Below are 72,089 nucleotides of genomic sequence, written 5' to 3'. Positions count from 1 at the left end.
GGAGCTCTTTCAGCCGCTGTTCTCACACTGATTTCCTGCTGCTCCTACCTGAGCTCAGAATGCTGTCTCCTCTTCCATCTGTTGTCTGGGTGATTTTTCCCTGTGTTTTGCAAACTCTGACAAAAATAAACATGGCCAAAGCGAACGACAAAGATGCGTGTCCGCTCAGAAGTAAACTCCTCAACAACACAATGACTGGCTCTTAAAATTGGTGGTCTTCATAATGACCAGCTGGTCGGCGACCTTAGCCGATCACGTGAATATCGTCTGAATTCTGAGCACTTCAGTAGGAACCTACAAATACATGTTTAGACATAATGAGAGTAAAGGAAAAGCAATGTGCTTGATTACAATTTTTCTTTTCCTCTTTTTATCTGAGATGTAAAAGTTTAGAACAATCTGTCGGTTTAATTAACGTTGGCCAACTTTCAAATCTCTTCTCTTTAAAATGTGAAAACAACTTGTCCAAATGATGTTTTGCATCTTACTGAAGTACTGTGTAGGTTTACAGCTCTCTTTTTGGATGGTTTTAAATCATTTGAATGGTAATAACTACAAGGCTGTTAACTCATTTAATAGTCAGTTTTATGGCCGATGTATAAAACTTGTTCCTGGTCAGTCAGCCTGAGCCCTCGGTCAAAGATGCAGGTACTTTTACTTTTGGCAGGGGAAAAATGCAGCTTTGAATTAAAATACTAGTAAAAGCTTGTCAGCAAAGGTAAGTTTGCAGTGCTCCAACATTTCCATGGAAATAGGTGTGCTTCATACCGCACCTTTACCTTCCACTTAACCCATTAATTTGCCTGGATTCTGCTCTCAAGGCCAGCTTCTTTTAAAAGGCCACTCCAGTGTCCTTTCATCCATGTGCTGGGTGTCAGTGACGGTCTGCTGGTTTTGGGTTTATGTAGTATTCAGGTTTTTTGATCACTAAGAGATTGGGATTTTATTTTGTTTTTAATTATAATCACTAAAATGATCAGGAGTAAACGATATACATCAGTCTGATTAATGACACATTATGAACTTAATTACTAAAATACATATTTTTTGGTGTTTTTTTTCTAAATATTTACTAAAACAAATGGCTGAATATTTAGAGACTACTATCAGATCAAAACTGTCTGCACTGAAATATTTTTTTTATTGTTTTTTTTTTTTTGTAGTTTGTGCTCACCCCTCTTAACATTTTTCAATGTCTGTCTGATTCTGCATTCAGTGTCCTTCAACCACAACTGAGGAAGAAGAGGCTGAAGACGACAGTGGACCGATTTCTCCTGCCCTCTCCCACACAAAGACACACACCCGTCCTGCAGCCCACTGGCTGGGTCGTCACCACAGGACATCCACCCCCTCTCCCCCCCTCCACAGTTCTGATGCCTCAGTGACTTCTTGTAATACTAATCATATCTTGTACTGCTTTTTTTACAACCTAAGAATTATGGCTGCTCTGTTTTCAAGTAATCATATTTAAAAAAAACAACACTTTTCTACACTACACCCTCCTTTCTTTTTTTGTCCTCTCTCCTCTGCCTATCTTTATTACAATCCACCCTGTGTATAATGCCGGTGCGCTCTTGCTGCTGACACACTACCCACATTTCACCAACACATTTGCACTGCCGCCTATCATTTCTGATCTTCGTTCGACGAGGAAGTGCTTCTGGCGAACACACAGTAGTAGGTATGACGTAACGCAGCAACGGCTGCAAGTATTCACAAGGAACACCTGATCCCGGCTTTGCTTTAGGAATCGATGTCTCACATTCCAAAGACTCTGGGCAGAGTGTGTTTGTTTGGTTTCATATTTCAAATTGGAGAATGTTTAACTGTTTTATGTAATATATATACAAGATGGGGGGGCACTAAGCAGTAAATGAATAGCTTTAATTTTTAAATGACATAATTTGACTTCATCCCGTTTTTAATTCCTCTGTGTCTGCGTCTTTAGATTCTGTCTTTTTGTGTGTGTTGCCCTTTAAAGGCAACACTTCCCACCAGAAACAACCCAAATTATTTCACATCGAGCAGACTGATGATCTCAGACTACATTTACAGGCTGACGATAGAGATTACAAGTACGGCTAAAATCAGGAAGCTGTAGCAGCGGGAGCCTGACCTGTTTGCTCTCTACAAATGGCACAGATGCTGCCGTTTGGTGCTTTTTACTGTACAGTGGAGTGTGTGGTTGTGTGTGTGTTTGTGAATGCACTATTTAAATCATGGTGCTACAAAAAGACCTCATCAGTCTTGAGTCTGAATCAGGGACCTGGTTATTGTGTTTCTGTGAGATTGTTGTCACTTTTTAGGCTGTTTTGGTTGAGTCATTCCATTGACTGTGACCAGTCGCTGTTAATGTTTTGATTTAAGGAATGTGAACGGTTTTGATTGTTTCAGGCCTGAGGAATGTGCAGGTCTGATGCCGAGAAGGTGGCTGTAGTTTGTTTGGGGTTATTGTTTGTTTTATTCATGGTTTTCAGTGTTTTAGAACAGCCAGAAGTCATTAACCTTTTTGTTTTACCTTCACAGGGGCTAATGACACAAAGATGAGTTTCAGCTTCCTGTAGAGGCATGCTTTGAGGAATGTTGACTTATATACTTTTGGGGGCTTTTAATGATAAATTTAAACTTTACTTTTAAAAGATAATTTTAGTGATTTGTTTTTATTTTATTTATTTTTTTTTTTTTACAGATATTGGGTGCAGGGGTTTCAATTCATTGGGGATTTTCTTTGTTCCACACAAGATTAAAATGACAAATATAGACTGAAAACACACACATCCCCACAGAATGTGTTGGTAAACATCCCTTTGCAAACGACAATGTGAGCACCTTTATCTGTTTGTTATCAACAAACTAACAGTATGATTGAGACTAAATACTTGATCGCAAGTTTATTTCATTTGGTTGGTTTCCTGTGATGGACCTGGCTTTTAAGCAAATTTTATAATCTGAGATTTTCCAGTTCTGAAAGTAACACACTGGAAGATGGTGCTTCATTTTAAAGGTGTCAGTGTTCACCCATAACACAGTTTTTTATGAAGGAAAGGGAATCAGTGAAAAAGAGGCTAAAATTCAACCCTTCAAGAATTTAAAGGCATGAACACTAACCCATCTGTCAAGCATGGTGTTGGTAGCGTGATGCTGTGGGGCAGTTTTCTATTCAGCAGAATAATAAAAGAGGACCTCCTTAATTATGTTCAGGTTTGCCTCAAATAAATAGATGGTAGACATCGGGAAACCAGTTGATCTCTGAACTGAATATTTGATCCCAAACACACAGTTTCTGAAAATGAGAACTTCCAGAGCGGGTCTAACCATGTTTGTTCAGAGAAACCAGATATTTTCAGGGAAGTTTGTATTTTATGGTAAAAGTTATGCTGGAAATTTGAAGAGAGTTTGGTTTCTCTGCAGATTCCGAGGGGGTCATTATATGAATAGCTATCTTAGATACTGTATAGGAATGTTCTCAATAGATTCAAACTTATCCTTCCTAATTATTTTCTTTAAAACTAGATCATTAAAAGCCCCAAGTTCTTGTAATAAGTATAAACTCTCTCAAACAAATCATTCGACCGGGGAAAACCTAGACATCTCCTGGCTTTTAATGGTTCTGTCTCTTCAGTTGCTGCTTTTACAAAAATCTCTACTAATACATTTCTGCATTTAAATGTGTACAATCTGTTTGCAGAAGACAATATTGGTTGCTTTTAATTTGAACAAGCTAAACAAAGATGTTGATGAATAACAACAAGATGACATTCAGATGTGATGTGGATTCTCTAAAATCCAGAAAACAGAGCCTGCCAGATTAGATTAGGAATGGTTTTCTAAAAAAAAAAAAACAAAACAAAAAAACAGTTAAAACATTGGATAATTATTAGATTAAGGTGAACTTTACATTTTACCAAGGAGTCCTTAGTGGAGAATATTTAAACAGACCCCTAAAATTTAACAGGGTCACAATTTTGTTTGTGTTTTGCAACGCTGGAATTGAATACTAATCTGTATATTTTTTTGTCCAAACAGGGTGTTGTATAGATGTGTGAGATTAAAGAACATGTCACTGCTGTTAGTTTAACATGCATCAGAAAAAACAAATGATAGATATGATCCTCAGCAGGTCATAGTGTTCTGTTTTTACACTTAACTATTTACTTCATCTTGCACTACATCTAAAAGTGAATGCTTAGTTTAGAAATGAGCAGATGGGGTGCAGAAAAGGTTTACAGGTGGTTTCTTCACCTGAAGCGAAAGCTCCTGTCCATCTGAGCGAATTAAGACAAATCAGAGCGACGTATTAAGAAATCGGAAACAGGCCGTAGATGATAAGTAGGCTCACCATTATGTGCTGTAAATGTCTATCATTTCATTGCTTTCTTTCTTGCATTTCATTTTTTTTAATATAAATATGATTATTACGATTTCAGAATGCTGTAGTATCATAAGTGACTCATTTTCCTTGCTAAGTATAAAACACAATTTTGGATGATGATAATGATGAAGATGATGTAAAACCTGTAAAAAAAAAAAATAAAAAAAAAAAGGCAAAAATGGTTAAAAGAAAAAATGAGAAGAAAATGCTGAAAATATGTGGAAAAATCTGTCACCAGTCAGAGGCCAAGGTAAAGGACTCCCGTTTCTGTGTGTTTTTATTTTTTTATTAGCAAGTTATCACTGTGTGATATTTTGTACATCATATAAAGCTGTATTCCAACAATTTCCTCTAACTACAAGGGATGAGAGACCTGCTTTTTATTGATTTTGTCTTATATATTTTTGAACCGCATTCTGGCTCGTATCAAATGATTCTTTTTTTGTTTACGGGGGTCACCTGTTGTATGTCATTAAGGAAGAAAAATAAAAATTTTGTACAGTAAAATAAGAACTGTTTCATTTTTTTATGTTTTTGTTTCTGTTGAATTACGGTAAAATATTAGTTTATTCTTTTTTCCTGTATTGATAACTTCATTTTTGGTGACATTGTTTCAGTCTATATGCTACCATTCCTGCTAATTAATTCAATACTTTATAGTGACTTAAAAAATAAAAACCTGATGCAGGGCAATGAATATTCTTTACAGAAAGAATGGAAAGCCAGAAAATTTAAGGAACTCATTGAATATATATTCAGGACAACTGTTGATTTATAAGCATATCTCTAATTCACTGTAGTTTAAGATAATCAAATATATTTATATTATACATTTTCCAAGCTTTCGTTAAGGAATGTTACAACTCAAGCCAACACCGGTGTCACTTTTAAGAGATAAGAGACATTCACATCACCATGGACTAACAGGGCGTTAACCAAGGGAGACAAATTTAAGCTGTAAAAGGGTATAATGTATAAAGGGAATATCAAATACCTTGTGAATGGATTTATTATAGTTGGTGTACAGAAACTATTACAGTCTGAGGAGTTTGCCTTTCAGACTTGAGAAAGGCAAACTTTTCCAATCGCATACATAGCAGTGGTGGAATCGTGGGGATCTGGAACTCTGCCAGTGGTGTTGGTCATTTGCAGAAACTGAAGAAAAATGTTTTTCAACTCTAACCTTACCTCCCAACTGAGCAAAAATATGTAAAAAAAAAAAAAAAAAATGACATGATTTATTTCCAAAAATCTACATTTGGTTAAAAGGTGAAAAGTCGTACTTTTTTTTTGAAAAAACTCAGTTTTCAACGTCGTTAGTTGGACTAAATTGGGACATCATCAGACCGACCAAACAGCCCAATTTTCAAGTTGGGTAGTGTTGGCTTAGTGGTTAGAGCAGAGCGCTTGTGCTCTGAGAAGGTTGCAAGTACCTGGTTTGCTCCCCACAGCCTCAACTCTGAGTTCCTGAGCAAGACCCTTAACCCCACACTGCTCCCCGGGTGCCACACAATGGCAGCTCACTGCTTCCCAAGGGGATAGGTTAAAATGCAGAGAGTTAGTTTCCCCATTGTGGTACAATAAAGGGATTTACATACCATCTACATTGCTAAATCAAGACATTCTTATCTTCAGGTAACACAGAGTACATGTCAGATTAAATAATACTACTTCAGCGATAGTTTCAAGGTGTTACTTTATTGTATGTCTGGTTCCATGTCTGTTGGTTTTGCTGTTCTTTTTGCATCTCGTTGCAGATGATGAAGCAGACCGAAAATGTTTTATCATTATCTCCTTTTTATCTCCTCTTTCTTTCATCTTTTCTCCTTTTTTTCTTTTCTGTTTTTCATCTTCTATTCTATTTACATTGCAGTGTCCATATAATCTGTAAAACTCCCCTGCATAATTATAATAAAGCAATTTATTTGAAGCGGAACACTATGGCGATAGCCGTACTGCTCCAATTGTGAAAGTAAAATCTGTTGGGCTCTTTTTGGCATCAAGACAATTATTCTTATTGCCACATCGCCAGACAGGACCGACTACATTTAACCTAAAAAACGTCTAAATGACGTCTGGTTTCATCTACACCTGGGTAGCTAAACATTTATCACAGCCGGGTATTTCAACAGAAAGGTCATCGTAAGCAAGCAGTGAAACTTGTTTAGGGATGGAGGAAGTGAGCTGATGTTAATTTATCACTTTATTTACCGCTGGACCACATTTCAAAAGGACTTTCATTAAAACTATAAAAACTGTTTATTACTTAGACCATTCCAGGAACCCAATACATTTAAATGAAGCTTAGGACTTTCTTTCTGTCCAAGAAGTGTGGTACTAAATACAGCTGGAATCACTTGAATTTAATAGATGTAAAGAACACTTGACATTTACAGTATTTGAACTGGTTTAAAAATCTACTTGAAACTTGTTCTCATGCAAAAAAGAAAAAGAAAAAAAAGGCATAATTGAAAAGAAGATTGTGAGAGGAAATCTGCATGTTTTTAAAAAATTGTCAAGCTTCTGCTTTACATGCATGCTTGGCCTATAAAATGTATCAATACCACTTTTTTTTAAAAACAATCTGTGGTTTAAATGGGAAGCTACAGAAAACAGCGCCCTCTTGTGACTGACGGTGGAAAGAGTAAACACATGCAGCTGCTGTTACATTGAGGTATTCTATACAGCAAACATTGTAATTGAACTTTGATTTTTTTCATTTTTTTGTCCTGATTTAGAAAACTTGTGGTAGATGATTAATAACCACTTATAAGTCATAGACGTGGTGATAGCTATTCACCAAGATTTAGACTTAAACTCACATTTTCCAGCTTTGCCTGTCAGATTAACTTGTTCTAATGAAATCTGTCAACAAAGTAGGATGTAAACAACTCAGTAGCGGGTGTGGTTCTGCTCTGAAGAGGGTGAGGTGTGTCTGATAAACAAACAAAATTGAAATAAGCAATGTCCCACCAATGGCAGGAGGGACACCTTTGTGGAGGGAGAATGAGGCATTAGTTGGGAGGAGGACGAGGAAGTGATGGGAGGGTTATTGAGAGCAGAGCTGCCCTCTCGCCTCAGGCATTGTAAGGAGATCTGTGCTGACCTCTTCTGAGGGAGGGAGCAAACAAGCCGAATAAGCCCTAAACCATGGAGGGGGAGAGAGGGAAAGAGGAACAGGAGGGGAAATGTTGAGAGCAAGGGGTCAGAAGGTGGAACTTACTGGAAGTCTATTGGCTTCAGGTAGTGTCAGTCATTTTTACTTCCTTCTTAGCTGTGGTGAGAGGGCAGGAGGAAGGGTAAGAGGGAGGTACCCTCACATCAGGCAGCTCTGTCTGTTTTTTCGCAAAAGAAAAAAAAAGCCTGCATTGGGTTTGAAAGTGAAACAGGGCAAGACTTGTAAAAGGAGTGCAGTCTGTTGGTCTTTATTCTCACGGTTTCCTGTTCAAGGAAGCCATTTTGTTACTCAGCCCTGGAGGAGCTCACTTATACAAAGTTTGCCATTGTTTTTTTTTTCTCTCTCTCTCTTTCTCTTCCTCTCACTCACAGCTAGGGGAGTTTCACAACCAAGTTTGGACTTTCTACCCTGCAGAGCAACATCTTTGGAGCAGCGGAGCTGAAGGAGGAAGGTGGTGGTGGGACAACAGACAAGAAGGCAGCTGCTCCTCTCTTCGGTGTGGTTTTCCTTCTCTCATGCTTGACATGCTTGAAGACTTGGAGAAGTCAGGCGACATGAAATGAGCGTATGAGAAGAGCTGAAACTGCTTCCTGGATAAGGATTTCTCCCTTGATCCACTGGAGGAGGTGGACGAGGAGTCAGGGGGGAACAGGGACTCTGCTCAGTTTGTGGATACCCACATTTCCTCTCACCCACTAGAGCAGTTTGAATGAGTGTGGTTTTCTAGAACCCCTCACTGCACCTGGGTGTGTGCTTGTCTCTGTGTATGCTGAGAGCTTCAGGCAACCAACGGACTCCAAATGGCTAATGCGAGCCCCTGCATGCCCTCAGGGGCAATGTCCCAGGTGTTCTTCCCTCCTATAGGGGCCTCTCCACCCGGCTCAGCGGTGATGCAGCAGGGGACCCCTATATCCATGCCCTCTATGCCTCCTCAGACTCCTTTTCCAGTGATGGACCTCACAGCAGGACACATTCCTGGTGGGATGATGCCCTCAATGGTTCCTACTCCAGCCGGTGTCTCCTTCATCATCCAGATTGGTCTGACCAGAGAATCTGTTCTTTTGCCCCAGACTGCTGATCTGGCTTATGTGAAACAAATTGCCTGCTCCATTGTTGACACCAAGGTAAGACAAGGCAAGACTGGAGAAGACGGGGAAGTTGTAATGTGAGGGCGTATTGATGTGTAATAACCTCATTTGTTTTTGTCATTTTTAAGAAACCCCCAAAGTGTGAAAATACGCAGCGTTCTGCACACATTATAGCAATTAGTCATTTTTTGCAGAAGAACGTACAAAAACATGGTGCATTCAAGTCGGCTCTGTGACTCGACAAGCAGAGCGAGTATTTGACAGGTTTCATCCAGCTTTTTACTAATGGGGCCACACATGTGCTGTACAGGAAATAGCTACTTATATATATGATTTGTATATGAACTGCTACTTTGTTAGAAATAACTGATATACAAGGGATTCTCAGTCAACAAAAATATAATTGAAAGTTAATCTTCTTCGGTATGTTAGTTCAAAAACTGAAACTCCTAAATTATATTTATCAAAGCATAGTATTAAAGGGTTTTTGATAAAACCAAACTGCAGTGGGCAAAGGAGGTGATGAGCTTCTGCTATTGTCCCTGCAAGGAATGGGACTGTTGTAATCCTTATCCTCATACATCAATGTGTGACGTCTCTTGAAGCTCCATCTTGGGAATCTCCCCCAAAGGATCTCCCCTTTTTTTATTCTACCTTGATCCACTGGATCAAAGCTGCATCTTTCCCTGTTTGCTTTTCACCACACTTCTTTCTTCCACTCAACTTTCCACTAACATAGTTTTATTTAGCCTTCTGAATGGTACTTGTTTCTTAGCCTTTTTTGCTTAGCCTCCTTATAGATACTGTCTAAAATTATCATCTGAACAGAAAAAAAGAGATTTATTAATATTTTACATTTTTTATCTGTAAGTTGGAATCATCTAATTAAATGGTTCAAAGGTTTGAAATGTGTCATTCTGAAATTAATCTCTATAAAAAGTTTTTAAATTGAATTATTAAAACACACTTTTTGATGATAGCCTAGCCTTTGTTGAGATGTATCTATATGTCCAAAAATGTACATGTTCTTTTGATAGGAACCATTATTTGTGTTTTAATTGGGCATTCTATAAAGAAGAAGTTTGATATGGTTCAGTTCCTCCACCTTCTGTTGACAAAAAGTCCTTTTTTACTTTCTGAACATATGTTTTGCATTTCAAGCGTCACTTAGCCCCCCCAGGGTGAACGCTTCATTGATTTAGTTATTCAGTCAGTTATTAACTTTTAAAAGCAGATTGTTATTCTGTTCCAGATGTCAACGGATATGCCACTGTTTAAACATAGATATTTTATTAGTAAGCTGACAAGAATATTAATATTTTAGTATTAAAAGGCTTTTATTATAAAACAATACTGTAACATACAGAGAATTCAAGATGTTTTGTTTTCAAACTTTGAAACCATTTTTTGGCAGTAATCCACCACTATAAACCACTTGCAAGGCATGGCACTGGCAGCGTTATGCTGAGGGTCTCTTTTACTTCCAGTGGTATCCTCACATCCTCCAACTTCCTTTCCAACAAACAGCCTGATATTTAAAACCTGGGCAATATTGGTGTTTAAAACAGAATGACATTTTAAAACACACCAAAGTTTGTTTCTGAACAAATGTAGCTGGCTAACAGTGACCCCCATGTTGTCTTTTGTGCACTGTGCTTAAAGGCTAGCTTTTTGCCAGTGTTAACTAACCCTAAAAGGTCTTTTAAAGGACTGCTAGCTGTTTATTGAGGAATACAGTCATTATAGTCATTTAGTTAAAAGTTAAAACCTCAAAGTACACATGCAGAGACAAGTGTTGGCGAGCAGACAGGTTGTAACATCCTTTCAACAACAGGAAGCAACATGTATTATTGGAAATGTGCTCTTTATTTCAGTGCCAACAGCATAAAAAAGGATAGGTTGGGTAGATGACACACATTTGAATCTATAAGTCAGGCTGGCAGGTTATAATCTGCTGATTATGTCAGCATGTTCAGTACAGCTCTGTTAAACTCACCAGAAATGTGCATTTTCCAGGAAGCAGTGGATGTCCTCTCCAACTAGCACTAACCGGTTTGCTAATGAGTTATTTTGTTTTGGTGCAACATACTTTGTTAGAATGCCGTTTGCCTTTGATGAACCTGGCTGTGCCTCTGCTTACGGTTAATGAGTCTAAACATACAGCTGTGTATCATCTCATGTCCAACGCTCATCAGCTTTAAAATTGTTTGAATGTCTGTTTCAATACGTCACTGCTACTCTCCACCTAAAAAGGCAACGTTAAAACATCTATCCTAATACTGTAAAGGCACAACCTCTGCTTTACCTGATTTTGTCACATTGCAAAAAAAAATGTCAGTGTGTTTATATGACACATTAACGCAAAGCAGCACATGTCAAGTCTGGTGCAACCAATTGCTTAAAGAAGTCACCTAATCGGTAGGAATACTGGAGAACCAACTTGCATGCAGTCCTCAAACCCTCTGTTTTTGTAGAAAGATGAGAAGAAGAAGACAGAAGAGCCACAATGCATGTAGGGAACACTTCAAACATTTCAAAGAAGGTGCAGTAGGCACTTGGAACGTTATTAGAGTTAATAAGCGATGAATGACTGGTAGACAACACTAATCACACCCAGATAGATGCTTTTGAATAAGGAAAATAACCATTATTTTAAATGACCTAGTTAAAGTCCGGGCCTGCATCCGAGAAGGAAAAATTTTATTAACAGACTTTTTCTTTCCACTCTGACAAAGCATACACTTTCTTGTTGAGAATAGTATGCAAAAATGCTAGGTTCTAGAAAAAAAAAAATAAATTAATATCTTTTAGCTTTAAAAATGTTCCAATAAAAAGGAAGTATTGACTCAGAGATGCTGAATACAAATCCACACTTAATGCTTTCATATTTTTATGTACACTAAAAAAAAGTACAAAATAAAAAAAAGAAAGCAAACAAACATATTATGTCCTTTTATTTTTGTTTTGGTTGATTGCATAAAAAAAAACTGTCTAAATTGATAAAAGATTTGAAATGTTGAGCCAAAAATAGATTTTTGAAAACAAGTTTTTAAAAGTTTTTTAAACAATATCTATCCATAACAGATTAATGTTAGTATTAGAAGTTGTTTTTAGGTATTTCTTCTTATTTATTAGGGTTCAAAAATGCTTGTTTTTTCAGTTTCTGCATTTAGATGTTTGATTATCCGGTTCCAAATCTATCCTGTTCACAATCAGGTCTTGGATTGAAAACTATTAAAGAAATTAATGTTGGTTTAGACCAAGTAAAAAATTACTGAGAAAAACAAAAAAACAAAAAAGTTAGTCTAATGCCATTTGTGTTAGGATGTAGTGCTGAAACATAAGCTGCCGTCAAAGTTTATTGGAACGTGTCGGCATCACTGAAGCTGGATTAGAAAAGAGTGACAATCATGGTGTTGGATGACTGGTGTGGAAATACTTCAGCAACTCCACTCCATGTCCAACATCTGTCAGGAATAAATGAAGCCACAAAGGGCAGGCTGTAGGTAGGTGGGGGTGAAGAACATTACTGACCCCGATGTAAAGTCATTTTGGGCCTGATAAGAGCTTTAAAAGGGAGGATAGCAAAAGTTTGTGGTTCCTGAACAAAGCCTCTGATGACGTATCTAACATCAAATTACAAGCCTGTTTCAGTGTCCCATTCAAACAGAGCTTTATATTGAATTTAATCTAGATTTTCATAGAAAATACAGCTGAAAGTAATTATGAATTATTCTACGATTACCTACTAATGATGAGCAGAATCCAGGCTGGTGGCAGAATACTGCAAATGTACCTGTTAATATGAGTCCTCATGCAGCCCTGCTCAGAGTGTAGTTTCTTGAAACCTCTTGATCAACCAAAAGTGAAAAATAATATAGTAAATGTGGTGTTATTTATTGCACAGCTTTCATGTGAATTATCTAAAGGAAAGTAGAGGAGGGTGGCAGGCTTAAAACATTCACAAAATTACTGAAAGCTTTTCTGCCTCACTGTCATATGGAATGGGAGTGAGCAAATTAGGAAGAGCACAATAGGGGTTAATTCTATTCAAAAGCCTTAAATCATTTTACAATTCTAAGTGTGAGGCTTTTTCAAATTTGGATGTAAAAGCATAAAGTATAGCTGTCTAACATTCACATCACTGTTCTGCATATGACTGTGCAACAGGAAAATAAGTTTTAGGGATACATTTGTTGGACTCAAGCTGCATGTCTTTATAGCAATTGCCTTGCTTCTATTAAACAGCTGGGAAAAGATGATGCTGTCAGCTCTTTATTATTCTACATAACCTGCAATTTACAAGATGTTGAAGAATACAAGATGTGTTTGGTTTTAACATGCAAAAATGTTCCGACTCAGGAATCAGAGAGAATCAATGTCAAAATACAACATTGACCTGAATTCTCGTATAACCATTCCAGTAATACAAAGTTTGTCATCCTGACAGTTAAAACTCATATAACCTTGGGCTAAATGAACTAGTTCCCCAAGAACATTCCTCTAGGTTTCTGGAAAAACCTTTTAAATTAGCAGTCAGGTAGGNTTTTTTTTTCTCTCTCTCTCTTTCTCTTCCTCTCACTCACAGCTAGGGGAGTTTCACAACCAAGTTTGGACTTTCTACCCTGCAGAGCAACATCTTTGGAGCAGCGGAGCTGAAGGAGGAAGGTGGTGGTGGGACAACAGACAAGAAGGCAGCTGCTCCTCTCTTCGGTGTGGTTTTCCTTCTCTCATGCTTGACATGCTTGAAGACTTGGAGAAGTCAGGCGACATGAAATGAGCGTATGAGAAGAGCTGAAACTGCTTCCTGGATAAGGATTTCTCACTTGATCCACTGGAGGAGGTGGACGAGGAGTCAGGGGGGAACAGGGACTCTGCTCAGTTTGTGGATACCCACATTTCCTCTCACCCACTAGAACAGTTTGAATGAGTGTGGTTTTCTAGAACCCCTCACTGCACCTGGGTGTGTGCTTGTCTCTGTGTATGCTGAGAGCTTCAGGCAACCAACGGACTCCAAATGGCTAATGCGAGCCCCTGCATGCCCTCAGGGGCAATGTCCCAGGTGTTCTTCCCTCCTATAGGGGCCTCTCCACCCGGCTCAGCGGTGATGCAGCAGGGGACCCCTATATCCATGCCCTCTATGCCTCCTCAGACTCCTTTTCCAGTGATGGACCTCACAGCAGGACACATTCCTGGTGGGATGATGCCCTCAATGGTTCCTACTCCAGCCGGTGTCTCCTTCATCATCCAGATTGGTCTGACCAGGGAATCTGTTCTTTTGCCCCAGACTGCTGATCTGGCTTATGTGAAACAAATTGCCTGCTCCATTGTTGACACCAAGGTAAGACAAGGCAAGACTGGAGAAGACGGGGAAGTTGTAATGTGAGGGCGTATTGATGTGTAATAACCTCATTTGTTTTTGTCATTTTTAAGAAACCCCCAAAGTGTGAAAATACGCAGCGTTCTGCACACATTATAGCAATTAGTCATTTTTTGCAGAAGAACGTACAAAAACATGGTGCATTCAAGTCGGCTCTGTGACTCGACAAGCAGAGCGAGTATTTGACAGGTTTCATCCAGCTTTTTACTAATGGGGCCACACATGTGCTGTACAGGAAATAGCTACTTATATATATGATTTGTATATGAACTGCTACTTTGTTAGAAATAACTGATATACAAGTGATTCTCAGTCAACAAAAATATAATTGAAAGTTAATCTTCTTCGGTATGTTAGTTCAAAAACTGAAACTCCTAAATTATATTTATCAAAGCATAGTATTAAAGGGTTTTTGATAAAACCAAACTGCAGTGGGCAAAGGAGGTGATGAGCTTCTGCTATTGTCCCTCCAAGGAATGAGACTGTTGTAATCCTTATCCTCATACATCAATGTGTGACGTCTCTTGAAGCTCCATCTTGGGAATCTCCCCCAAAGGATCTCCCCCTTTTTTTATTCTACCTTGATCCACTGGATCAAAGCTGCATCTTTCCCTGTTTGCTTTTCACCACACTTCTTTCTTCCACTCAACTTTCCACTAACATAGTTTTATTTAGCCTTCTGAATGGTACTTGTTTCTTAGCCTTTTTTGCTTAGCCTCCTTATAGATACTGTCTAAAATTATCATCTGAACAGAAAAAAAGAGATTTATTAATATTTTACATTTTTTATCTGTAAGTTGGAATCATCTAATTAAATGGTTCAAAGGTTTGAAATGTGTCATTCTGAAATTAATCTCTATAAAAAGTTTTTAAATTGAATTATTAAAACACACTTTTTGATGATAGCCTAGCCTTTGTTGAGATGTATCTATATGTCCAAAAATGTACATGTTCTTTTGATAGGAACCATTATTTGTGTTTTAATTGGGCATTCTATAAAGAAGAAGTTTGATATGGTTCAGTTCCTCCACCTTCTGTTGACAAAAAGTCCTTTTTTACTTTCTGAACATATGTTTTGCATTTCAAGCGTCACTTAGCCCCCCCAGGGTGAACGCTTCATTGATTTAGTTATTCAGTCAGTTATTAACTTTTAAAAGCAGATTGTTATTCTGTTCCAGATGTCAACGGATATGCCACTGTTTAAACATAGATATTTTATTAGTAAGCTGACAAGAATATTAATATTTTAGTATTAAAAGGCTTTTATTATAAAACAATACTGTAACATACAGAGAATTCAAGATGTTTTGTTTTCAAACTTTGAAACCATTTTTTGGCAGTAATCCACCACTATAAACCACTTGCAAGGCATGGCACTGGCAGCGTTATGCTGAGGGTCTCTTTTACTTCCAGTGGTATCCTCACATCCTCCAACTTCCTTTCCAACAAACAGCCTGATATTTAAAACCTGGGCAATATTGGTGTTTAAAACAGAATGACATTTTAAAACACACCAAAGTTTGTTTCTGAACAAAGGTAGCTGGCTAACAGTGACCTCCATGTTGTCTTTTGTGCACTGTGCTTAAAGGCTAGCTTTTTGCCAGTGTTAACTAACCCTAAAAGGTCTTTTAAAGGACTGCTAGCTGTTTATTGAGGAATACAGTCATTATAGTCATTTAGTTAAAAGTTAAAACCTCAAAGTACACATGCAGAGACAAGTGTTGGCGAGCAGACAGGTTGTAACATCCTTTCAACAACAGGAAGCAACATGTATTATTGGAAATGTGCTCTTTATTTCAGTGCCAACAGCATAAAAAAGGATAGGTTGGGTAGATGACACACATTTTAATCTATAAGTCAGGCTGGCAGGTTATAATCTGCTGATTATGTCAGCATGTTCAGTACAGCTCTGTTAAACTCACCAGAAATGTGCATTTTCCAGGAAGCAGTGGATGTCCTCTCCAACTAGCACTAACCGGTTTGCTAATGAGTTATTTTGTTTTGGTGCAACATACTTTGTTAGAATGCCGTTTGCCTTTGATGAACCTGGCTGTGCCTCTGCTTACGGTTAATGAGTCTAAACATACAGCTGTGTATCATCTCATGTCCAACGCTCATCAGCTTTAAAATTGTTTGAATGTCTGTTTCAATACGTCACTGCTACTCTCCACCTAAAAAGGCAACGTTAAAACATCTATCCTAATACTGTAAAGGCACAACCTCTGCTTTACCTGATTTTGTCACATTGCAAAAAAAAATGTCAGTGTGTTTATATGACACATTAACGCAAAGCAGCACATGTCAAGTCTGGTGCAACCAATTGCTTAAAGAAGTCACCTAATCGGTAGGAATACTGGAGAACCAACTTGCATGCAGTCCTCAAACCCTCTGTTTTTGTAGAAAGATGAGAAGAAGAAGACAGAAGAGCCACAATGCATGTAGGGAACACTTCAAACATTTCAAAGAAGGTGCAGTAGGCACTTGGAACGTTATTAGAGTTAATAAGCGATGAATGACTGGTAGACAACACTAATCACACCCAGATAGATGCTTTTGAATAAGGAAAATAACCATTATTTTAAATGACCTAGTTAAAGTCCGGGCCTGCATCCGAGAAGGAAAAATTTTATTAACAGACTTTTTCTTTCCACTCTGACAAAGCATACACTTTCTTGTTGAGAATAGTATGCAAAAATGCTAGGTTCTAGAAAAAAAAAAATAAATTAATATCTTTTAGCTTTAAAAATGTTCCAATAAAAAGGAAGTATTGACTCAGAGATGCTGAATACAAATCCACACTTAATGCTTTCATATTTTTATGTACACTAAAAAAAAGTACAAAATAAAAAAAAGAAAGCAAACAAACATATTATGTCCTTTTATTTTTGTTTTGGTTGATTGCATAAAAAAAAACTGTCTAAATTGATAAAAGATTTGAAATGTTGAGCCAAAAATAGATTTTTGAAAACAAGTTTTTAAAAGTTTTTTAAACAATATCTATCCATAACAGATTAATGTTAGTATTAGAAGTTGTTTTTAGGTATTTCTTCTTATTTATTAGGGTTCAAAAATGCTTGTTTTTTCAGTTTCTGCATTTAGATGTTTGATTATCCGGTTCCAAATCTATCCTGTTCACAATCAGGTCTTGGATTGAAAACTATTAAAGAAATTAATGTTGGTTTAGACCAAGTAAAAAATTACTGAGAAAAACAAAAAAACAAAAAAGTTAGTCTAATGCCATTTGTGTTAGGATGTAGTGCTGAAACATAAGCTGCCGTCAAAGTTTATTGGAACGTGTCGGCATCACTGAAGCTGGATTAGAAAAGAGTGACAATCATGGTGTTGGATGACTGGTGTGGAAATACTTCAGCAACTCCACTCCATGTCCAACATCTGTCAGGAATAAATGAAGCCACAAAGGGCAGGCTGTAGGTAGGTGGGGGTGAAGAACATTACTGACCCCGATGTAAAGTCATTTTGGGCCTGATAAGAGCTTTAAAAGGGAGGATAGCAAAAGTTTGTGGTTCCTGAACAAAGCCTCTGATGACGTATCTAACATCAAATTACAAGCCTGTTTCAGTGTCCCATTCAAACAGAGCTTTATATTGAATTTAATCTAGATTTTCATAGAAAATACAGCTGAAAGTAATTATGAATTATTCTACGATTACCTACTAATGATGAGCAGAATCCAGGCTGGTGGCAGAATACTGCAAATGTACCTGTTAATATGAGTCCTCATGCAGCCCTGCTCAGAGTGTAGTTTCTTGAAACCTCTTGATCAACCAAAAGTGAAAAATAATATAGTAAATGTGGTGTTATTTATTGCACAGCTTTCATGTGAATTATCTAAAGGAAAGTAGAGGAGGGTGGCAGGCTTAAAACATTCACAAAATTACTGAAAGCTTTTCTGCCTCACTGTCATATGGAATGGGAGTGAGCAAATTAGGAAGAGCACAATAGGGGTTAATTCTATTCAAAAGCCTTAAATCATTTTACAATTCTAAGTGTGAGGCTTTTTCAAATTTGGATGTAAAAGCATAAAGTATAGCTGTCTAACATTCACATCACTGTTCTGCATATGACTGTGCAACAGGAAAATAAGTTTTAGGGATACATTTGTTGGACTCAAGCTGCATGTCTTTATAGCAATTGCCTTGCTTCTATTAAACAGCTGGGAAAAGATGATGCTGTCAGCTCTTTATTATTCTACATAACCTGCAATTTACAAGATGTTGAAGAATACAAGATGTGTTTGGTTTTAACATGCAAAAATGTTCCGACTCAGGAATCAGAGAGAATCAATGTCAAAATACAACATTGACCTGAATTCTCGTATAACCATTCCAGTAATACAAAGTTTGTCATCCTGACAGTTAAAACTCATATAACCTTGGGCTAAATGAACTAGTTCCCCAAGAACATTCCTCTAGGTTTCTGGAAAAACCTTTTAAATTAGCAGTCAGGTAGGTCTGACGATTGTCTGATTATGAAAACTTAACTAATGGAGTTCCTGATAATAGATCCATTATGGTAAATGCCAAATGGGCCTGCTCCTCCTCCTGTTTTTTTTTTCTCACTTAAAGAGACTCACTGTTGTTTTTAAGAAGAGTGAGACTCTGAATATCAGAGAAGTGANCTCACTGTTGTTTTTAAGAAGAGTGAGACTCTGAATATCAGAGAAGTGATTGTAAACAGTCAGAATGCTGTCACCGTGTCCATGACAACACAAATGTTTGTAGGTCATGATTTAGTGTCATCTGCTCTTTGCAGTGGAAATATCTTCTATGTTTTTTCTTTCATGTCAGAGATATGTCCATTTCTGATTTATCCAGTTGGTCATGTAATGCGTTTATAATGAAAACGACCATATTTAAACATTTCTACAGTCAGACATTCAGTTTTAAAGCTGCAGTAAGTGACATACCTGGCGTTCCGAGAAATGCACCTTCACAGCTTAATGAGATTGTTTTCACAAACTATCGAGTTCACTGACGCCTCAAAACATGAGTCATTCTCTGTGTGCCTGAATCAATGCACAAAATAAAAAAATAAGGCTATTCTAGATTTCAATTCAATTTGCTAACTACATGGGCCCTGCGGTGATGTGGTGGGTAGCACTGTTGCCTTGCAGCAAGAAGGTTCTCTGTTCGATTCCTGGCCCAGGATCTTTCTGCATGGAGTTTGCATGTTCTCTCTCTGCATTCGTGGGTTCTCTAAAGCTTCTCTAAATTGTCCTTAGGTGTGAGTGTGCATGGTTGTTTGTATTTGTGTATCTCTGTGTTGCCCTGCAAAAGACTGGCGGCCTGTCCATATTTGTTTAAACTTGTTTCTTAGCACTGATTTCCCCTTCATCTACTCTTCTTCCTGTAAACCAATGGAACATGTTTGCTTAGATATTTTGAAAGAAAAGCCTGTATGCAGTAGGTCTATTTATGTGGTCTTCATCGAATCAAATAAATGCAGGAGGTTTAAACTTAACCACCAAGGGTATATTTGGGCACTTGGCTTGTTACATTAAAGCTGAGTTAAGTCTACCTGGTTTAAAGTATTGTAAACTAGCTAAACAGAATACATTGACATTCAGTTTACATGCAACATATCCAACAAGTAGCTGTGGTCTGTGAGAGGGAAACCTTGGATTTCTTTTTTTTTTCAAAGGTCCAACCTCTGTCTCTGTGCTTGCCCTCTGCACTTAACAGCTTTTTCATCCAGGCTGGTGCACTAAAAAAAACCTAATTATACTTTCAATGAATAATAAAATAGATAAATAAAGATACTAAATATTTAGGTTTAAACAATGTATATGCAGAGTATGTAGGGATTGCAGAAATGTTAGCTTGCACTTCTTTGACTCGCACAACTGCTGGAAGGAGAGAAGGTCTGCCTTTATGAGCCTCTCTGCAGACCTAATTGTTTATTTTAGTTTGGACCTGTCCTTTTTTGGGGATTAGTGGTAGAAATACAAAGGGCAGAATTGAAAATGGAAGCAAAGAAAATGAGCATAGACTTCTGTGGAAGGCTGTATTTCTTGAATTAATGGAAGTTCAGTCTATATCCCCATTTACGCTATCCATTTGAAACCATTCCGAGAATGGTCCAAGCACGGTAACCGAGATAACTGTCGAGTGTAATTGGAACAAAACTGAACTGGACCGTGCAGGACACAACTGAACCTTGCAAAATGTAGTACTAGTTCAACAGTAGGGCTCGGCACAGTTCGCTTGTGGCTCGGTTCTCTGATGAGCGCATGAGTAGCCTGCATCATCTCCTATTTAGTCATTTGAGTCATTTTGTGGGTTTTTCACCGTGTCCAGCTTTGCAATTCACAGATCTCTTCACCTGTTCACAACATGAACTTCTTCTTAGCCTATTAACAATATATGGCATAAAAAAAGCATGGTGCGACCTTGGATGATGCAGAGACAGAGGCTCTCATTGAAATTTGGGTGGAGCACGCTATCCAGGCACATAAGTTCCTCAATGTTATGGACACTGCCATTTTTCTTTGCATAATTTCCGCATTTAGGGCTGTAGTATGGTGGACCGCCGATAGGAGGCATGGAACCACGCTAGCGTGATGTGTAAGTGGTCGTAAGAACCAAGCTAAGCATGGTTAACTGATCCAAATCGGTCGGAACTCTGCAGGGATCAGTTTCAGAAGGGTAGTGTAGTGGCAGGCATTCACTGTACGATTTTTTTGCCATTTTTGAGCTGATTCTCCAGTTGTGTGAGAATTTTTTCGATCGGGCCGAGTTTCAGCCTCATCGTGTGTCCTGCATCGTGTAGTATACAGGGGGTAACGAGGGGCATCAGCCTCTTGCGACCACCTTCCAATCAGGTATCGTAAGGTCGGGAGAAAAATCAAACATGTTTGAAATTCAGTTGGCCCTCGTGAGGTGTTCCTGGGCAAATCTTGCTGTTGAAGCATAGCTATAAGCGTCTACGAGCCAATTTACCAGAACCCTGAGCACTGAGCATGTGCAAACAAGGAGGGTTTTCTTCTTCCAGATTGACAAGTATGACCACCACCATCTCTTGGCGCTGAGTCCGACATTGGGTTTTTGGACCTGCTGTGTGAGCAGGTAGATCACATCAGAGCGTTGGGACATACAGTGTAAGAACATGAAAGAGACGTTAGCTGGCATTTCTTTGACTCGCAAAACTGCTGGAAAAAGAGAAGGTCTGCCTTGATGAGCCTTCCCCAAAGGCAGACTTTATTTCTTGCAGTCCAGATGATACTGGAAGGCTGTATTTCTTGTAGTCTTGCAGTTCACTGGAATGATGTAGTTCCAAGGTATTTGGTCCAAAACAGTCACTATCTTCACATCTGATTAATGAATTCTTGTCTTCATTTTTATGGAAAAATATAAATACCCTCTCTGAAAACAAAGACAATGTATAGAGCCTGACTATTTCCAAAGCTCTTTATTCCAGTCATGCACACATGCGGTCAACAATCTTCCAAAATCCCCTAAATACAAAACTCCTGCCCTGTTTGGAGCTGCAGCTTTAGTTGGGAAAGTTGAACAATGCACGGTTTGTCCTGGCTTGGCTAACTAAGAGCAACACAGGAGCTAGGCTGTGAGCTTTCATGCATGAATGCCTACACTCGAAGGGTTTTGAAAGGTAGTTGGGTGCGTGCACCCCCACCCCGTGGTCATCTCGGCCATCCTAAAAAGGGTGAGTCATCTGCTCTGTTTATTCACAGGATCCCTTCTACTGTTCCATTGACACTTTTTCCATTCACTCCTCAGGCAAGGAGCCACACTCCTTGTTGCTGTTATTTTTATTTTTTTTTTAGTCTCCCAATCTTACTGCTTTCCTCTACTTTTGTCTTTAATAACTAAAAGCTTTTAAAAGACCAGGTTACCTCTTCACCTGGCAAAAGTATTGACTAGAATCTATTTTGGCTTCCCTACAGCCCCCAGCTGCCTCCTAAGCCCCCACTCACTCTTGATCCATTTGTTAGTGAAGCCTGGGAAACAGAGGTCTGTCTTCATTCAACAATAATGAGGCTTTCATGCAGCATCCCTTCCTCGGCAGGCCCTTTGTGAGCCCCCACTTATTTTGATGGACATTTGTTTTCCTTATTTTTCCATCTTGTTCGTCTTGTTATATATTTCACATTTTCTTTCCTTTCTTAAAGGTAATCAAGACAGAACACCACACTTCTTCCTCCTCCGTATTTCACTCCTCATCTTTCACAACTTTCTTGCTTTTCCTCTCCTTGTCTTTTCATCTGTTTGCTCCACTTAAAACAACCTCTTTACACACTTTGGCCCATCTTTCCTCCTTGATTTATTAAATATCCACTTTTTATACATCTTTTTTCTTGTGCTTCTTTGTTCCTAACTCCCAATATGTTCTGTTATTTATTCACCATCTTCTAAACACCAGTAAAAGTAGACAGATGTTGAGTGTTTCATAGTAATGTCTGTTCTTGTTTAAGCCATAAGAAACAGGTTGCCTTGGAGAAGCAATCGTGTACTTTTCCAACCTTTCTCATGTTAGCACAACAAAAAATTTTTATAAAAGAAAAATAGAAAATAAACTACAACGTAAAGTGTGGCATGCCTTCGTATTCAGCCACTTAAGTCATGAGGTTGTCTTTTCCATTTTGCTGGAAACACAATTTTTTGAGATTTATTCTTGCTAAAAAAACATCCCCACATCATGATTCTCTCACTACCATGTTTCACTATGGTGATTTCTCAGCCATACACAGCCTTTTTCTGTAGGACAAAATGTTAAATTTCTGTCTCCTCTGTCAAGAACTTCTTATTGTGATTTTTCCTATTCTGTGTTTTTTCTGTGTTGTCGACCTAGAAAACAGCAAATGGGACTTCTTATTTCTAGCTCCGCTTCCAACTAGGCCAGATTTGCGGAACACATGGCTTATGTTGTCCATATAAATGTGGTATGCATGTGGCAAATGCATATTTTCCTTCACCCATATTACTTTGGGTTGGTCTGTTAAATAAAGTTCCATTGGAAAACTCTAGTTTCAGGTTTGAAATGTAATGTCAGGTATAAAAGTATCCAGTATGTATCCAGTTTAAAATGCTGTATGGATTCTCTGGGCACTAGAGAAAAACAATGACCATGGTTTGTCAAAATCGAAATGCAGTTCAGTTCATATCTTCTACCTTCACCTTGTTTGTCAGAAGGCGTGGCGTTTTTTCCTTTTCTGACAACCCCGACATGTTCCTTACGTCATTTTGTTCTTGCATAGAAATTCTGGTTGATGTCAATGTGTGGGTGAAGTGCGTCTGTGTCTACGTAAGCCTGTGAGAACCTGTCAGGGCCCTTTCACTGTTCGCCTTGTCACCTTACCGGATTGTCAAACATGACTGCGAGCTAACCTGCGCTGAGTTATGTTGCACTTTAAACAGGCAGCCAGGATCCAGCCAGACTTTGTTTGACCAATGACGCAAAAATACTGTACGAAGTAAAGCATTCACATGTCACTGTAAAATTCCATCAAAGTTTAGGTTTTTTTTTTGGTATGTTGTGATACAACAAAGGAAATTATGATTGATTTGAACAAACACAAAGCAATCTAAGTAGCTAAACAGAAACACTCTACGCCTTCCAGACATAAACAGACTTGCAGCTGTGATTAAACCAACCCCATGCCCCCACACCCAGCCTCTGTTCTAACCATTGTTTCCACCTCCGTTTTGGAAGTTGCTGTTTCTTTATCTCACTCCCTAGAGAAGAGGCTCGGTGCTGGGGTTGGGATCACTCACACTACCTCCTGTTTACCACACTCCCTCGTAAACGTGTTTTTCACACTGTAATTCAACACTTGGCCAATTATTTCCTAGTAAAGACTATGGAAACAATGACGTTTAAAAAAAAATCTGTGTTTATTGCCTGTACATATACATCAACTCATAAAAAAGCTACTAAAACATTTCCCCTCCCTTTAGAATCAAGTATTTTTTAAATGGGTTGAAAGGAATTTCATTTGCAATACTTAGATGAGCATAATGGATTATATTGATCTAAGCAACAAGCTGGAAGCGTATTTATCTGAAAACCAACCAAATATGTATGTTTTTAAAATACTCCTTTTATAAGAACACATGTTTATGCAAACTTAATCTTCAAACCTTAAATCCTCTAAGTCAGTCAATATGCATGACTTGGAAAGGTGCTTATGCAGAAGCAAGAACAAACTGCAGATGTGATAATACATCTGTTCACCTAGCAAACAGCAACTTAAAGCCATTATTATTTTATCAACTAAAATTGCACTGCCATTATATAAACTGACCACATTTTAAATGTTGAGGATGACAGCAACATGCACCTGTTCTGCAAGCCCAGGCGTGTGAGTGTCTCCCTCTGTCTGTGTGTGGGTTAGTGTGTGGGAGTGTGTCGGTTCCCTCTCTTGATGATTTGCATGGTAGCGGAACAGCTTTGCATGACCGACCGTGCTTGGTGTCTCCTAGCTGTTGGCAGTGGGGGCAAAGTCATTGAAAACACCAGGACATTTGAGTATTCAAATCACACTTTCCTACAGGGAATGCAGAGACAGGGGTGTTAGTCAGACTCCCTGAGAGAACAGGGATGGTAGATGAAGATAAGTGTTTGAAACTAGATTGGGGACTGAGATTGCATTTTGAAAGTAGCACGCATAGAGATAACATTCCATTTGTCCCCAGTCTGCATTAATGTGAACCATCATACATAGTAGAAAAAACATTTTGAAATGACGTTTTTGTTGTAGAACAGGACTTTCTTTGAGCTTTATGTCTTTTAAGGGCTTATTTTCTTCACAGCCCAGTTGCATTCCTTCTGTTTTTGTAAGCAAAGGAAATCTTATGATACTAATCCCACAATTAGTAATGGTGAAAATGGTTTGGTGCTGTATTCCAATTGGAAACCCGTGAGCAGAGTTAAGCAGCATCTAGTGGCCTTTGCTATGGAGTGTTTGAGTATCATGGAGTTAACTGAAAGATGGATTAAAGTTAGCATGTTGGTTCTTAACAGAGGCAATTTTTCATTGAATACTAAGGATGCTAAACCTCCCCTGTAAATTTATTAAAATTATCATTAAAATATGCATTTTCAAACTTCATAAATGTAGTCATTAAACTGCATTAAATATACGTAAAATACGCCTGATTTCATGAGTATGTATCACATTAATCAGCTGTTTATTTCACTCACAGATGCAATTTCTGCCGGTAAGGAATCCCTGTTGAGGTTTGAGCCTCAGCCTATTGAGGCAGGCAATGAAAAAGTAGAGCTCTGATTGGATAATACACCAAAATATGTCACTTCCAGTGAGGCGAAACCTCTTAGGAGGGGTCGTAAAGATGGCTGCTCGATGCTGATTATCAAACATACTTAAGGACTTTTGACAGTGGCCAGACAGCCAGGAGGTTTTCTTTCATTCAATCAGTTATCTTGTGCTGATGCTTAACTCTTGCCGTGGTTTCTGGAGTTTATTATTTTAGAGCACTTCAGAATAACTATTTAGCTCTTTTCACCCATAGTAGTGATGTGTTTTATGTGTTTCAACATTTGTTAATGCAATACATGAAGTTTGGATTTGATTAACACCAATCAGCGCCCCCTGTTTCAGAGAGAAGCAGCTACCACTGTTTCTTAAGGATGAAAAATACACTTCATTAGCAAGCAAACCCAACTCATACGCCCTTCCTTTGAAATTAGTGACTTATAAGCAATCGTGATGTTTAGGGTTCTTAGACCCTGTGTCTTTATTGTTTATATAATCTTAATTCAGCTTATTATTTAGTGCAATTACAAAAAGGGTAGATCCTAGAGTTTACAAAAGAAGACCCCTTTAATATACAAGGACGACACACCTTAAGAAAAACAAGACACCTTTAGAAAGTGCGGTGCCTGAAACCATTTACCTTTGTGATCTAGAATGTTTAAAATATGTGTTATAATGGGGGTTTTAGGAAGGCGGCAGACAATAGGGTCAGTGTGAGGGTTGACAGGATGGGTTTGGTTGGTCAGCAGCAGACATGTGTTTTCGTAGATGACTGAATACAGGGAACAGATACAGTATGAGGGGATATGGGAAAAAAGCAAACTCAATAGTTCATCCAAAACTATTTTTCTCGTTTGACTTGCCTGAGCTAGTGTTAAGACAGTCAGACAGTACAGTTTGGAGGCCTTATAGATAAGCCGAAGTTGAAAGAAATTTAAAAGTTTTAATAAGGTAGGCAGCTTAGTTGATACTTTCCTTTTGGGTTGATATAGACTGGACCAATCCAGTCAGTTTTTTTTTTTTTTCATCATGGGTGTTAGGTGTTTCAATGAGTGTTATGTGTTATGCTAGGCCCCAAATTATTCCAAATTTTAAAATAAAAAATTTTAACAATGAGGCCCGCAGAGCATGTATTTGTCGTCTGTGCAGGAAAATTCCTCTCAGATTAGGCAGACCGGCTTCACCAAAAATCTCCTTATTCAGCTCTCCTTTTGATGAGCTGTTTTGGCTTCCCCCTGTCATCCCGAAGGCCGTGACACCACAACCCGCCGCAACCATGACAACAAGGTCAGAGTTCATAAAGACGGCCTATGAGCATGGAATAATACATAAGATGGACGTCAGAGCTTGACCGATAGAATGCTGCAGACCGCTCTGGACAGCTTATTGCCCCTTATGACATCATAAAGGGAAAGATTTTCAAACAGATAATTTTGAGCACACATTAGCTAAGAGGTGGAGAAAGGCAGAGAAAGAGGGGAAAGGTATTTTCATTTGTGAATGTCATACACAGACATATATATGTTACAAAATGTTTATACAGTGAATTCTGCATATTATGGGACCTTTAAGCCCCAAAATACTGTAGGTCGTAGTAACAAATCTTCAATGCTCCAGCTACCAAACAGTAGTTTAAAGAAAAGAAAAAAAATAACCTTATAAAAAGTAACATTTACATTTTTGTTTTTCTTACCAGAGGATATGGTTTTTCATTGAGACTTCTCAAACCTTTGAAATTCCAAAATATGGATAAACTTTTACGAGGTTTTTACTGACGGCAGCTGCACTCTAAAGTAGTATAAATTAGAAAATAGTGTCTCTGGTGCAAACCCACACAATTGACAAACACTCCTGGATTGGTGTCAAAGCATCTTCAGAAAGAGCTGAGCAAAAGTATGGTTGCCTCCAAATTTAACATGTTTTTTGACCCGGAAGACTGAGAATTTACACAGGCATTAAAAAATACTGTTTTCTGCTTGATTGTGTTAAGATTAGGTATGAACCCAATTAGGCAGCGGTAGGTCAAGCTATACACACATATTTTTTTGTGAAAGTTTTACAAAAGTTATTCCAATGGCAGAGGAAGGAGAATGATTAAGTAAGTAGTAGAATCCTCAGAAAGGCATCTTTTGAGAAGAAACGTTCAGTTATTCATCTAATTTGGTGTATTTTTAACAGCTGAACATACTGGAGCTCTTCTAGCTGGATTTGACCAAATGTTTGTCATATGACCAGGACTCTGTATAAGCTTTAGGCCTTTTTCCCACTATTTGTAATTGCTAACCAAAACCATGAAATTCATGAGGTGAGGAAAGTAGGCGAAAAAAAAAAAAAAAAAAAAAGGATTTGGAAAGGGGGGGCATAAAAAGAGGTGCAGATGACTCAGGGAGAAGTAATGTGGCCTTCTGTGGCCCTCAGCATGCAGCTTTGTGTGTTTGTATGCCCATGGCATTTAAGGCAGTTGAGAATGTGCTAACAGCCCCCTCTGTTTGTGAGCGCATTTCTCTTTGGTCCTGTCTTTTTAGAGTTGGAGGATGAATCCATACTAGGAGGATCAGTATGTAATGCAGTGGTAACAGTCGATCGGACTATTTATATCTGATGCAGAGACATGTAGAGTTCAGCAATTATTTACAATGCTATTTTTTAACTCTTGTCACAAGTTTGGTGTTACTATTTTATTACACGTTTTACCCATTAGTGATTAAACCTTAAACCTTCTCAACAAAGGTTGCCCCATGCAAAAAAAAAAAAAGTAATACTCTCCTAAACCTAATAAGTAGTTGCACCATTCTGGGCAGTAGCTGTTGTCAAATGTTTGTGATCATTACTGATTAGTTTTTTACAGCACTGTGGAGAAACTGTGCAGAATGAATTTAATTCAGTTACATTTGATAGTTTATGAACATTATTGGTTTGTTTGATCTTATGCCAAATTCATTTCAATTAGATTTTAACTTTGACTTTGACTAGGCCATTCAAAATGCTGCATAGTGTCCTCATTTTTTTGAGTGATAGTCATTTATGTATGTATGTATGGATGGATGGATGGATGGATGGATGGATAGATGGATTCATTGATTTTTTGACAGATGTATGGATGGACGTATGGATGGATGAATGGATGTATGGATGCATGGAATGATGCATGAATAAATGCATGCATCCATGCATGTATGTATGTAATGTAATGTACAATATTTTTTGTCATACTGCATAACCAAAGTGGGCCTAATCCTAAAGTCCAGAAACTGCTGGGGGTGCTGTTATTAACAGCCTTTCTGTCAAACGTAGAACCACAACTGTCTAATAGGACGTAAACAATGACCACAGAAAACACAAAAGGGAGAGGGGCAGAATTTCCTGACTAAAAGATGAAGCTACTGAGAAACCAAAAGACAACTCTTAATCCAGAAACCTAACTACCCAAACAAGACAGTAAATTGGTGTTGGGAAATCAATTTCTGTGCTACTTTCAGGTGCAAAAGAAACCAAGCAAGTCCTTCATAGAAAAATCAAGCAAAAAAAGATACTTAAATCTTGCTGACAAATATTCTTAAGATCTCTCAAGATTCTTAAGCTCACCGGTTCAAATTAAGTTTGAAGTTGCTGTAGGTTCAGTTCCTTTCAACAGTTTTGTGTATTTATGTGCTTATAGTGGTTGTGTTGATAGAAGTTAGACCTCTATCCAATATTAAACAAAGGTAATACGTTCTAAAAAAGATTTTTGTTTTCCTTTGTTTTCTGGACAGCACCATTAAAAGTAATGTAGTTTTACATATTCTTCCACCTGAGCTGCTTCTCTGTGCTTCCTGAATCTGTTGACTTTAACCATGTCAGTCATGTTTTAATTTGTACCATACTTTTTTCCATTTATGGATCATTTTCTTAACAAAGTCCAAAGCTTGCTTTATAACTCATTGACTTACCTTTAGTGTATTTATCAATAGATTAAATGACACATTATCCTTCTTTGGCATTTTAGCCTGAGCAAAATTGCCAAATCAGGAATGCCAAGCACTGAAGCAATCATGAATCAAAATTATATTATGTGCCAAGAAAGGTTTATATGAAAATTACGGTAAGCCATGTAGATCTGTGTAGATCAGAATACAGAGGTTGCAATATACAGATGCATTTTATGACAGTTTAGACAGACAAAGACCTGTAATCAAGATGTTGGATGGCCTGGTGTGTTTTACAAGGACTACGCAGAACAAACAAGTAAAAAAATCCACTTCTGTCATAATTATAAAATGTAAAAGAATGCAGAAACTATAAAAATTATAGGCTAGAAACAAATTTGTTTTCTTTCCATCCAATTTAATGTTTCTACCTCACTGTCACCAAAACATGTTATGAGCTTTGTTTTCCATGTTCTCACTCTTGAATCAGTTGTTTGTTCGTTGCAAACAAGGTGGACCAAGTCCAATGTTCCTATCGGCTTACCTACTGTATGTAGAACCAGGCCAAGGAAAAACATGGTGGGGGTTTATGGAGCGAGGAGCTGCCTCCAACAAAGGCTGCTTCAGAGCATGAACAGCCCCTCTCTAACCTGCTTAAGGCTCTCATGTTACCTCCTCATCCTCCTTGCTGCATGGGGTAGAATGAGATGCATTGTAACCTGCTCTCCTGCTCAAGATTAAGCTTTCTCCATACACTCTAAACCCCACACTGCTCTTTTGACAGACTTTACTACGGTTTTCCATGTTTTATTTATGTCGGTTTTTGCCTTCAAGCTATGAATGGTCCCTTTATAAATAGTCTTTGTTTCTGTTTAAATAAATGCTTAATTTTTATGGTGTTACGTCTTTTTCGCACCTTTTTATACAAAAAAGTATTTTTTTTAAGATTTGCCAAACACGTATTTGACACATGACTTGATATGTTTCCATACAGACATAGATTTTACAGGAAAATTATTTCATATTTAAATTTTGGGCCCAAATTAGAGCAGTCTGTCCTTCTAACATCACACATGGGCTTTGAATGAAAGTTCAAAAACTTCTTAACTACTAAACCTGGAAATATAAAAAAAAAAAAAAAAGTCTTTGTTTTAATTATTTAAAATATCCCTATTATAATTAACCTCCTGCATTAAAAGAAATACTTTTGTAAGTTTAACTTTGCTTTATTTATAGATGCAACATGTTGTTGTTGTTTTACATTGAATTTAACCCAACAGAAAAAGATGTGTAATATAGTATATAACAGCACAACATAAAAAAAAAAAAAAGAATTGGCCATCCAAGTAATTGAATTTTAACATGCTAACATATTAGACTAAACAGCAATTAATTAATACTCAGTGCACTGCATGTTTTCCATGAATGCCTTATTTAAAGTGGTGCATGTGTGTTTTGGTGTTCTTGTTATATTTTTTCACCTCAATGCATTACAGATTTTTTACAGTACCCAGTACAGTCTGCTTATCATAGTTCTTCCATGCTGTTGGTGGCTGCTTCTGCCATGTCTTTATGTGCAATTAGTTTGGGTTCTAATTCTGCTCAGTTATGGGAAACCATCATAATCACAGTTACTGAATTATTCATTTTTTAATTAACTCCATTCATTTAGTACATTCTAAAGGAATGGAATCTCACAATGAATGTCTTAAAAAAAGAATTTAAACTTCTTCATTTGTGTTAACTTTATAAACCTACCACAGGCACCTAATAGCTGTTAATAATGGATGTAATTTGGTATACATCAGAAAAAAGGTAATTAGCTATTAATCTTTGCTTGAACTTTTTTATTGAAGACGTTGTAACATTTGTTGTTTTTTTAAATTAAATACTATTTTTATGGTGATTTAAATGAAATTAATATAAAATTGATTTAATGATTTTACACATTTAGCTAAAGTTATACTACAAAAATATTATCCTTTGTATTCATATATTTAAGGCCTTCACAGACTGGAATCTGATTCAGTAATGCATAAGAGCAGCATCCAGAGCAAGACCTCCAGGCTCAGAAACAGTTTCTACGCTGCAGCTGTTAGACTAATGAACACCAGCTGCACTTAATTTTTTTTGTTAGTTATGTTAAAAATTTAACTATAATTGAAATCAATATGAGAATAAAACATGAAAAATCAAAACCCTTTTTTACAGCTTCGAAGTCTGTGACAGTTGTGCTGGTTTTGTGAAAGGTTGCAATGGTCAATTTGTGATTTAGTGGGCTTTTTCATGTTATTGAAAAAGGAGCAGGTTGATGCAGGATGATGTTATGTCATTATGATCGTATTGCTGTTTAAAGATGTTGTCTAAAGGGGCCAGTCAATGCAGTCTTTCGCTAAAAAAACATTATGCAGAGAGAATAATGATGTAAAAAAAGGTGGCAGAATAGCTATACAGGATAATCCCCATTTTACATTTAAATCTAACTATGCTACATAAATCTATCTCTTCCTTTCCCTTCCCCTTTTTTTAAACATCAACCTTACTGAAGTGGAACTTGAGTCCACATTTCTTACAACAAATCTACCTGCGCTTAACTGATGCAAATGTGCAGGCAAAGTTTTTACCTGTTGTGCTACAAAGGCTTTTTTACACATATTTTGTGTAACTGCTCAGTCACCATGTGTTGTTTGAATGTATTACTGCATTATGTCTTTATATAATAAGGGCTATAGCGATTTTTCTGTGTGCAAATATGCAAGCAATATGTTTAAACAATTACCTCCATCATGTAGAAACTGGCAGGTCAAGAATCTCAACCTGATTATGTTGGCTCTCTCCATGCACACCTGGTCTCTTTGGGTTCCTGCTTGCTCTAACCACAACCTGCCTCAGCCTTTTAACAGAACTTAATTATCAATAGATGACATTTATGTATATAAACCATTAACTATTTATTATAGCCACTATCAAACTATGTCTCTGGTTCAATCCCTCTAATTGGGATTGTGGTTTAATAAAAATATGATTATTAAATCTTGAGAGCACATTTTTAAACATTTTGCACCCTACTTAATCTGGCTTTAGATTTTTCAGATAGTCATAGAGAGAAACAAACAATTTCTTATAGACTTTTCCTCCTCTTTTAACTTTGCAAAGCCCCACATTTTAGCTGCTAGTCTCATAATCTGTCATCACATTGACTGGGATTTAGTTAGCTGTGTAATTGATTTTCTAACAAATAGACCCCAGAGGGGGGAAAGGTTAATGCTGTTTTATCTGATGTACTTTTATCTTTCACCGGTTCCCCTCAGAGCTGTTTCCTTTCAATACTTTTATTCATTTTCTACACTAATAGGCGTGAGAGTCAAAATGAGGGCAGCCGAATCATAGGGTTTGCTGATGATATTGTGACTGTGTCTCTGCATGATGGATTCTGACCGTGGCTCTGCTTAGAAGAGGTTTAATGGCTGGTAGTAGTGTTCATTAATCTCTCTAACACCAAAGAAATGTTAGCTGGCTATAGAAAGGAGCCTCGACCATGTCTTTTTGTATCCATGGGTAGGCTTTTTAAGTTATATAACACGGCAATTGCCTTGCTACGACAACAGTTTAACTTTTAAGACAAAACCTTAACCCACACTAACTAAATTCTATCATCCATTGCAAATTGTGCTGTAGTGCGATTTACACAGGATATGTTTCAGGATATACATTAATACATCTGACAACAACCGATGGAATTGGACCTGAAAACAGAACAGCCACACTATTTTATATGATACTAATCAGGTCAAATTCACCAACTTATCCAATGAAACCGATATCTTGTTCCTTTCCTTCTCCTTTTTGTTGTTTGGCATGATACGTTGTTCGGTGTCATGCAAATGATGTGATTTTTCCACTTCCAAAATGAGCTTCTTATCTTTTATGGAGTCAGCTCACTCCCAGGACCCCCTGACTTATTTGGGACCTTATGTCACCAGTTCAAATTAACATGGTGTTGTTGGAACACTTTCTTTTTTCATGTTTTTCTGGCTTAATCCTGTTTTTCAACTGTTGTCTATGATCGACGGTGGAGGGGGGCTCTTCATTAAGCCACAGCGCCATTAAGCACTGAGAATTACAACAATAACTAGACTGATTACTGCTTTCAACTGAAAGCAAAACACACAGACTATGCAGTGTGGCTTAGACTTTACTAAGGCTCACTAGTGTATGTATTTTAATGAAAATGGAGAAATTTTAATGTTAACAATTTCTATGAAATGTTTTATTCTTGTTTTATTTTGACAGTATTACCAACTTTTTTATTTGTTGGTTTGAGTTCCCCATCTTCGAAAAAATGGCACAAACTAAACTTCTATGTAGAGACATTCAGCAAAAATGCAGGAATAGCTTTTTTAGAGCTGTCCCATCCCCCTGCAAAACAAGGGTCACAAGAAAGACGAAATTACACATTGCTGCCATCGGCTCACAGTTACATGAGTATAAAGTGCAATACAAACATGTATAAATGTTTATTCGTTGACTTGATAGCCCAGCTACAAATAGGGTCTAAAAATCTCTCTCGCACACACATAAGATAGGAGAGTGTGCTTCTAGGCCTGCTTAAGACAGTCCCCACCAACAAGAATTTCTCTTTATGGGCTTATTGATGGTTGCTTGGTTTTTGGAGGTGGTTATTATTTTGTTTTTTTTTTTTTTTTCTCGGGTATCTTATTTCAGTTCTTTTTTTTTTTTCATTTTGGTTTAATTGCATGAGGATTTTCTGCAGTCTTTCAGTAACCTGCAATGTAGGGATCTTTTCCCCTCATATTTTGTAGAACATGCTGCAGGTAACTCTACTCTTTCAGTCTACATCATAGTCTAGAAACTTTTCTCTGATTTAAATCAAAGCCATCCTTCAGTTCATCCAGACATAATGATATTGTGCCATAAAGTGTGCTAAAATTATATTCATGGAGCTTTAAAATGTCATTTCTGGGACGATGATTTATATTTCTAACACAGAATATATTTATATATATCATACAGACTCTCTCTCTCCTGTCTGTACCTTCTCCTTCTTGCCACAAGGGCTGCAGACTCTTTTTTTTTCACTTTGCAGCTGACTTCCATACAGTGGCTCAAACTATCCCCATTTCAGGTTTTATTAATGCAATGCTGTTGGTAACTAATCATATTTGCATATTTTCCCTCCACGTTCTTTGCCTGTTCTGGTGATCCACACATATTCTGCATATTTTAGATGTCAAACAAACATTGTATTTGCACCTTTTTCTTTCTAGTGTGTGCTAGTTTTAATACGGGCAAACATTTTGTAGTACAAGACCGAAGTACCACGATCTTGTTAGAAGCTATATCAGCTTAATTTTGTGTTTCTGCTGTATCATAAATGTTGAGGTTATTTATGTATTTGTGCTTACTGTACTTTTCTTTACACTCTCTTTACTGGCTGCAAACAAGTTTGACCTTTGGGGTAGATAGAGTTTAACTTGATCTTAAACTTAAAAGTCTTGATTGTTTCTGATATGCGATAAGCCATACTGATGGTGTAATTAACAATCTCTGATATATTTCACATGTTTACCATCCAGCCTTAATTATACAGCATTGAGTAATGTTTTACCAGAAAGGTGCAGAATGACCTTAAGCTAATTCAAAACAGTGAAGATCGTTTACTGAGAAAAGCAGCTCAAACATTCAAAGCATTAGAGAAATGCCTGTTCTGACAAAGGGATGATTTTATTGCACAACTTCAGTTTGTTGTCTTTGTCCTTTTTATTGTCTATTTGCATTGGAACAAGCAATAAGTATAAACAAATACTGAACACTATAAAATTAAATGCCTTTGTTAATTTTCTATTCATGTCTCCAGGTGGGCCTTTAAAACATAAGACAGCAGTAGCCTAACAGCTATAAGGGGAATTCCTTTTAATCATAAATAGACAATGAATAAAGACTTTTCTCTGAAAGAAATCTGATGAAGCTGCCAATTATTGTCATCACTCAGCACGTTTTTGCTCTTTTAGTTCTAGCTTTAGTTTTCTCTCCATGGTTCTGATGCTTACGTTAGTATCACAGAATCTGAACAAAGCTCATCTTAGAAAACAGACAAAGGTGTTTTCCAAACTCACAAATTCACCCGTAACATCAATAAAGGACAACAGCAAGAATGCTGTTGTCCTTTAATGATGTCACAACACTGCTAGATGATAAAAATCAATTAGAAATTTTTTCATCAGACTGTTTCCATGTCTACTGTTTTCTTTGTTACTTGTTCTGTAATGGGACCAGAGAGAAAGATTTCAATCTTTATTTGTTCCTTTGTGAGACATAAGGAAATTCCCATTGACAGTACTAAGGGGTGTATAGCTTCGTTAAGAAAAACAAGTTAATATCATTGTATTATTATAATAGTAGAAGGGCTGCCAGATTTTTTAAATGGGCTACATAGGATGAATACATGGTGCAGCAGATCTTTATTGTGCTTGGTGATTTAAACTGAGATGACACACCCTCCCTTAACCCTGTTTATTGTGTGATATTTTTAGCTCGTCTCTAAACTGTTTGTTAGCTGCCTACATGTCTGCTGTTGGAATGCTGCTCTGTATTGTCATATTGTTGCTTCCCATGACGTAGCATTTAAACCCCAACTTTTAACTTTCGAAATGCCAATAAATCTATCTTCAATGACATCAATAAATGCATGAATGACACAGAGCGTTTTCCTGTGTAATAAGCAAGCATTTAATGTGACTAAATGTGTTTTGTTTTTAAATACATGGTAGTCACTGAGTACTTAATATTATGGTACAGAAAGCTTTATTTAAAGGTGAAGTTGCACATAATTAAGCATACAGTGGTTGGAGTGCTAACACATAAATTCACCACTTAAGCTTATAAAACAATGCCTGACAAAAGTAATAATAACCACAACACTCTTTATTTTTTTGCTTGTTACAACTTCAAACCTTGATGTATTTTATTAGGATTTCATCGATTAAAAACCCATAGTAAGGAAGAAAAGCATACAGTCAGCATTGTCACTCAGTTTCTCAAATCAGTACCCCATAGAACCAATTTTCACTGTGGTCATTTTTGCTTAACAGTTCAGACTCAGTCAAACTGAATGAAGATAATCCTGAAAGAGCAGGGTTTTTAATCTGTACATGGCAAAAAATAGCACAGTAGATCATCCTAGACCTACTGTACCACCATCACCTTGAAACATGTTGGTGGAAGCATAAATGTTGCATGGGTCCTTTTCCTTAGAAGAGACAAGGATGCTCATCAGGGCTGATGGGAGGATACCTGAGACCTAATACATGGCAATCCAGCAAAAACCAAACTTGGAGACTACAGAAACATAAACCAGGGATGAAGGTTCACCTCCAAGCTGTACAATAGCCAGAGCTGGTATAGAGTGGCCCATATCTAAGACTTCAGGAGGAATGGCAATGGCTTCTGCTGCAGCTAATGGAGAACATTTATATACATTCATGTTTTAAAATTATCCAAAGTCTAGGTCTAAATCCATTTTAGAATCTTAACATCGAGTGAAAGTTTATTTTCACATAAATGCTCCTCTCAATTCCAAGTTTGGCAGTCTAAAATGTTCTAAATGTCGTAAAGTTATACATTAAAACAACTGCAGAAGAAGATGTAAAACTGCCCTTCTACTTTACCATCAGGACCTGCTATGAAAAAATGAGCAATTAGTGGTCTGTGGTTTTTAATGTGACAAAATGTAAAAAAAAAAAAAAAGGTGTTTCAAGTGTCACTGATGCCTTTTTGTACTGCATCATTCTGAGCTGTTCTTCTGCTCTCCTTTTATCCACCACCTCAAATGAAATAATAGATTTCTGCTTTACGTTTACTTTCCGTCACTTTCTACATCTTTGGAAGTTCTCTGTTTTGTCTCATTAACAAAGTAGCTAGCAATGGTATCAAATCCTGGAAGGAGAAAACATTTTGCATCATATCTGCTCTTTACATCTAAAATGATCATGTTTAATAGATTTTCATAATCTTCCACTAATGAACAAGATGCATTGTAATTTGCTCTTTTTGTTAAAATTGATATTTTGAGAGCAGGTTGTAGATGGTTTAATATCTGTGTGACATTATTAAGGATTACTTTACAATTTAGGTTTTCTGACACGTCTTCATTTCCCCCCCCCCCTTTTACTCTTCAAAGCTCTTGGGTTCATTGACAGTATATGTCTTACTTTCTGACTTGTTGTCCTGGCAAAGAGCCACTCCTAAATTCTTTATTTGATGTGTAGTGTGACTGATTTACAAGCACAAGCTCATTTTACATTTATTTACTCATGCCGACTCTACAGGTAGCTGGTGGGACAGAGATGGCTTTGGTTGAAGTTTTTTGCTCCATATTTTTTGCCACACCAGGTTTAAAAATAGCTCCGAGTGACAGTTTTACATTTTTTCCATTACGAACTCTGGTAGCACAAATTGGAAAATTCCTGCGTTGCAGTGAGTTGTTGTCAAGAGCCAGTGAGTGCAGAATGTTGACGTCTTTACATGCTTGTTGCCAGAGCAATCCTCCATTAAGCCCCTGATTGTTTTTTTAGAAAGGCGAGGCTCTTTCTGAAAATCCCTGTCTTTGTTAATAAGGTGAACGCTTCAATTTCCACAATTAGGATCATGGAGTTTAAGAAAGAAATCTATATAGGCTTTATGAATACAGATTTATCATAAAGCATCCTGGTAATGATTAAAAATTCAAGTGTGAATGCACATGTGGAGGTTGGCCTTCTTATTTGTTGCGCTATAGGACATGGATGTTTGAACAATGCTACTGTTTGAAGGGATGCAGTGTGTTTCCTTTTGGCTGTGAAATGGCTGGACCAGGTTCCTGTTGTGATAACCAGCTCCTGCCCCAGAGATCACATCAGTCTGGAGGTCTGTGTAAGGCTTCACAGGGCTTAATGTCAAATCCTGTCTGTTGGCCATGCTCATTCTCACTTGTTGGGCGTCAGTCAGTACTCCATGAAAATGGGCTTAAATTATCCTTCAAGAAAAGTATTGTTTATCTTCTGAACTGAACTGTATGAACACAAATCCAGGCAGTGCACTCTGTAATGTCTCACTTCTCTAGTCATATAGCACTCTAAAAAAGTAAACAGCTGTGGTTTTAAAATTATAGTATACATTTTCAGATTCATTTTCTATTTGCCTTTGAGACGTTAAAATAGTTTTTTTTTTTTTTTCCCTTGTGCACCATGTATTTTTAAATGTCCTATGCTGGTGCGTTCAGATATTATGGATGTTATGAATCTTACCATTTTTTTTATATTTTAATATCAATAAATCTGAGCAAAAACAAAGAGTAGGCTTCCTACAGTCACATTCTTGAGTTGCTATTTTTCATATCTATAAATGCCCCCTTGCTCTTATTATGCAGTGCTTTCACAGTTTTTTTTCCCCAGCTTTTATTGTCATTACACTGTCACAAGTACAGAGCAACTAAATGAACTTTCTGCATTTGACACATTCCCTTGGGGAGCAATGGGCTGCCATTGTATTGCGCCTGCAGTGTGGGGTTAAGGGTCTTGCTCAGGAACCCAGAGGCAGTGGGATTTGAACCAGGTACTTGCAACCTTCTCAGAGGACATGCGCACTGCTCTAACCCACTAGGCCAACACTCACCATGTCTATGATGATGACATATAACTTCATATTTCTTTGTCAAAACTTGGCAGGATCCCATTAAATGTGTTGATAATTCCACTGAGTGGGTGGGTCTCAATATCCTCCATCTCAATTTAAAAAAGCTTTGTGAAAGATTAGAGATCATCACTTAACTAAAGATACATACAAAGTCTTTGATCTATTTGTTTGCTTCCTTTTATCTATTAAAGTGTTAATTTATGATTAGAAAAACATATTTTCAATATATTTTTAAATGGCTATAGATTACTTACAAACTGTTACTCTCTCTCTTTGGGACTTGCGTTGTGTCTTTATCCACAGTCAATTTTACACCTTGAAAGAGCTGAGAATCACTGCTTCAAGATTACCACTTCATGTGACTTTGAAGTGAAAGAAAACAATTGCTAACACAATAATAAGACATGCAATAAAAAATATGTTTTCTTACTGCAGAATCAAGGATTTACTGCAGTAACTTAAAAATTATGGTGAAAGAAAAAATGTAGTAACTTTTCAGCTCTAAAGTCGTTTTTTGAATACATTGTCAATGCATAGCTAATTTACTGAAAAGCCTTTGTAACTGTGACTTCATACGTGTTGGTGGCTTGAGATGTTTCATGCTGTGCAGCTAGAGGGGAAGTGACGGGGAGGATGAAAAGCAGAAGCAGCTGGCTTTCTTAGCAGGACATAAAAGTCTTCTGTTTGTTCACACATGCAGCGCACTTATTTAAAGATGGTCTATATTTAGATGAACCACAGTGTAGGTTTTTGATGAACATACACAGTTGAAATAAAAGTGATCCAACTGGACATCATGGCCAGTGTATCTGGGGAAAAACAATAATCATCTGATAAAAACTTGGTTACTTTACTCTTTATTGAATCTAGATTGAATTTCATGATTGAAATTCATGTAAGTTAAAGTTAAATGAAGCAAGGATAAAACTACAATAATGTGACAGCAAAAAGTTGGGCAGAAAGGAAGTAGGTATTTAATTTCTGTTTGATAGTAAAATCAGTTCCAGTTTGCCCAAGCTTACTGTTTGACACTTTTGTGACCATCATTAAATTTTCAGGTTATGGTACTAACCATATAAATGAACAGGTATGCTTTAAGTGTATATTTGATCAGAAACAAACTTTTATGATATAAAACACTTTCAGAGCCATTGCCATTAACTGTAAGAACTTTTACCCAATCAGACTATGTTCACAGGCCTGATATGGCAAATCATAGTTATCTAAAATAGTAGTCTAACGTAGTCTGACTCTACTAGGACCTTAGTAGTGACAGAGTATATATATATATATATATATATATATATATATATATATATATATATATATATATATATATATATATATATATATATATATATATACTGTATATCATCATCATTTTCTATAATTATTAATATTTAGAAAAGTCTAGACAAATTTATAGGCTTTATTGCCCTTATCACTCACACTATTGACTCACAGGATCAAATAGAGGAATGTCAATAATGAGGGTTGTTGTAAGCACAGAATACAGTTATAAATATTGTCGTTTGTCTCTATTTTTGCAAACCGTATCACTCTACAGTTCCTCCTCCCCCCAAAAAAACAATCAAACATATAAACCCCTTTTGTCCCTGCTGTAGTTTCTTTTCTCCATCTGGAGCAGTTACCCAAAATTAATAAGCTAATGCCAGCTGCTCCACTATCTGTTAAATGAATAGCAGTTGATATGACTTATCAAGAACAAACAGGCTTATCAAAGAAGAACAACTTTTTTGAACCAATGCCGTTATTTCAATTTGCCTGTACTGAAAACTTGGCACCATGACTTCTATATCCAAAAGTTCAGTTTTGAGAGTTTTAGCTAAATTATAAGTATATATGTGTATAGGACCTAATATGTATGTACAGAATAGTCAGCAATCACACATGTGACCGTCTTTGGATCCAATCCTTTTAGAAGCAGATATGCTTCAGATAAACCTAACTAAGGCTAAAGTCAAGAAATCTATTGAGTCTCAGCACACTTTAGCTGCATTTGTCAAAAGACAGTGAACACTTTTTAGCTTCTTATTCAATAGAAAATCGGGTTATATGAAGTTGTGGCAATTAAATCTCGATTAAATACATTGAGCTGATCAGACCACATAAGATTCTCTGCATTTGTGTTTGTGTAGCTTGACTGAGGCAGGTCCCTGCTCTCTTGTCAGACCGAAGTAGAAATTTTAAAACAATGTCATGTGACACACAGGAAGAGAGACACTGTGAAAAAGTAAAACACATCCGCTTATGGGAAAATACAAAATAAAATATCTGGATTGCAAGGTAAACTAGACAACTTTGGCCCCATATGTATTTTTCAAGTGTGGCAGATTGGGACACACAATCAATTAAGCAGTTCCAAACACAATGCAAGTTGCCCACTGCAGGCGCTCAGGAGTTCAGAAAACAGAAGAAGTGAAACACCTATTGTGTTGGAGCTTGCTACCTTCACTACCTGCTTGTTTTTACGCTGTGGGGGTTTGGGAAAAATTCTCCTGTGAATGCACAATTATTTCTAGTGAGACCATATATAAAGCCAGTGTAACATAAAAAAAAAACACATCTGAGCTTGCAGAGTTGGAGGCAAGTGATGTGTTCCAAACTTTACTGTGAAATACATCATCTTTTTAGCTGTTTCGCAAGGCTACCAGAGTAATGGGAAAGCATAATGATGCATTACCCAGGATTCAAATTACATGGTTAATACAAACCCTTGGGATTTAAATCCTGAGGCTATACGTGGAAAGGGGGCTATTGTTGCCTTGTTTGCAACAACTGCCATACAAGTCTGAGACAATTTTTTTTTTTTTTGCAAACAAAGAAATGGATAGCTTGGATATTAGTAAAAATGAACAAGTGAAAACCATCTGAAAACAACAGTGTTTAGATGGAGCATCCAGGTAATGGGTAAATACAGCTTAGTTCATAATTCATTTAAATCTTAATGAGTTCATCGAACAAAAGTCCTGATAGAATAACACTGGCAACACCGGGAAACCTGATCTTTGGCAGCCTAGGGGAATAAAGCGTGAGATCCCTCTCCATGCAGGCCAGACCATGACAGCAGCATATGCGTTGACACATGAAGCGTGTTGTCCCCAAACGAACACACAAAATTACCAATACTTCCAAACTTGCTGTTTATACAATACCTTGGATAATTACATAAAAAAGGCAGCATTTTTTCTTATTATGATGATGCTTAGATCCTGTATTTTTGATCCCTTTTCAGTCCCTAGCTCTCATAAGAATAACTAAATAAGAAATTGAGATTGTTTTTCTTTTCCCTTCATTTTCCATTTCCAAAGTGTTTGAGGAGTTTGAATCCTATATATTCTTGAGCTGTGCCTGCAAAGACTTGGCAGTCACACTCTGCGGTTGGTGCTATGAAAGCTTTTTGGACGGACGGTACAGGATAATATGACCTGTCTCGTTTCTAGAATTTCTCAAGCTCAAGGCGAGCAGTGACAGTAACAGTGAGGGATTTATGGTAGATGGGCTGGGATTAAGAAGTGCATTTAGAAGATGATTTGTGGTGGATTTGGGCAGAGCTGGAACCTTGCTCTGATCCTGACTCTGTGGGTGTTGGTAATTACAGATGGAAGCACAAAGTCTTGGTTGTGGCAGTCTCATATACTGATGTATGTAGCTATTACATGAATCATTGCTGTCACAGAGCTTATGGGCTTTTAAGACAGTTGTCGGGAAGGAGTTGGGACATAATTTATATTACCGGTATGTCTGTTCGCTCTAATTGACCAGCTACCAGAACCATTTCTGAAGGCGTCTCTTAGGACTAAAGAAAAAAAGAAAAAAAAAAAAAAGAAACATAAAATATCTGAAAAAATGACAGGGGAAAATCTCTGTCACACTTTCCTTGTTCCATGCATAATTTTACAGCCAAACAATATACTTCTTTTACCCAATTAAAAATGAAACCCCTCAAAATATTAAGTTTATTTTGCAGATAGAACATAAATTTGCATAAATTTGTCCTTGGAGACAGTTGTGATTATTTTCAAAGCTAAATATAAAAACCTGTTGCTGTCACGTTCCCTGAAATGCAAGTCGAATAGACTATAATATATTATAGAGAGGAAAATCCATCATTTATCAGTTCAATTTTTTAATAAATGACACAAAAATAAATAAAAATTTAAGCTGTAGCTTCTTCTGGTGCCTAACTTCTATCTTCGAGTCTGAGATTTCTTTCATTAGTTTGTGGCTATATAGTATGGCAATTCATTTTGGCATCAATACCACTCCATAATACTGGGGGCACAATCAGAAGCATAAGGCTAAGCATTTATCATCAGTGTTTTATCTTTTTTATTTAAACAAACTTACCAGAGTTTGTTTTTGCAAATTTTCAAATTTCAAAAGTAATAATTATATTCTGCTGACTCTTTCCCTGATTACTCTAAATACTATAAAATTGATATGCAATGGCAGGATGTAAAATCAAAATAAATTTTGCTGTAGACATAAGCTAAAAAAAACATGTCTATATTTTTGGAAATCCGACCGCTAATTTCTAATGTTTTTTTCCCCAAAATTGTAAAAAAAAAACTTAGATTTAAAAATGTCTAGGGTATAAAAAGGTATAACAACAGCTCCACCCTTCCCACTATAAATATACTATATATCTTTGTATGAAAGAGTAGTATAAATAATTTAAATGCTATTGTTGCATTATATGCTATCAGTACTTTACCTTAGAGTATTACTAATTCATTGGTATTTTTTTTTGCATTACTAAGAGCACATTGGCGCTGGGTGCAGGAGTTTGCCTTGCAACCGAAGGGTTGTCGCTTCATGCCCTTGAGCTTTCAGTGTCATTGCGTCCTTGGGGAAGACACTTCATGTGCATTGATGGTGGTCAGAGGGACTGGTGGCGCCAGTGTATGGCAGCTTTGCTTCTGTCAGTTACCCCATGGGCAGCTGTGGCTACTATGTAGTTTGCCATCATCATTTTTTGTGTGAATGGGTGAATGACTGAATGTAGTGTAAAGTGCTTTGGTCAAGTCTCATCACTTGAAAAAGAGCTATGAAAGTACAGGCCATATACCATTTATGTACACTTACCTCCACTTCTTTAAACTTGTAGCACATCTAAAGTTAAATTAATCTTTGAATTTTTCTAACAATGTCCCCAACTGAATATGATAGAGAAAGATCGAAGGTGTTGAAGGTTTGTCCGACGGCAAGAACATCCACCTACCCGAAAGACTTGGAGCGCATCACCAAAAATAAATAGTCAAAACTAGAGAAAACATGCAAAAACTATTCAGTAAATGTGAGGGTTTAATAGCTGTGACTCAAATAAATATTGTTCCATAATGGGGAGTCACATCTGGTCTTAAATCGTCCTTAGAAAAAGCAAAAAGACCCATGTACGGAGGCCTTAGTCCTTCACGCAGGAACCCGGGTTCGAATCCAGCCTGTGGTCCTTTCCCACATGTTTCTCCCTCTCTCTCATACCCCCTTTCCTTTCAGCCTACTGTCGAAAAAACGAGCCACTAGTGCCGTAAAAAAAGTCACTTATTTGAACCTACAAAGGGCCTAATGACACAGCTCCTACCAAACTAAATGCTCTTGCGAATATTTTCATCTTGGTCACTCAGATTGTCAAAGTATAGTTAGATAGCAGTGCCTTCATCATGATTATGAAAGTATAGACCACGTTAATTTGACCTTGAAGGCTGTCAAAACATGGGCCTACCTGTCTGTCTTTAAAAAACTCCTGAGGTCTCCTCTCTTCATAGAGCATCTGGTACCCTAGCACCTATCTTGTTCATTCTAAGCCTCTTTACTGCCCTCTCTGGATGCACTTTTCTTTATGCCTGCACTAGGTTTCTACACTGTCACCCCTGTTACCACTAACAGAATCCGTCAATAGATCTTCTTTCTCAGCAGCTTATTATTAGCTTTAATGTTGACTCTTCATTTATAAGTTAGTTTTATTAAAGGCCTCTGATAAATACACAGGCATAACGCTCTGCAACTACTACTACATTAGGATAAGTAGAAAATATTTCTTATTGTCATATGAAAAGATAGCAAATAAAATCTAATACTTGGAAGACTGTGCTTTATGTTCTCTTCTGATTTACTCTTAAATCCTTCATAGAGTTAATGTTTGAGTCCCTCTGAAAATAGGTAAAAAAATCTCAGTCATTTTAAAAAGACAACCTTTATGTGCTTTTTGTGTCTTTTTGTTGACTCTGTGGTCTGTTGTGGTAGCCAGCAGCTGGGGCGTGGTGGACTTGCTATGTATCTTGGCAGAGTTACAAGCTAGGCTCGGATTTTGTGTTGTGGTTGATTGGTAGAGCCTGTTGGGGAACTGAGAGACAGACTGTGTTTGTGCTAAAGGGAAAAAAAGAGAGGGAAATGGGGAAAAGGCAGGGGTGTGTGTTTGTGTTAGTTGGGTGTGTCAGGTGGTTAGCCAGAAGGTGTATGTGTGTCATTGTCTCATTTGAAGTCGGAGACCATCGTCCCCTTTCCTGTAAGTTGTTAATTCTAGCCAGACGGTGAATCTTGACTTCACAATAGGAAAACTACACACTACACTTCTTTTTTAACCATTTTTGCTCACTAAAAGGGAAAATGTTTATAAAACTGTTTATGTGTTGCTGTGGTGTCCTGTGTGGTGGGGCCATTGAAATGAACCAGGCTGCATTAACTATTCAATAGAGCAGGGTTTCCCTATGACAGCCTCTCTTGCTTGGCTGATTTCTGATAGACAATCTCATCTCTCATATCCCTGGAAGAGCGTCTTTGAAACACTTGAGTGTGTTTTTTTGTACACTTGGATATAACTAATGGGAAGATAGGATGCAGGTACTTCATTGTCTTTCTGTCCGCATTGATCAAGTTGCTTGATATGCAACCTGGTCATGTTAGTGTGTATGATAAGGTCTGTGTTGTATTTTTTTTCAATTAATTTGTGAGTTTATAGAGTAACCCACTGGGTACTGATAGGGAGTCCCCTCTTTGGAATGGCCCCACCTCTTCAGCCAGGCCAACAATTCACTTTAACGACCCCCTTTCAGAGACATAGACAGGTATGGGGCATTGCAGGCTAACAAAAGGAGCAAAACGACCCCCGTTCCAAATGTTGATGGAGATGGAGAATTTAACATCTGCCTTTTTTCGTTTGAAATTAGCATTGCTTTCTGATTTTAAAGTTTTCTATTAGTAATCTGATTTGAAATTGCAAAACTTTGAAAGTCTTGTTTTAACTCTGGTCTTCCACAAATGTTTGTAATCAAAGTTTAATAAGTAAAAGGCCTGCTTTGAGATTAGCATCAACCATTTTCATGTCCAGCTCCACAGCATGTACTGGTACTAATGTAACAGTTGTCTCAAATTCCTGTCCTTCAGGGCCGGAGTCCTGTAACTTTTAGGTGCAACTTTGCTTCAATAGACTTGATTCCAATATGAGCTTATTAGCAGAGCTGTGTCCGTTTACTGCATGCTAGTGAAGTAGTTCAGCAACTATGAGTGCATTGAAGTTTATAGGGATGCTTTAAAAGACTCAAAAAACGAAGATTGTGTTTTTTGCTTTTTTTTATTTTATTTTTGTTCCAGAATTTGATTTTAAAGCAGGTAAAAGATTTAGTGAGTTTTTGTTTACATAGAAGTAATATTTGGGATTATGTTGGATTTTGAATAACCTGAGGAAACTAGTTTGTTAAGAAGTTTTTAAGCAATCATATTCATTGACATGCAGTCATTCAGAAAGAAAACCTCATCTCTCATAAGAAAGTCAACAGTTCTCGAACAGAATTAAAGCAATGGGATTAAAAGTTTCTTTTATATGGATTCCTTGACACATAGGAATAAAAGGGATTTACCTTGCAGATAAATATACTGAATAAGCTACAAAATCCAGTCAAAATTACACATTAATACCATGTCGTTTAGGAGAAATGAAAAGAGTAATTAAGCAGAAGATCTGAGGGAGTTGGCAGGGAAAGTGGGAAGTAGAAAGAACCGGAAGATGGCTTTATAACATTCAAATAAAAAGTAGATATGTGGGGGAAATCGGAAGAGATAAACAAAAAAATAAATCATATCCAGGTTTAGTTTCAGCCATTTAGGGCTAAACAATACTTTATTTAAATTAGGGAAACATGCTATGAGGAAATATAATTTTTGGTTTCAAGAAGAATCAGTTGAACATGTTTGATTGTTTGCAGTAAATATGTAGTACAGTGATGAATTAACTGGTAGGTAAATTACACAACTTTAAGCTACAAATCAAATAAAAGACTCTATATCAGTGTTTTATGCCCATGAAAACAAACAAAAATAAAAGAAACAAACAATAAAAAAAGTTATTTGGCCTAATTTCTGGAACACATTTGAAGGAGATGAAGTTCAGAATTGAACATCTGAATAAGCCATGCTTTGTTGTTTTTAAATTTGCTGTTAGCGATTTGATTCAAAATTGTTGAATTTTGCTTGAAACTTATTTGAACTCTGGTCTTGCGCAGATCTTGTCAATAGGTTTTTGTCTATAAAAATGATAGCAAAACTGAATGACTTTACTTGCAATGAATATGTATGTTAATATAAGTTTCTTTTTTTCTGTTGTAGTTCCCTGAATGTGGATTTTATGGCATTTATGACAAGATTCTGCTGTTCAAGCATGACACAACCACCAACAACATCCTCCAAATGGTTAAATCTACAAGTGACATTCAGGAGGGAGATTTGGTGGAAGTGGTGCTTTCAGGTGAGTCTTCAAAGAATTACAACACATGATAGCCATCTTTTTATCTTTCAATCCTGTCCAGACCAAGACACCATACTTTATTTTAATAGAAATAAAATCAAATCCTCTTTCCAATTAGGTTCTAACCTAATATTTCAAATCTGTATGATTTGTTTAGCATCACTCACAGTTACCATACTGTTAATCTCTTTTAGCGGCAGCAACATTTGAGGATTTCCAGATTCGGCCCCATGCACTCAATGTGCACTCTTACAGAGCCCCGGCCTTCTGTGATCACTGTGGAGAGATGTTGTTTGGACTGGTCAGACAAGGCCTGAAGTGTGACGGTGAGTGAATTAGAAAATATAGATGAGGCATAAACACTTCTTTGTGAAATGATCTATTATACATCATCACATGCTCTGCTTACCTGATTCTTTTATCTATGCCTCCCTCTGCAGGATGTGGGCTGAACTACCACAAACGTTGTGCATTCAGCATCCCCAATAACTGCAGTGGAGCTCGGAAGAGACGCCTATCTACCACCTCACTCAGTAGCAGTCAGTCCCTGCGTCTCTCCACTTCTGAGTCCGTCTACAGTGTGGGGACCACCTCCACCAGCTCAGAAGACACCAGTTTAATTCGCTCCCACACACAAATGGTAATTCATGCTGCTATAATAAATAGGTTTAAGCCTAGCGATGGGTCATATTTCTCTTTATCATGTCAAGAGTATTTGAAAAATTAGTGTAATCCTTATACATTTTGTTAGTTGATTTTTTTGCATCAATATTATTTAGTTGAAGATAATATTCATGTAGATACTGTATAAAAGCCAATTTTTCTGAATATATTAACAAGCCTTAAAATGTTTTTACTCTAAATCTATTCATGCCAAAGGAATTAAGTGTTTTGGAGATTATAAGATATCCATCTAAAAAACTTTAAAACAACCTGCAGAACTACATTCCATCAGTAGTCCTGTATAGTCCCAGTTATCTATGCACATGTGAAAAATTTCCATTCATCTAGTTATTCCTTTTTCCTACCATTTTTTAATGTAGTTATGACATAAAAGTAGATTAATCAGTTTTTGACTTATCAAAATGTTTCCTTTTTTTCTGGGCTTTTATCTGTTTGGATCACCATTTCACCTCCCAACTAGCACATTTTCAGTGCTTTTCCACTCACATATATATTTTTCATTCTATTTAAGTTTTAACATTTAACAGGAATATCCAATTTATCAGGACTGCAAAACATAGATAAACAGTTCGTTTACACTTCTCAAAAATTTTAATTACTCTCCCACTTTGTTAAAAGGAGAGACATTAGGGTATGGTCAATACAATTATAATGGTTTAACTTATTTTAAAAGCACTCTTTCTTTACTCCTCTTTTTATCATTTGTCCATGTTGTTGTCCATGACTCTCTGTTGTATTCGGTAAAAGTAACTGCCTTGGTAACTGTGCTTGTAAATTGAAAATATCTACAGTAGTTGTTGATTTTTTCAGAAAGTTTGGTGTGATGTAAAATCAATACTCACAATTTTAGATATAAATGGAAATTCTCAAAAGCAGCTGATTCATTTGCATTTACCAAATGAAAATGACCAAAATCTTGGAACAACATTCAAATGAGTCAAAGTAACACTGTGGAAATAAAGTGTCAGACTAAGGACTAGGGTTTGAATTTCATAGATTTGAAATGAAAAACAAAAAAATGGATGAAGTTTTTTAACATAATACATTTTTAAGAATCTGATGATAGTTAATATCATTTGTTGAGTCTATAAAAAAAAAACATCATTATGGTTTTAAATATATCCATTTTACTTCCTCATGCCAAAAGCAGATAATAATATTCTTCTTTTTTTCCATTGGAGTAAATCCTCACCACAATGTTATTTCCTTCTTGATTATTCAAGCCAAGAACTCCTAGTGAGGCACGGCGTTTCTACACGGGGCGACCTGTTCACCTGGACAAGATCCTGATGACGAAGGTGAAGGTGCCCCACACGTTTGCAGTTCACTCGTACACACGGCCAACAGTGTGCCAGTACTGCAAGAGACTTCTCAGGGGATTGTTTAGGCAGGGTCTACAGTGCAAAGGTGAGTGCAGACAAAGAGGGAATTGTTTTTATCATCTTATATTATTTTTGATATGTTAGATAACATATCATATAACTTAACTGGAATCAACCTTTTCTTGCATTCCTTCTAGATTGTAAATTCAACTGTCATAAACGCTGTGCATACAAGGTTCCTAATGACTGCCTTGGTGAGACCATTGGAGGTGAGGGCAGATATAAATCCTCTGGCTGATGTTTTTTATATCCTTGTCTTCTGTGTAACCTAGAATGGATCTAAGGGTATAGTGGAGGATGTTCTTTTTCCAGGTAGATCATCAAAATAAGAGGTCCTCCTATTTGTCAATCATTCTGGTGTTTACGTAAGGCCATCCTATGTGCCTGTTGAAAATGTTCTTTTTTAAAGAAAGCTTGCATGAGCGATGCAAACAGCAACTTTTAAACAGAGTGTGCAAAAGGAGAATTGGGCTTGTGCATGCTTTCCCACGCATTTAATAGGCGTTCCCTCTAGGGAGCGGGTACAGGGTTGTGCATATGCATTTTTTTAAAGAATGCGCAGGTTTTTTTGCAAAAATCCTCCACAATACCTTTAATGAAACATGAAAGTTTTCTTTGTCAAAACTAATAATCATACACTCCATATTTTATATTGTGCACATTATGTATTGTTTTCATAACACTAAAACTCATTGGCACTAATCTTTTTATCTCTTCAGACAACAGAAGTAACTGTGGTAAGTATTATCAATGCTCAGTGTAGCTGTTTGTAAAGCTTTGCTTTCCTCTTAATATTTAGCCCATTTTGCTATTTCTCCCTCTATAATTGGGTGTGTTCAGGGGCAACTGTATGGCTTAAAAGGTGGCGAGCAGTTGTAGTTTTTTTAGTTTTTAAACAGATGTTTCTTAATCAAATTGAACTCAGCTTCCATTTGTTCTTTGTTCTTGCATTAGACATGCTGAGTCCCAGTGCAGACACTGAAGTGCCCATGGACTTCAGCAGCGAGTATGACAACTCGGACAAGTCTTCAATGGATGACTCAGATGAGGCCTGTAGTATCCCTGGGTCATTCTCTCCAGACAACAACCAGGATGGAACAGGTGGAGACCAGAGGTATGAGGAGATTTTAGAGTGGTGTCCAAACCATGAGAATGAATGTATGTTTGAAATTAATGGTAAATAAATCGCTTTATTACAAAGATTTATTAACAACAAATGTCAATCAAATATTTCATTTATACATGTAAAATGGGCTGACATTTGCAGAAAATAAAATTTCTATATTTCTCTATTCTAAGCAACATAAACCTGATATTTTCACAGTTTTTTTAAATGAAGGGATGAAGTATTTAATCAAATATTTGCCCAAATTTTCAAATTGCATTCGATGACTTGTTATGCTCCCACAGGTCATTCTAGTGTCAAGTTTAACCTGACAAGGCAGACTGATAATGTGGAGTCATCACATTGCTAATCTGGGACAGCTGCTGTAGAATCTGATGGGGCGAAATGCCTCTTTGTGCCCATCTACCAAAAATAGGGTTTAGCCAATCACTGTCAAAAAATGAAAGGGCAGAAACAAGAAGAAACTAAAACGACTTAGTAGTTAATAGTATGCTGTTGGTGTTGCTCTTTTAAAGATGAAATCATGGATTATGACCAATGGATGTGATGGCAGCATATTCTGTATGTGTATGTTCTCCTGTGCTGCTGTGTTAGTTTTAGTCTGGCTGTGGGCTCAGCAACTCTGAGCTTATTGGCTAACCTGTTTTGGGTCAGTCTTAAACAGTTCATGAAGCAGGACAGGATTAATATTCCTGTGTTTGTGAATGCAAAAATATCTTGATTATTCAGCTTGCAGGCAATATTAGTTACATTTACCTTTGGAAAGCAATTTGAGATAGAAGGATATATAGGATTTATCAGAGAATCCCACTTTCTCTGGGGAGTTGTGGCCTACTGGTTAGGGCATAGAGCTTGGAATCCTGAGGTTCTGAGCCCCACTCCCACAGACTGCTACTCTGGCTCTCTGAGCAAGACCCTTAACCACCAATTGCTCCCCTGAAGCCCCACAATGGCAGCCCACTGCTCCCCAAGGGGATGGTTTAAATGCAGAGGTAAATTTCTCCAATGTGGGATCAATAAAGTTAAATTATTATTATTCCATTGCTAAGTGATCAATGTACACTTTGTTGGCTGTAGTCGGGTGTCAGGATCACCTTGACTTGTCTGCCTCTGAATTATGAGTTACATTATCTTATCTTTTGAACCTAAACAGCTCCTCACTTGCTGAATTAACTTGCATCATGAAACCTACATCATGACCCTTTTGCTGGTTCATCCTTCCCCCTTTTCTTTGGATAGTTTTGACAGATTTCGTTCTGCTCTTTGGAGACCTGTAACTGGAGATCTAGCTATCCCACTTCAGCCTCATCAATCTTGATCAAATTCTTACATTTTTCTGTTTCTAACTTTTCACAATTAACTAATAAAAGAGCTTGTCATTGATTTTCATATCACCAGTCTGCTCATAATACCATTCCTGCCTGGTGCCATATATCTGTAATACGTTTTTAAAATCTCCCTGAATGTGGTATTGAAAATCTCTATTGCAATGTGACCTAAAAGCTAATTAGTTAGCAAAAATGAGACTAGTTGATAATGATTAAACTGTATGTCTCAGAGAATGTTGATTTGGTTTTTAATCGTGCATTTTGGATTATCTGGCAGAACCTAATCTCATATTATGACACATGCAATAATTGATTTACTGTTGAACTCAAACTCATGTTGACCTTTTCAAATCCTGAATTTAATTATTTTTTTATTTCCTAGTGCTAATATTCCACTGATGAGGGTGGTTCAGTCAGTGAGGCAAACAACTCGACGTTCCAGCACAGCTATTAAGGAAGGATGGATGGTTCACTACAGTAACAAGGACACTCTGGTAAATATCCTGTAGTTCCTCTACATGTCTGTGAATTTAAAACCTTAAAGACTCCTCCTCATAGAAATGAATGAAAACCATCAAAACAAATTCATATGGATGAATAAATTGGACTTTTACAACATTTTTTAAAAATAAATTACTGTAATATTGCATGTGTTTGCTTTCCTCATACTCAAAAAAAGAAGAAAACTGCTAATAGTATATGCTTTCCTCTTAGTGTTTTTTTTCTTACAGCAGTTATGACCTTGATGACTTGGTCTCTGTCTTTATTACTTTTTTATTCTATATTAAATTTTGCTAGTGTGTTTGTATGTGTGTATGAGGAAAATTGAAGATAGTTGATTCTTTCTATCTACTTTAAAGCACTCAGCAAATATGTGGTGAATTCAGTCTAAAATGTCTTCTAATGTGTAAAAGCTTCCTTTGACCTTTTAAAGAAATGTATTTTCCTCTGTATGCTTTCAGACTGCTTCCTCTCTGGCTGCACTAACACTCTTCTTTTCTTCTTTTACTTGTTCTCTTGTTTAACTTATTTTTATTTTTACCCTTGCATCCTGTAGCTTATTTGTTGTGTTGCCTTCTGTGACCTTTTCAAATCAATAGTCATCCATTTTTACACATATCTTCAAAAATATTTTCATTCTTGTCCTTTTGCCCATCATGCACCTTGGTTTTGTGTCTTATGTTTGTTGTCACATCCTCTCCAACCCTAATTTTCAACAGAGGAAGAGGCACTACTGGCGTCTGGACTGTAAGTGCATCATCCTGTTCCAGAATAACACCTCAAACAAATACTACAAGGTAGAGTATGGGATGTTTCTACAGTAAGAATCTATTTGGTTTGTAGATTTTTGTTCCTCACCAATCCATCCATGTTCCTTCAGGAGATCCCCCTCTCTGAGATTCTGGAGGTGCGTCCTGCTACCAATTTTACCCTAGTGCCGCAAGGCACCAATCCCCACTGCTTTGAGCTCGTTACAGGCACCATGTGCTACTTTGTTGGGGAGGACCCCAATACCCTTCCACCCCTGTCCACCAGCAACCCCCAGACCCTTCCCCAGACCCCCCCGTCACCCAGTATGGTGCAACCCAACAGTGGTATTGGGCGGGAGGTGGCAAACGCGTGGGAGTGTGCCATTCGCCAGGCACTCATGCCAGTCATCTTTCAGGATGCGCCTCCGGCTGAGGGAAACACTCCACACAGTAAGCTTAAAAACACTTTTAAAGGGGCATAATCAGGTTATATGCCTATACAACAAAATTCAAAAACCATTTGACCATGATAAAATCAGTTTGTTTAGATGAAGTGTCTGTCCTGATTATCTTTTGAGTCCTTTTTGAGCTTTTAAAAGACTTCCATAGAGTAGACATGAGGAGACCTGATTGTGCCATCAGCCAGCAGTGCTTAATTATTATGTTTACTCCTGCATCCATCACCTCTACAGCAGCCTCCCCAGCTTTCACTCACACTTAGATTTATGAAAATGTTCATACTGTATCCCAAGTGTGAAGCAAGCCTCATCCCCCCATGGGAAATTTTTTTAGTGCTCTTTTTTCACATTGGACCTTAACGTGCTTAGCCCCATCACTTTCTAATTCACCCTCTGCACACATGCAAAGTATTGTACCTCTGGACACTTGATGTTGTTATCATAGATATCTAGAAAGGCTTGATTCACTACCAAAATTAGCAAAGAAAGAAAGCATAAAATACAAAAATAGTAAAAATATGCCAGCTGTACATGTTATGGAACCCGAGTGAGCTATCGGTGTATAAAAAAAAAGGTCATATAATGTGACTATGCTCCTTTAAACAGAATATTAGTGCTTAAATGAAGCTTGTTAATAAAGATATTTATTTTCAATTTGGTGCGTCACATACAGTATGGTAGTATAGGAAAATGTTATAATGATATTAAATAATATTCACATTCATGTTTTGCTACATATATAACTTGTAACTTTTGATGTTGTTTTAGGACAAGCTTCTATCAGCATTTCCGTGTCCAATAGTCAAATCCAGGAAAATGTGGTAAGACTTTATTTTTCTGATTTCCTCTGGTCTATTTTTTGTTAACCATGCAGTATTTTCCCTTTAAGAAACAATTCTCTCTTGCAGGACATTGGTACAGTATACCAGATTTTTGCTGATGAAGTGCTTGGATCTGGGCAGTTTGGAATAGTTTATGGAGGTATGTAAGCATATGTGCCGTAGTTATCAACTCATAGGTAGTTGTGTCACATATAAAGAATAAAATGTTACATACTAACAAATATAGTGTTGCACCTTTGGTTTGGCACATAGCAAAAACTAACTTAAGTTCAAGGACTTTACTGTGGCAGAACATTGCTTTACAATAATTGTAATGTTAATAAAAATATATATTTTTTAGGAAAGCACCGAAAGACAGGAAGGGACGTTGCTGTAAAGGTAATTGACAAACTTCGATTTCCAACCAAGCAAGAGAGTCAGCTGAGAAACGAAGTGGCCATTTTGCAAGTAAGGAGACATACACCATACTGATTAACCCATTTCTCTTAAATACAATAAGCTGTTAAGAACCATCTTTAAAGTAATGTTTTTTAAAGTAGAAACAGAACCTTCTTTTTGTGGTGTTTTGGCAATGGTCAAACTGCTGCGATCAGTCAAAACAAATGGTAGCACCATCTATCCCCCGAGTGAAGACATAGATTGGTCTCTCATCTTTAACCAGGGGTGGGTGGGGGCCATTATGGAGTGATCGCCTAGTGGTTAGAGCAGAGTGCTTGCTTTTTAGGAGGGCTGTAAAGTCCTGGTTCAGTCCCCTCAGACTGCCACTCTGCATCCCTGAGCAAGACCCTTAACCCCTGGTTGCTCTCTGGGTTCTTCTAGCTGCTCATTGCTGTTGTTTTTTTGATGGTGTTTTTTTTTTGTACATTTGATTTTAAATGCAGATAATCTAAGAACCGTACAAAACGAAGGTAATTCATAACCTAAATCCTATATGCGATGTGCAGGGAAAAGTTAATTGTAATAATGGGGGCAGTAGTCTTGTTGTAAAAAAAAAAAAAAAAAAAAAGGGGGATGATGGAAGTTTTTTCTTTTTTTGGAAGCATACATAGCCTTATTAATATAGTCTATTAACCTAAAGCAATATGCATGGTATGGTTGTTACATGTCAGGTAAGCCGGTCATTGACCTTGACCAAGGCACCTTTCAGTAGAACTGCATTTAGTCCCTGGACTGGCATGGCTATCACTGCCCTTACATAGTTTGGGACAAATGCAGAGAACTAATTTCCCAATTGGATCAGCTTCATAGTCATGGGAGGCCACTTCTTTGATTTTATTCATTTTGCTCAGGCTACTCCTAAGCCCACAGCCCGCCAAATGTTATTGCCTTTACTGTTTATATATAGTAGAACTTTTACACATACAGTAATAAAATGTCACAGGGGGATGATTTTAAGATTTTTCTTTAAGAAACGGGATGCCATCTCCCCTCCCACCTCAACTCGAGTACTGAATGAGGGTGACCAGCAGAGAGCACTGTTGGCTGGAGAAGCTGTAAAACTTTAAGCAAGCATGACATGCTTAATTATAACTTGTATCACTGCTCTAAATAAGATATATTATTTGAATAGATACTGGTGTAAAGATTGCCTTCTAAACTGACAGTTGTGCATGTTTGATTTCTGTGCTGTTTTGGTTTTATAAATGAAACTATTTTTCAGTCTGTTGGTCCATAATCTGACAAATTGAACATATAGAGAGACCAGAGTAGTGGGCTTAGCACATGCTCCTTGGGACCTCAGGGCTTAAGGTGTCCCTTATCAAGATGCAGGTGTCTGACGGAAGGATTTTGCTTTTTGGTAGCCAGTATGATGGTGTTGGGACTGAGCTCTATATTTATAAATAGCATTCTTGCTTGTTGGCTTCATTTCTTATCAGGATGTGTTTAGGGCTGTGACCACAGTGTCCTCTGCACTTGGTTGCTGTAGTCGAAGCTTGGAAATAGAGGTAATATATATGCTGTTGGTCACAGGGACCTGAGTTTCGAAAAGGAAGTAACAACACAAGGTGCTTGTCTGTCTTTAACTGTTCGGTTAGTCCTTCCTGTTATTACCGAAAGCTTGTAAAAGCACTGTCATTTGATTTCTGCTAACTCTATTCTCTTTGGATTGAATCCATATGCCAACTGATGACATCTAGATAGATTCTTTTAAACCAGCAGATGAAGGTGCTTTCACTATCAAAAGTTGTTTGAAGAACAGAGTTGTACTTGTTCACAAGTGAGTTTATCTAACTATAAACAAATAACCACAAATAATACAAAGCAGTCAGGTCTAAACTGTTTTAATGTGAGCAAATAACTAAATGATTTTAGTGTGCAGTCATATTCATTAAATCAAAAAAATTCAGTCTATAAGGGTCGATCACAGATTAAAACTACCTTTTTAAAATAACCACCTTTAAGGCAAAAAGGTAGCAAAAAGATACAATTGTAGGTTTTAAATTAATTTTACATTCTCTTTAAAAAAACTTTTAAAATTGTGTTGATATTATAATCTTAAATATTGTGGAGTTGAGGTCATTTGTTGAAAGTAAAAACGTCAACATTTACAGAAATTTACGTAAAGGCTCTAAAATGTACGCTTGCATGCAACTGATGTGACGTCTTTCACTTCTTTCTAACATATTCTTAATTCAAATGGTTTTGTTTCACATCGTAGTTCCTGTGGTTTATCGTCTCCTCCAGAATATGCATGTGAATATGACTTCCTGTTTTTGTACTTGTGGAGATCCTCCAAGTTACATAATTGAATATCTTAGCACTTCAAGTGAATTTTTTTCAATGATCATTTCTCAGATTCACTTACCTAAGTTTTTATCACACTTTCTGATCATGTCTCTGTTGCAAATAAGTTTGATCAAGCTGTTATGCTTATTTTTCTTCAGAGTTTGCGTCACCTGGGGATCGTTAACCTGGAGTGCATGTTTGAAACCCCAGAGAAAGTATTTGTGGTGATGGAGAAGCTGCATGGTGACATGCTAGAGATGATCCTTTCCAGCGAAAAGGGAAGGCTACCTGAGAGGTTAACTAAATTCCTCATAACACAGGTGTGTTGATGTCTCATTTGAGTAAAGACAGAATGCAAGTTTCAGATGATTTCATTTTAGGAAAAAGATACAATGGTTGAGAGGTGCAAGCACAATGCAAAAAATGCTTTAAACACAAAACAGTTGGAGTCGTAAACAAAAATATAGCAAACACATAAAACAGATGTAAAGGGAAAATGCTGTAAAGCCGGGCGTACACTGTGCGATTTTTCAGGGCGATTTTCCAGTCGTGCGATCGTGAGTGGTCTAGTGTACAGGGGGTTACGAGTGCCGATCAGCCTCTCACGACCACCTCCTGATCAGGAATCGTGAGGTTGGGAGAATATCAAAGGTTTGATTTTCTCCCGACCGTAGTGGGCAAATCGCTCAGTGCGCATGTGCAAACAAGGATTCTTCTGTAAACACAGCAGAATGGCAGGGATGAAATGACTGAAATGCAGTTCTGTCTGTAAAATTGACAGACCGTAGCAGCCACGTTTGCTCAGCCATGTCTTTGTCCAAATACATTTTTTCTTTTTCTTTTTAGGGCTTTCAGCACAAAATGCACAAATTGCCAAGGCAGCGCGTTTCACTGTAGTAAGCTTAATATTCCCCTATGTGTTTGGCTTCCAGATAGACGTGTCAGGGCAGCTCCATCTCACTCCGGAGTTGAGTCTGAATTGGTTTTTAGTCGTACAGTATGAGCAGGTAGATCGCATGAGAGCATAGGGCCGAACATAAATCGTGAGCTGTGAACTCGCTCTGTACGACTAAACCCTTTAGTCGTACAGTGTGAGTCGTAGCTGCGTGCAACGACTGAAAAAATCGTACAGTTTAAGCCCGGCTTTAGTAGTATAAACCAATGCAAGTTGAGAAGAGCAGCAAACTAGCACTGCATGACAAAAGGAATCCAGTCCACGATGAGAAGACAGTTGTCAACCTATGTTAGCATACCATCATTTAAGACAAAGACTGGATGATCAGAGAGAATTAGTTTTTATTTACGGTAAAAAAAATAAAACTTACTTTTCTTTTTTCCCTTCAAATGTCCTCTGGCAGCCCTCCTATTTATGTCTCTATTAAGAGTCTAGTCTGTAGACTTAGGCTCAATACCCAAGCAACAAATGCTAGGCCCTAGCTCCTGTTCCCAGCTCCTATTCATTATCCTTAAAGGTCAACAGTAAAAACACCATCATGAGTAGGGAAGGAACTCTTGACTGCTCTGCTGAACTAAGCCTTTCAGATACCACTACAAAACAGAAATGTACAACAACTACAAAATATGCAAGTTACACAAATACATGGAAGGGCTGAAGTGGTTCCTCTGCATGTTTCAACTGAGGATGCCTTCATACTATGATAATATTTGAAATGATTCGAATTCTAACACTTATTTTGGGAACAAACCTAGAGCAGGCTACATGTGCGATGGCTGGATTTAAGTATTCTTTTTTATTTTACTTAAGAATTATTGTACGTCACAGCAACGTTGGATTTATTATAGAAAAATAAATATAGTACAACAAAAAAATACAAGCTGACAAACTCTACATTTACTTAGTTCTATTAATAATTTGCTGATCTCACTCAAGAAGTTGATGGAGCAAGATTCGAGAATCTGTATCATTATGTTTCCATAGCAACATCCAGCCGAGTTATGACTAAGCCAGACATACTATGCAGAAAAAAAGAAAAAGAAAAGAAAACAGAGTAAGAAGATCCCTTAGAAAATATAGAACACACTTAGAAGTAAAACATTGTTATTGACTTATATTGTAAAATAATTACATCCTAAATACTATGATTCAAATATTATATATCTACTGCTTACATAAAGTAGAACCAATGAGAGGCCAGCCTATGACTGTTTATCTGTATGCTGCATGCCAAGCTTTTACAAGGGGTCACATTGTACAATTCTTAATTGCTTTTTCTCTTATTAAATTAATCCAAAAACAGATTTTTTATATTTACTCATTCTTTTAATTTCCTTGACAAACAGAAGAATTCTCAGGGAGACATTTTGACACTTTTTCCCAGCGCTGTAATTGACATAACTGGAACAATCAGAACAGCCACAGAAGAGCAATCATCAAATTTCTATTAGTGGTTTTCTCTAAATCATTTTTTTTTTCTGTGTGTGAGCAGATTCTTGCAGCTCTCAGACATCTTCACTTCAAGAATATTGTTCACTGTGACCTAAAACCTGAAAACGTGCTCCTGGCCTCAGCTGATCCATTCCCACAGGTACCCACACAAACATGCAAAAGGGTCTAATTATATGAATGACGCAGTGACGCCATTCGCAGCACATCTTAGCACTTGGTATGCTGCTGCTAAGATATTTCACACATTTATTATTCACTCATATAATCTCAATTGTATTTCTCTGGCTCCCTTTTCTGCTCACTGAAATTCACTTATTTTTATATCATTTGTTTGTCTCTTTGTCGGTTGTAGGTGAAGCTGTGTGATTTTGGTTTTGCACGCATCATTGGCGAAAAGTCTTTCCGTCGTTCTGTGGTGGGTACACCTGCCTACCTGGCTCCAGAGGTTCTGCTGAACCAGGGCTACAACCGCTCACTGGATATGTGGTCAGTTGGCGTCATCATGTACGTCAGCCTTAGTGGCACCTTCCCCTTCAATGAGGATGAGGATATCAATGACCAGATTCAGAACGCCGCCTTCATGTACCCAGCCAATCCCTGGAACCAGATCTCCAAAGATGGTAAATTAGAAAAAGATTAGACCTGAGGGGGAGGTGTTGATAAACAGTTACATTATTTTAATTAACATTGCACTTTTTTATTTTTACATGTTAAAAACCACTACAAAGAAATTGCAACTCAATTTTGTTGACATTTTTGACACTTTTAAACTCTTATAAACCTAAAGGTAATCACCAAGGTTATATAAGATGGGTGGAACATAAATAACAGAGTCTTATGGTGTAATCTGGGCATTACTCCTCTTGCAATCCAAAAGTTGTACGGTAGCTTTGATTCCAGATTCCTCCTCTCATGTGTCATTGTGCCCCTGGGTATTGCAGGTTCCAACCCAATTCACAAGATGTTTTACATGGGCACACAGAACAAGAAAAAAAAAAACAAAAAAAAAAATATGGTAATATATCTGAAATCAGATTGCAGACCCTTAAAGTACAATTTATATGCCAGCACATAAAAAAGAAGTAGATTTAGAATTGTGTCTTCAGTACAGGGTCCATTACAGAGGCCAGGGCCAGTTCTACAGGGGCACTGGCCCCTGTTGCCTCTTTCTAGCAGCGCCCATGACCCTGGAAAAGGAAATTATTACCAAGTTGCCTATTAATCTGTGTATTGGAGTATGAATGTGTGTGCTTTTGAGAGTGTGATAGGGTGAATATTGTCGAGTGTAAGGCGCTTTGAGTGGCCATTAATAGTAGAGCAGAGCTATATAGATTTAGTCTGCTATATAGATTTATCTGCTTTACTTTTAGACAATTTGTGGGTGTCAGTTATGTGATTGCATTTCTGCTATTAGGACATTGCTCTCAAAGTTCCATGAAAACAAAGCATAAGAAAACAATAAAAAGAATTGTTGCTCAAACAATAAGTAAGCAGCATAAGTTGGCCCTTTTTTACATAAACAACCCGCTAACTCTAGCACCTTAGATGTGCTCAACCAACACCATTGTGGTTATAACTACATTCTTAGCTGCAACAGTATTCTTAAGTCAACAGCTATGTGACACCTCTACATTGGCAGCTTCCTGACTTTTTTATACTCTGCTAAGTAGCACATTGAGTATTGCATGTTAAAAAAAAAAAAAATAAATAAACTCTCATTAGTGTCCCTCCATAGCAATGAAATGCGAAATTGACTTTTTTTGTTGTAGTACAGAATATAATGGCAAAAGGTTTTAATCAAAAAGTTTTGTTTTTTTTTTCCATTTTATACACAATTGTCTGGGCCTAAAGAAATCATACATGATTTTTTTTTTAAACATATCAAATCAAACATATCTTGACTCCAGTCATTTTAAAGGTCCCTGCATTTTCATTTTGTTTTTAAATGTATTATCAGCATCGTCTTATCCTTTTGTTAAAATCATCCCTTTCAGCCAGAATCCTCATAACCACAGAAGAAAATACTCTCAGAATAGATTGTCTTTTATATTTTTCCCTATTGCTAAGTCTGTCATTTTGTTTTGTCCGAGAAATTGAATCTTGGATCTGGAAATGACCTCACAGCAATGTCTTCAAGTTGCAAAAATAATAGCTCTCACCACCATTAGCAAGTTCCTGTAGCATGGTTACCATACTTTAAAGCTACAGTGTGTAATAATTACAGGGATATACAGTCAGAAATGTAATATATTATACATAACTATGTTATTTATCATCATCTACGAGCTCAGCCTCTTAACCTTAATATTTGCGTTGCCTTAGAATTCGTTATTTATAATTACATAGGAGCGGGTCTCGCAGCCATGGAGGCAGACATCTTTGCGCTATGGCAGCGCAGAGCCAACAAACTAGCGATTGCGAGATCGCCCATTACGCTCGAAAGTAACTACGGCAAGTTGAGAGAGATGAACTGAGACGGTACTGAACAATAGATGGCAGTATTATGCCTGAGAATACTATCTGTAAAATTATCTATGTAAACAAACCTCATCACTTGAGAAGGTAGATGATGCGGACGTCGTGGAAGACATTTTGTCCCGTAACGCTCCCGTACTGTTGGGGGGGAGAAGCGGTGGGGGGGAGATGTTCATGTTGCTGCGGTCTGCAGTCTGGACGTTAGATGTCGCTGAAAATTACACACTGTAGCTTTAAAAGAACATGTAAACAAATTAAGGGCTTTACAATTCTTATTGCCCCCACTATTCTATTTAGTTAGAAACTTTATTTCAACATAGAAAATGAATATTAAACATGCTTAAGTGTGCACTATAACAAGTGACCTTAATATTTTTGTGTTGCAGCTATTGACTTGATCAACAACCTGCTGCAAGTCAAGATGAGGAAACGCTACAGCGTTGACAAAAGTCTTAGTCATTCTTATTTACAGGTAAGTTAAAAATAAAATTAATCTGCACACTGACACCCTCATTCTCATCTAACTATATGTAGTGAGGACCATATGTTGAATCCAATTGTCTTCCATTGATTTAAAATCCTATCAAATAGTTGATTTGGTCACAGTATGATCAGAGAGGATCTGAAATGTAGTTTAGTGTATGTCAATGTGTGCTTGTAGTTATTTTTACGATTGCTGGTATTTGTCCATTACCATTGTTGGCACGTTTTTTACTGTTGTTTATATTGTGTAAACTATTATTATTTTTTGGTTTTAATCACAATTGTGACTTTGCTTATTTGTTCTCAATACCGTAAACATTATTATTTTTATTAAACGGCTTTTGCCTATACAATTTTGGGTTCTAAGTTGCAGTTACAAAAAAAACAAAGGAAAAAATGCAGCTGGAAATATATGTTTACTATGAATGAGTGTCAGGGTGGGATTTAATACATTTTTTCTTCTTCCCACTCCCCTAAGGCGTGTTTTTTTTTGTTTTCTTTTTTTTGTTACTTGTTACTATGACTCATAAGTTTAAATTGATGAACTGGCATTCAGTAATGTCTTTCAATGCATTTAATTGCCTGAAATTAATAATAAAATTAAAATAAATTGTCATTTGAATCTTATCTATGCCTCAACCTCAACAGTAACCTTAAAATTAACCATAACAAGTATGATGCCCAGGCAGGAGTAAAAACACAGACACAATCTAAGCTGATTTTCTGATGGTGCATTCTAAACCTGGAAGGAATTTAAACACTAGTTTGCTGCCCTCATACTGAAATTTCATCCTCATGTTTGTTCCTCTTGTTTCAGGACTATCAGACGTGGCTGGATCTACGGGAGCTGGAAACCAAACTGGGTGAGCGCTACATCACCCATGAGAGCGACGACAGCCGTTGGCAAATGTATGCCCAGCAGCACAATCTGCCGTACCCCTCTAACTTTGTTCCTCTTCCTCCTACAACCGCATCTGATGATGAGGATGGAGGGGAGGACTCCGATATGAAAGGCCTAACCGAGAGAGTCAGCATCCTCTGACCGCTGAGGAAGAATATGACTATTTCCTTTTTGAAGAAGATTGTGCAGTTTGTCTGGAATGTGAAAAGACATGGAGCTGAAGTGAAAATATGTTTCAATCAAAAACACTGCCCTCCTGTATAAACCTCAGAACCAGTTCCAGTCAGTTTTACTGCACTAAATTCAATTTCTCTTTCTCCAGCCTGGGAGTCCATAGAACCGCTGACCATTAACCTCCACTTTTATTGGTTGTCTCTCTTCCTTTGAATGGTTGTGATATTTTTATCTGTAAGGCTGCTCACTTTCCTTTCAAATGTCATTTTATTTACCTTCCAAGGTTAATAGAAACTATTAAATTTCCCACATAACTAAAAGGCAGGGGGATCTTATCCACAGCAATGTGCATCAAAGACTGCAGGAAAAGGCCATGCTCCACAAACTGAAATTAAAAATGCTGTTCATTTTCCCTCCATATAGTTAAGTACAAATGAAAACGTCTGCTTAGAATTGCAGAAGTCTAATATACGAGATCAAATGTAGCCTTAGTATTCTCACTATGTCTTTATGAGTCATCGGTTTATAACAAAACAAAAAGAATAAAATTTATTTCTCAAAGCCTGTATCAGGATGAACCCTTAAACGTTTGGAGCATTGATCGACAGAATGTACCATTTACAGTAATTGCCACCACTTGAGACTATAATAGATTATGTAAAATAACTTTTTCTAATTGTAGTCGGTATGTTGGGTTTAAATGCTCGCTCTGAACTGGGCTTTATTACCAGATCGTTTTTCTCTCTCTAATATCCTCTAGATTCCAGCTTATGTCTGAATAGTAGACTGTGTGGTGAAAATTGCTTCTATTATGTTGGAACTAATGCCCAACAATCCCGAAAATAAAGCAGGTCAATGAATAAAGATTATAGCACATCTTAACAGCTGATAGCGTTACTTTGTTAATAATTAGCAGGTTAGTGGGAACATCTTCACCAGAGACTGACATCATCACAACCTTAAATGTCAGTGGGTTTTGTTAGGATCTTACATAACAGACCGACACCTTGTAATGCATAACATTTAAGTGGACAGAAAAAAAAAATTATAGTATTGGACTATTTTTTTAAATAAAGACAACATTTTTCCATATATTTGTATCTAGCTCTTTTACTCAGGTTCCTCTGACTAAAACAAATGGCATTGCCATCAGAGGTCACCTAACTAGTAAACAAAGTGAAGGCTTAAAGTAAACAAACATCACAATGAAGACAAAACCACAACAGAGAAAAAAGGCTTTGAAGAGAACGTCTCTTAATTTACACTTATCTATAGAAAGACAGAAATAGCCCAACTCACAACAAAAAAATATATGTCAGTTTACCCAAAATTACTTAATATATACTTATAATGACAATAAATTTTGTCTAAGTCTAATAGAAGCAGCCATTATCCCCATGGTTACTCTAGAGGAGCTACAGAGATCTACAGTAGTAGAAATTAAGCCACTGGGGAGAGGTAGAGCATCTATTAAAAGATCTATAAAAAGTCCACTCTAAAAACAAAACATTTTGTGGTGTATGGAAGACTAACTTCCCTCCATATTATTGAAAATTAAATTATATAAATTGCAGCTGCTTTGAAGGTGCTTTCTACAAGACAGCCTTCAAATTCTAAAGCCATCTATTACGTTCACTCCTTCCAAATACTGACTATTTTTGATTGGCTATTACATAACATATCACTACAAATACACTTTCAAAGTGATATGAGAAACCAAAAAAGTCGATGGTTGATATTGCAAATCAGTGGAAGTACAAGTAGGGTCAGAATAGCTTAGCAAACTAGAACTAACGTGTATGTAGTTTAACTGTTGACCACCTTCTCAATATGTTGCATGTTTATTTTTGTGAAGTATAGTTATCTTGCTATTTCTTTTGGAGATGCTGTTGTTATGACGGACTGCTATGAATTATACGTAACCTGAACTTTACATAGATGTCAAATATGTGTAGATCCTGTACATGCTGTTTAAATGAGGCTCCTGGTCTTTATATCGAATAAAGCAGACTTGACATGGTTCTGTTTGTTCTAAATATGTTAATAAAGCGTTTACATATCCATGTGTGAGTTAATTGTTAATTGCGAAAAATTGAACACATCTGAATGCATTTTTTCCTCTTTGAGACTTATATAAGAATTACTGTCAATCAGGATTGTCTCTACAGGAACACCAGCTTTGAATAAGACATAAAGGAATGAAGAGATTTCACACTACAGCAATATATTACTTCTCACTTTGCATAATGACAATTTTTTTTTATCTGTGGGAAAAAGTAATTATGCTTGATGTGTGGTGCTAAATGTTACTCATGTACCCAGGCATTAGAGTGTGTGTTTTCAAAGAGACCTGACGTATCTAATTAAAGTTGTGATGGTTTTATGTATTAATGTGCCCACACTAAAAAAGAAAAAAAAAATTAAAGACAGCATTTGTTAGATAAAGGCAGTGTTTAAAGCTTGCAGGCTGAATGGAAGTCAAGAGGATCCAGTGGCTGCAGAGGCGAGGGGAGTGATTTGTTTTCCATTCTCCGATGGCCACACTTCAGCCAATTCTACTAAAATTGTATTCCCCAATACTCTTAATCCTCATTGGCAGTGTGATACCAGAAGATGTTTTTACTTCTCACCTTGTGTCATTTTTTAACTCCTTCAAGTGTCAGTTAGTGTTATACCTGAGCCTCAGGGGGCACTTTTGCAGATATTGTGTTTGCACATTCAAGTGAAAGCAGAGATCTAACTTACTAATCAACATAATTCATAAAGATTAGATCTGCAAGAGGAAATTACAGTTTTTTTTTGGAAGTTGAAACTTCCTAGAATAATGATCAGTCAGTGAAGGACAACTTGCAAACATGCCTGACTTGCAGCCTTAAGACATAAAAGGTCCCTCTTAAAGTAAATTATACTTGCTTTTAGCTGCCATAGCAACTCCTTTTCGAATTTATTGGATGTTGCCATTTAAAAATAAATAATGCTTTTAAAGTAATTTAATAAAAAAATATACTTTGCAGTAGAAATAAACAGGAGTCACTCTGTCCTAGAAAACAATAAGAATAGCAGGACTGTATAATCACAGAATTTCTGTGAGAAAACCGTAAAAGCATACAAGTATAATCAGTATACCTGAGAAAGTAAAGAAGGTGTGAATATAAAGCAGCTGTCAGTGAGATGATGTAAGGAGCTTCTTTTGATAGCAGCTGCTTTAACAGTTATAAAATCTTTGTTCCAGCACATCATGAGTAAATCAATAGAGCATTTAGACTTTGACTTCAGTGAGTTTTTTTCTTTTTAAGAGCAATGTCAGAGAATCAGTGGCACTGTGTCATTGTCTCTCCTCAGTCTGTGCGCAATGCTTGCTGAACACTCGTCACATATTCCTCTAATTCAGCTCCCTGCTTGTCTTTGCCCTGCCTGCAGTAAAAATCTCTGCAGAGAGCACGGATATGGAAAGTCACTCTGATTGATCCAGTTATAGTGACGTGCTGTTACATTACAAGTACCATAACGTTAATACTACTATGTGAACATTTATAAGTTGGATTACTTTTTTAAAGAAAATACTATTGCAGTTACTAACACGATATCAAGTCCTTACCTCCATCAATGGACATTAAATCAGCTTATAGTACCTTTGATAGTGAGGGTGCCAATTCCTGCTTGAATAACAAAACAGGATTAAATCAGAGGCAAACAGAGTTTATACCGTTTTTTTAAAGACATTTCGAAAACTATCCAAGAGTTTTTGTCAGCTCTGTACAATCTGTAATTGAGCACTGATACGTTTAAGCAGCATGGAGGTTCATCCTCAAAAGCATATTTCAAGTCAGATGCAAATCAAATACCCCTCCTTTGTCCTCCTTGGTTGTTGGATTCTTTAGTTGTGTATGGGCTGTTTGTTTGTTTAATTTGTTTGTTTGATTTCATGTGAATCATGATGAGTGTGCTTATGTAACTTCTTTGGAATTAGCTCCATGAGATGCATGGAGGCTGAAACTGCAAACCTCCTGCTTTGTTTAGTGATTACCCCACCCCTTCTAACAAGGTTTTCTGTTATAATTTCAACAAACATACAAATAAAAAAACTAACACTGATGGAGGGAAGGTGTGCTAAAGGAAGATTTCTTTTCCAATTCTTTTTCCGGAAAAGAGATCACTCAGAAGAAACTCTTTAAATAACACTTCATAACGTATATGTAGTAAATAACCATGAGACATGACAACAGATTTTGATAGAAATTGTTTTCTTACTCAGATCAGAGAAGCTGCTTAGGGTTACAGAAGCCAGCTGCTTACCAAACGGGCTCACTTCTCGGGAAGTGGCCTCGACAAACAGTTAAAGAAGCATTTTATACACCTCCAGTCTGCCACATCATCACATCATTATATCATACACGTTTCGAGATGAGGATACATCCATGGCTCCCCATATAACAATATTACACTTTGTTCTTCGCTGAAGAGCACCGCTCTCATTCCATTCCCAATTCCTCAGATTATAACTGTATACCCGGACAGAGGAATTGTCCTAATAAGATAAACTACTGGGGAAAACATCAGTTCTGAGACGCAACAGGCAGCTAATATTAGGGTGTAATAAACTCACACATCATCAGTGATAATTATTCTAACAGTTGCAATGTGTACATGTACAGTATGAGTATACAATCGTGTAAAATGTAACAAATAAAAAAAAAAACTGTAATATATTAAGAAATAGAAAAATAATCACAACAATATAAAAACAACCAATCTTTTTTTTAGGACTGTTTATAATATATATATTTATTTTTACTCCATCATTTGAGCATATAGGGCCACTCTTAGCCTTCAGCTAGGGATGCAATTAAAAGAGGAAGGAAACATTGTCAACCTGGAACTAAGATGCTGCCCTGAGGCGACACATTTGATAAGACTCGCTAACCTGTTTATCCCACTTGCTACACCCACATCAGTCTTGTTGTTCCTCTTTCAAAGATGAAATTGTGCATTCTAACTGGACAGATGTAATATAACTGCAGCATGGTTCTCTTGTGCTGAAATGCTTGTTTTGGTTTGGCTGTGCTCTTGGTATTTCTTGCATAATATTTACAATACTGTGAGAATTCAGATGGCAGGCAAGGATAGGATTTTTAGGGTTTCTCGATATTCCATTGTTGCCAACAGGATTATGTAAACAGCTTTGCAATAAGTTTATTGTAGGTGTATGACTGTTCTCTTTGTATGACGCATTGTGTCATAACAAATGTTATTTTGTTGATTGTTGCAGCTGGAGACAGTTAAAAAACAAAAGGCTTTAATCAATCTCTTGAACAATCTGACTTGTTCTAAAATCTCTTTTTCACTGAATGAGCCACAAACATAAAACTCATTTAGTACAAAAGCAGGAGATAGAATACCATCATAGAAAAACACATTAGACTATATTTGTTGAAGAAATGAAATAGAACAAATGTGATCCCATTCAAACTGTATAATGTTGCATAACACACACTATGGTATATTTGAAATTCAAACAGCATTTTCAAAACAGTATACAAGCATCATGCATGAGGATGAATATAAATTGCAAAGACACATTTGGAGAAGCAGTTTTGAGTGCAAGATTCTCTCTGCACACAGAACCTCTTGATAAATAATGAGAAAAATTCTCAGATTCAGACTTGTCCCATTTGGAAGTGGCCATTCATATACAGTGCTTTGATGGTTGTCTTGCCTAGCAGATTATTTTTTGTTTTGTTTTTTCAGTTAAAGGTATAGACCACAATCTTTTATTTTTTGGTAGATAATCTAAATAAGTGGTCCTCCTAATGTCAATCATTCTGGTCATATGTTTACCTAAGGCCGTCCTATGTGCAAGTCCCGGTTAGCTATCTTTTTCTGCGCATGCACATTTTCAGGTGTATATGTGTGGTGAGCTACGGTTTCAGACAGTAATGGAAGCTCACCTGTCTCACAGCAGTTCTTTGAAAATGGCCAAGAGTCTATGAAAAAAGAGAAAAAGTGTCAAGAAGTGTATGAGAAGAAGAGAAAGGCCTCAGAAGAGGCAGATGTATCCATAAATGCTTGGTGTTGAGATCTCTCCTCAAAAGCATTATGGGATATGGTCGTATCGTCACAGCGTCCCGCTGTTGCGAGTAATGAAGATGGCACAGACACTGCGCAGTAAAGGAGTTATGTGACCAACGGGGAGCAAAAAGAAGGGATCATCTGTCCGAACGTTCAGTTAACTGAGTTTGCCATAAAGTACAGTATGTAGTCCCCGCAATATATAGTGATTTTGCGATTTAGGGGACAGAGCGGACATTTAGACACAGTAAGCTTGTATGAGCTATGAGAATAGGAACTTTTAGACAGAGTGTGCATGTGGAGAAATGGACTTGTGCATGCTCTCACACGTATTTAATAGGCGTTCCCTCTTGGGAGCGGGTACAGGGTTGTGCATGTGCATTTTGTTTTTAAAGTGGAGAGGTCGGGATGGATCTTTTAGAAAATTCACGAAAAATCCTCCACAACACCTCTAAATGTTTCAGACGTGGTTATTTTTATTTTTTTCTTTCTTTTTTCATTTTTCACAGGTGTCTAGAACAGCCTGGCACTAACAATGATATAATATAATTTATAATTTAAATATTATAAGTAATGTATTCTTAAAAACTGATGGTTCCACCCTGCAAGTAAGAATTACAATGGTGCTCATTTTATATTATTATGTGCATGTTTTACATCAGATATAATGGGATACAGGCCTTCATGACTCTTTGTGTTTCATGCAATAGCTTATCCAGAAGTTTAGAGATTCAACAAAATATTTGTGGTATAATTAATCTGAATATCTCATGCATACCATTTTTTTCAGACTTATTTTATCAAGAATGCATGTTGCTATTAAATGAGCAAGTGAGGCCTTCAGTCCTCCAGATGTTGTTCTGAATTTTTGTTTTGTTTTGTGACCTCCTGGATAAAATGTTGGTGCTCCCTTGGACTAATTCTGGTTGGCTGACCACTCCTGGGAAGATTCACAACTTTCTGTGTTATATCTATTTGTACTTTCTCAACTCCTCTGTAGCCTACTTTTCTGGAGTCCAAAGTCTTAGAAATTGTTTTGTAATTCTTCTAAATAGAGAGGTATAAATAACCTTGTTTTTCAGCTGTTTTAGTTTTTTTTATGATACCAAGTTGCTTTTTGAGATCTTTTTCTTTTTACTTTATGATTTTAGAGGCAATCTATACAGCAGGGGTCTTCAACGTTTTTAATGCCAAGGACCCCCAAACTGATTCCAAGATGGAGCGGGGACCCCCTAATTATATATATTGTATGAAATGGTGTTCTATCAAACTGGTCCTATAGTCACTCTATTACATCTGGAGTCATTTAACAAAAGTAATTTCTCCCTGGGATTATTAAAGTATTTCTGATTCTGATTCCTGGTTGAATGGGACAGGTGTTGTGAATGAAATGGTGCCCAGGTTTGAAAGAGCCCCTGTGTGTCGCTAAATGTGTGCATTGATGACTGAAGGACATCTTCTGCTTCCATTTATATGTTTACTACAGTGCGTTGAATTCATGTTAATGTATATTTAAAGACATTTTAATTAGTGCAAAAAATTGCAGGAGGGAATATAAAAAAAAAAAATCAACCAAGACTTTCGCGACCCCCATGCAGTACCTCCGCGGACCCCCTGTTTAAGACCTCTGCTATACAGGTTAGTGATTCTTAATCTTCAGGTCTGGTGCGTATTTCTGGCTATTAGTGGTGAGAATGAACCAAGCTCTCCAAAATTTTGAGTGACTGCAGTTCATTCATGATTGGCTATGAGGCTCAGCTACCTTTTACTTAATGAAAACTTCATTTGAAAACTGAAATTAGTCTTTGCTGAGGTTTTCTTGTCTGAAAAAAAGTCTTCTAATCTGACACATTCACATGGAAAGAAAATGTAAAACAGTAGATATATGGATAAAGGGTGAAATACTTAATACATAGCTAACTCCAAGAAATATTGGAATAAAATCAATATATTTTTCTTAATTTTTCAACATATTTTTGCACATCTTTGGTGTTGATGCAATTTATAACATATCTATTACTGTAAAAATGTCCACAGCTGTATATTGATTATTTATTCTCCAGATGCACACTATTTATATAATGTAAAAACACTGTACAGTATTGTTATTTTAGACACTTTTTAAGGTCCACATTTGCTATAATCATGT

At 37.1% G+C, this 72,089-nt stretch overlaps 2 protein-coding genes across 3 annotated transcripts in view; both read left to right on the top strand.

Annotated features, from left to right (window-relative positions):
- strn4 (striatin 4) overlaps positions 1-4,830 on the top strand; it is a 28,499-nt gene extending 23,669 nt beyond the window's left edge. Inside the window, exon 18 of the mRNA XM_015377267.1 lies at positions 1,217-4,830. The gene's annotated coding sequence lies outside the window, so the exon portion shown is untranslated. The remainder of the gene's footprint in view (positions 1-1,216) is intronic.
- Positions 4,831-13,190: 8,360 nt separating this feature from the next.
- prkd2 (protein kinase D2) lies at positions 13,191-65,958 on the top strand. 2 transcript variants are annotated; one of them, XM_015377265.1, is made up of 19 exons: positions 13,656-13,979; positions 47,496-47,634; positions 47,829-47,960; positions 48,075-48,274; positions 49,542-49,725; positions 49,838-49,909; positions 50,420-50,437; positions 50,655-50,814; positions 52,537-52,648; positions 53,375-53,452; positions 53,536-53,854; positions 54,631-54,683; positions 54,771-54,843; positions 55,045-55,151; positions 57,590-57,751; positions 59,879-59,977; positions 60,191-60,458; positions 62,700-62,785; positions 63,614-65,958. In XM_015377265.1, exons 1-19 carry the CDS (start codon positions 13,656-13,658, stop codon positions 63,836-63,838), a joined length of 2,811 nt encoding a protein of 936 aa, XP_015232751.1. In that variant the 3' UTR covers positions 63,839-65,958. The 2 variants fall into 2 exon arrangements, with proteins under 2 accessions (XP_015232752.1, XP_015232751.1); XM_015377266.1 differs by lacking the exon at positions 50,420-50,437 and having other exon boundaries at positions 13,191-13,979; positions 63,614-63,838.
- The last annotated feature ends 6,131 nt before the right edge of the window (positions 65,959-72,089 follow it).

This window comes from Cyprinodon variegatus, unplaced genomic scaffold (assembly GCF_000732505.1).
Source record: "Cyprinodon variegatus isolate N-32 unplaced genomic scaffold, C_variegatus-1.0 Scaffold150, whole genome shotgun sequence".
NCBI lineage: Eukaryota > Metazoa > Chordata > Actinopteri > Cyprinodontiformes > Cyprinodontidae > Cyprinodon > Cyprinodon variegatus.
This window is presented reverse-complemented; position numbering and strand designations above follow the sequence as displayed.

Bases quoted from the DNA above. Each gene is read 5' to 3' on its own strand.
- prkd2 (XM_015377265.1), top strand. From the start codon at position 13,656: ATGGCTAATGCGAGCCCCTGCATGCCCTCAGGGGCAATGTCCCAGGTG. The intron at 55,152-57,589 runs GTAAGGAGACAT...ATTTTTCTTCAG, and splicing joins ACGAAGTGGCCATTTTGCAA to AGTTTGCGTCACCTGGGGAT. The intron at 62,786-63,613 runs GTAAGTTAAAAA...CTCTTGTTTCAG, and splicing joins TTAGTCATTCTTATTTACAG to GACTATCAGACGTGGCTGGA.